The sequence below is a fragment of the Furipterus horrens genome, unplaced genomic scaffold (genome assembly GCF_987537825.1).
Source record: "Furipterus horrens unplaced genomic scaffold, mFurHor1.1.pri manual_scaffold_15, whole genome shotgun sequence".
Classification (NCBI taxonomy): domain Eukaryota; kingdom Metazoa; phylum Chordata; class Mammalia; order Chiroptera; family Furipteridae; genus Furipterus; species Furipterus horrens.
The window spans coordinates 22,467,938-22,539,023 of NW_028327185.1; the positions used below are offsets into that span (position 1 = coordinate 22,467,938).

The 71,086-nt window shown below is 46.9% G+C and overlaps 2 protein-coding genes and 1 non-coding gene across 3 annotated transcripts in view; 1 reads left to right on the forward strand and 2 right to left on the reverse strand.

The window, feature by feature from the left end:
• Nucleotides 1-276: 276 nt before the first annotated feature.
• GPR137B (G protein-coupled receptor 137B) lies at nt 277-43,560 on the forward strand. The gene is made up of 7 exons (XM_090263393.1): nt 277-772; nt 20,750-20,799; nt 28,763-28,985; nt 31,164-31,313; nt 34,088-34,216; nt 40,711-40,835; nt 42,566-43,560. The coding sequence occupies exons 1-7, from the start codon at nt 404-406 to the stop codon at nt 42,684-42,686; spliced, it is 1,167 nt and encodes a 388-aa protein (XP_090119519.1). The 5' UTR covers nt 277-403; the 3' UTR covers nt 42,687-43,560.
• Nucleotides 34,348-34,457, reverse strand: LOC149992522 (U6 spliceosomal RNA). The gene has a single exon (XR_016508402.1). It is a non-coding gene; the product is annotated as a U6 spliceosomal RNA (small nuclear RNA).
• A 6,938-nt stretch (nt 43,561-50,498) lies between the features above and the next one.
• The window catches only part of ERO1B (endoplasmic reticulum oxidoreductase 1 beta), a 42,655-nt gene continuing 22,067 nt past the window's right edge, over nt 50,499-71,086 (reverse strand). The window contains exons 7-16 of the mRNA XM_090263394.1: nt 67,734-67,854; nt 67,567-67,613; nt 65,186-65,197; nt 63,188-63,214; nt 60,201-60,293; nt 59,820-60,066; nt 58,795-58,864; nt 56,650-56,736; nt 55,674-55,807; nt 50,499-52,044 (exon numbers count right to left, since the gene is read on the reverse strand). Coding sequence (XP_090119520.1) covers nt 51,984-52,044; nt 55,674-55,807; nt 56,650-56,736; nt 58,795-58,864; nt 59,820-60,066; nt 60,201-60,293; nt 63,188-63,214; nt 65,186-65,197; nt 67,567-67,613; nt 67,734-67,854 — 899 coding nt within the window. The 3' untranslated portion in view covers nt 50,499-51,983. The remainder of the gene's footprint in view (nt 52,045-55,673; nt 55,808-56,649; nt 56,737-58,794; nt 58,865-59,819; nt 60,067-60,200; nt 60,294-63,187; nt 63,215-65,185; nt 65,198-67,566; nt 67,614-67,733; nt 67,855-71,086) is intronic.

Genomic DNA, 71,086 nt, shown 5'->3' on the forward strand with positions numbered 1-71,086 from the left:
ATTGCGAGGGGCGGGGGGGCGTGGCACCTGGGGGCGCGCAGAGCGGAGACGCGCACTGGGAGGGCGGGGCCGGTGAGTGCAAGGGGCCGAGCGTGGGGGCGGGGCACGCAGTGTGGGGCGCTCGGGTGGGCACACAGGGCTGGCAGCGGAGCGTGCAGTGCAGGGCGCGCGCGGAGCGGGGCGTGCAGTGTGTGCGGGGGCGCGCGCGGGGCGGGGGTTTGGCGCCACCAATCCCAGACAAAGGCCGCCCCGTAAATCATGTGGTACCGGGAGGAAGTCGGCTTGTTTTCTTTTCTTTCCTCCTGCAGCCGACCGGGCCGGAGCGATGCGCGGAGACCCCCGCGAGGGCGGCCAGCCCCGATGAGGCCCGAGCCCCTGGCCACGCCGCAGCGCCCCCGGCCCGATGGCGGCTCCGCGCTGGGACCCCCTTCGAAACGACTCGCTGCCACCCACGCTGACCCCGGCCGTGCCCCCATACGTGAAGCTCGGCCTCACCAGCGTCTACACCGCCTTCTACTCGCTGCTCTTCGTGTTCATCTACTTACAGCTCTGGCTGGTGCTGCGCTACGGCCACAAGCGGCTCAGCTACCAGAGCGTATTCCTCTTCCTCTGCCTCTTCTGGGCCTCCCTACGGACAGTCCTCTTCTCCTTCTACTTCAGGGACTTCGTGGCGGCCAACTCACTCAGCCCCTTCGTCTTCTGGCTGCTCTACTGTTTCCCCGTGTGCCTCCAGTTCTTCACCCTCACGCTCATGAACTTGTATTTCACGCAGGTGAGTTGGGCGGACGGGAGGCACCTAGTGAAGGCTCACCTGGCTGGTGACCTCGCGCAGCGCTTGATACGAGCGTGATGGCAGCGCGGGGGGCCGGGGGGGGGGGGCGGTCGCTGAACCACGGGCTGAGGGTGTGTGTGTGGCAGGGGGCCGCTGGTTCTGGGTCGTCTGAGCCTGTCCTACCTACCCGGAGGCCTTTCTTTCTGGTAACATCGTCCATCCTCAAAAGAGGCGAAGGAGGACAGTGAGGGCTGGAGGCCACCTGTGAGTCTCTCCCCTTAGTGAAGCACCATCCGATGGGTGTGGGGCTCCCTCCACGCCTGGCGCGCAGCATCTTCGTGCACACAGCAGAATGGGTGCTAGCAGGTGTGCCCCTGGGAGACATGAACTCTAGAATTTTCCCTCCACCCTCTCACCCCAGCCTGGAAAGGTTATCTGCACGTTTGGACCAGATTGACTTTTCTGAGTGGTGGCAGGGGGGACCATCCTTGTCTGAGTGAGACGTTTAGAACTTCGGCCCAGGAGCCCTCGGGGCTATGACATACTAACTCACTCCCCAGGAGTGCTGAAAAGCAGCCCTGCGTGACACCCGGCCAGCGTCAGGTCCCAAGCACAAGCCTATACGTTCGCTCGGGCACTTTTACGGGAGTCATTTTATGGGGAGTATTGTTAATAAGCTAATGGGAGAACATACGTTAATGAAAGAGTAATCGTAAAGTACTTTGCAAATACTGTGTTAAGTATTGTGTAAAGTTTAATAACTCCCACCACCACCATCCTTGCCATCTCTGATTCTCACTAGCTTCCCAAGCACTAAAATGCCCTTTTCCCTAGGATGGTGCCCAAGGGAAGGCGGCAGGCATGTCACCTGCTGAGGGTGACTTAAACACTGTCTCCTGGGCAGACCCTTGGTCCAAGCAGGCATTCCATTCCTTTTAACAGCGTATTTCTCTAAAAAAAAGTCATTGATTAAAAAAAGAAAACACAAGGTAGAAAAAAGATTGATTGCCCTGGTGTAGTAGGAGCCCTGACTAAAAATTTGGAGGAAATACGGCTAAAAAATATCCTGTGTACCATTTAGAAGCTATTATACTCATAGCAAAATGGGTCTACACTAGAGCCTTATTGGCCCATGTATCAGCGTACTTTCCAGTCGACAAATGATGTGTGTTATCTCTCCCAATACTTCTTTTAAGCCCGAAAACCAGTTCAGGCGGCCAGCTCCTCTGCAGACACTCCAGCTTTTTAATTGGCTCAAAAGAGGTGGTTTCAGAAAGACACAAAGTCAGGTGGGTTGATGTTACTTCAAGAAGTGTGACATTGGTCACATTGCACTCAGATCCTTATTCCTCTCCCTTTGTGAGACTGCCATGCTCTGGTAATCACATGCAAATTCTGTTGGAATAGGGGCAGAGGCTGCCCTTTCTTTTCACCATCTGCTGGTTAGCGAGTAAATGCTGAGTGAGGAAGAGTGACCAGGCAGATAGCCGCCCAAGCCCAGAGGCTCCCGGCCGCAGGGCTGCCTTCTTTATGTCTCTGGGTCTTTTGTTCAGTCTCTGGTGGCTGGCAGGAGCGGGTGGTACCTAAGAGCTGGCATCTGGGACCTGGCCGGGCCAAGCCACTCTGGCTTCCTAACAAAACTGATGCTCTGGGGAGTCGCAGAGGGGCCACCCTTTGGCTCCTAGCTCTGACACTGCTCTGTGCCTCCCCTCCCCCGACGTCTGCTCTTAGACTGACACAGGTTTACAACACCGGAGCACCAGGGAAGCTTAGGAATTATGGCTGTGGGGGCCCATCTCAAAGCAAGTAGATCAGATTTTGGAGGGAGGGGCTCGCAGCCAACAATTAAGCAGCAGGTACCATGTGGTGGGCACGGTTCTAAGGGGTGTGTCTTAATTATTTTTCACAACAACCCCGTGAAGAAAGTACTGACAGGGTCCCCATTTTATAGAGGTGGGTCAGATAGGTTACGTGACTTGCTCAAGGTCACAGAGTGAGTGGACGGTGGAGCCATGGTCACCCACGTCTGTGACATCTGAGCCTGAGGCTTATCCCTTATGGCACGGTATTCGAAACCTCTTACTACAGAAAACATACCCTCATCTAATGTGATACCTGGTTCTTCAGGAGCTGACCCCCGGGGTTGGGATAAGGAGTGCACACAACATGGTTCAGTAATAACTCCAGGGATTTCCGGCGGTACAGCCAGGCTTTGGGAGACCTGAGTCGGACCTGTGTCCTTAGGAATGGGGTGGGTTTGCACAAGCTGCTGAGGCCAGAGGAGAGGGCATGGAATGAACTGGAAGAGGGTCCTGAAGAAAGGTTCTTTCTGTGGTTGTGACACCCTTTAGGTCTCTCAGCACCTGGCCTACCTGCTCACTGTCCTGATAGTCCAGTAGGACAATATCAGCACTCACTCCTGAGGTCTGGAGAGCGGAGGTGGTGTGCCCTCCACAGCTGTGTGGCACTGCCACGAGGTGGCTATGCAGCCACAGTCCGGTCTGTCCAGGCCTGAGTGCGGGGTGTGTCCTGTGCTCCTAGGCTCTCCCCGTCATCATCTTTGGAATCTGGCTCTTCTGGGGCTGGCCCAGGGAGGGGCAGGTTTGTCTCACGTGACTCTGCCTGTCCACCTCCGGGTCTTGCTCTACCTGTGGGGGACTGCCATGTGGTCGTGTCTGCATCGTGGGGTCAACTTCATCTTGGCTTCCTCCCTCTACCTCTGCCTCGGTCCCTTCCCTTGTTACATCCCAGTCTCTTTTCCAGGTGGGGCCACACAGATGACAGGTGGCTCCCACCCATTTGCCCCTCCCGCCCCAGGCCTCTGCCTGCCCCTTTTCATTCTCTGCCTGCCCAGGGGCCCTGCTACCTGCAGACCTCCAGTTCCTGGGGCCCTCAGACCTGCATGTACAGGTTGGCCTCTGCCAGGACTCTCTTCACACCAGCTCCACTCTCCACACCAGCATTGCTCTGATGTCTGTGCCTGCTTGGCAGCACATTCCCCTCTGAGCAAGGATCTAGCCAGGCAGCAGGGACCAGGCCCCTTTTTTTCCCGACCCCTGAGTAGGAGCCATGGTGCTGTCTCCTCAGTGACCTGGGGTGAGGGCTGGCATCCTACCTGAGCACTGCCCTCCTGCCCACAGGCTGATGACTTCTCTCCGCTGTCCCCTTCCTCAGATGGGCTGCAAAGGCGGGGAGGTGGCAGTAGCTGGACAGGTTTGTTAGCAGACCCCGTGTGTGTGTGTGTGTGTGTGTGTGTGTGTGTGTGTGTGTACGCACATACACATCTGGCCTGAAGGCTCGCAGCTCTCCTGGGAACACAGAGCATTGAGGACCTGGTATTGCCAGCTCCGGACCCTTGCCCCAGTTCTGGGGAACCCTTGGCTCCCTGCTGCCCTAGCCGTGGTAGGGCCAGGGCTTGGACTGACCTGTCCCCCAAGCCTGTCCCTTCTGCATGGTGTTACTTCTGCATAGTCTCTTTGATGGGGTTTCAAGTAGGGCAGGACCTTGAGGCCTGAGTACAAGGTGTCGTGCAACTTCTGCCCCCAGGCGAGGCAGCCCTGGGTGAGCAGGTCTGCAGAGTGGGGTGGGGGGCTGTGGGGCGGCGGGCCGTGGTGTGACGAGTTGTGTGTGGTGGGGGGCTCAGTGACATCGGGGCAGGTGTCCCCTGTTGTTCTCAGAATTGTGGGTCTGGGCGTCAGACTGGGTTTCTGAATGCGGTTGAATGGAGTGGGCCCGGCTCCGCCTTTGTTCAGCCTTGTCCTGAGCGCTGTGACAGATTCCTGCCATTACGTGGGGTAGTGCGGGGAAGGGAAGGGGAAGTGAGCCTCTTGCCGGGGGCAGTGGTGTGACTGATGGATGCCGAAGCAGGAGTCAGGACCGAGACACGCCTCAGAGGGCGACTGGGGAGCCACAGGGGTTGTTGTGGGGGCCAGGGGTGCATGGCAGTCGTTGGGCCTGGGTGACGGCGTGCCAGCGAAGGCTGTGACTCGGGAGGCAGCCTTGGAGTGGAAGGAGCCGGCCCCTGTGGGCTGAGCTGGGCCCGAATGCACGGCCAGTGCTGACCTTCCTCACTGGGAAAATGGCAGCCGCGCTGCCTGTGCTGGGCTGGGGCGGCCGAGGGGACGCTTCCTTCTGTGCCCCGGCCCCTCCCCCTGGGAGGCCGCTCTGCCCACGTCTCACAGCCAGCGCTCTGCCTGTGCCAGTCCGCGTGTCACCGGTGCGACGTGTCCACCAGGCTGCAGCCGCCGTGTGTGACCTGGCCTTCCCCTAGGGAGAGCGTGGGGCTCCCAGCTGCTCCCAGCGCGGCCCCTCGGGCCTCAAGCTGAACAGACCGGGGGCCAGCGCATGGGCCTCTGGGCCTGGAAGTTTATAGAGACTTGGCTCAACCCGCCAGGCAGGCAGGCAGGCAGGCAGAGCTCGGCCAGGGCTGGTGCCTCGCTGCCCACGCACCCCAACTTGGCAGGTGCCATGGTCCTCATCCCTGCTGACTGGGAGCCGGGCAGCGCCAAACCCTGAAGCTGCAGGCCCCCCTCCACACCCCGGGAAAGGGGTGAGGGGGTGTCGCTGCGCCTCAGTTTCATCAGTGACACTTACCTAGCATCTGTGTGTACCCCAGTCTGGGAGCTTTGGAGGGGAAGCCTCTAGGCCTCTTGGTGATTGTGAAGAAAGAAGCTTAGAAGGACATGTGCCTTGCCAGTCCCCAAGTGCCTGACTTCAAAGCTGGGACCCACGGTCACACAGGGCCAGCGAGCCAGGTTGGCCTCACCTCTGCACGCCTTCAGGGCCTGGGCACTGGCTCCTCTTGGTCACTCAGTGGGCTCACGGCCACCAGAGCTGTGTACACGGGGTAAAAGTAGGTGTACAGTTGTTTGTATGGAAAAGTAATACAGTAATCAACAAATAATAATACAAAGATAAACTGTTTACATACTCACAACTGTAGACCCACTTTTGCCCCACCCTGTGTATGTGCCTGTGTGCACAGCTCAGTATGTGTATGTACCTGTGTGTGTTCCTGTGTGTGTATGCCCATGTGAGCCCTGTGTGTGTGCCTGTGTGTATATCTCTGGGCGTGTATGTACCTGTGTGTGTGCCTGTGTGAATTCATGTGTGGCTGTGTATGTGCCAGAGTGCATGCCTGTGTGAATTCTGGTGTGAATTTCTGCATATATGCCGTGTGGGCACATGTGTGGCCACTGTATACATGCATGTGTGAGTGCATATGCATATGGGACCAGGACAAGTGTCCTTATTAGCGTTCAGTCTGCCGTCCACCACTAGCACCCAGGAAGCAGCTCCCTAATTTGACTTCTGATTCACAGCCCACTTTTCCCAGACCTCCGGAAGCACTGGCCTCTCTGCCCCACTGTTGCTGCTGCTGTGCCTGAGGGTCCCCTACCAACCTCAGGTGACTGAATTCCGTGAATGCTCTCAGTGCTCCTAGGGACAATGTGACTCTGACGTTGTAACCAAAATCCAGCCCCGCTGACCCCAAAGCCTTGACTTCCCAGGAGGAGGGGCTGAGCTGGTGCAGCTGCATCATCCTCATGTCGGGCACCACCTGTTGGAAGCCTGCTCTGGGCCCCCCACACCCTGGTACCTGCTGGGGTTTGCTCCCGGCCTCCCCCACAAGCAGGGGGACAGAACCCTGTGCTAACGCTGGTTTCATTCCTCCGGGTAGGGGGGTCGCTGTGGCTGTGTCCATTGGTGAAGGCCCCTGCCCTCCAAGGGTACACCCAAGACTGCCAGTCCCAGGAGGGGCTCATCTGGAGGTGACCAGAGAACATGACAAAATGGAAGGCTGCTCCTCCAAAACATCACTAGATTCCTAGGTTTTTAAAACAACATGTCGTGTGATCCCCAGAGTGGCTCTGTCCGTCAGCTCCTTGTCACCTTGTCGAGTGAGAGGGGACAATCCATTCCTGATGTGCGGGGCTGCCTCCGCCCCGACAGGCCAGCTTCCTCCAGACAGAAGGCGCCTCAGAGACAGGTCGGATAGTCTGGCACACGCAGGCAGCGTGGAGGTCCATGAAGGCTGCAAATCCTTCACTTTGTCCTTATCCTGTGGCTGACGTTGAGAGGACAGAGGGTGCTGGTTTCACTGCGTCCATTTCCTCAGACATGGGTGTGTGGGGCCTTAAGAAAGGACGTCTGGTCGGAGTCAAGTCAGGATTTCAGGTCTGGGGAGCCGCATGCAGTCCCTGTTGCACATTTTTGTAATAGCTCTTTAAAAAGATAGAAACTATTTTAAAGTTCACAGCCCGTACAAGAACAGGCTGCGGGCTGGACCTGGTCCTCGGGACGAGGTAGGACAAGCCCAGCGTCTGTCTCGAGCTGCCCCCACCTTTGCTCTGAGGTTTTTTGCTGGGACAAGTTGGAAGCAGGCTTTGGCGTCTGGTCTTGTGGTTAGAGAATGTCATTCACTCCGTGAGCCCGTCTGATCTGTCCCCACCCGCCAGTGTCCATGGTCAGAGACAGTAAGGTTCTGCTCTGAAGGGCCACTCACGATTGAAAAGGAAAGGGAGGCAGAAGCGAGGTGCCATGGGCCATGTGCCCCCACAGCACACAAAGGGAGCCTCTCTCCTCCCTTGGGAACCTGTGACTTGGGACACACAGATCAGGGTGGGCTGGATGTCTTGTGATGGCAGTAGCACCCCTCTCCCCCTTTCAATGGCAGACACACTTGCTAAGCTCTGCAGCGAGCAGAACATCCAGGAAACATCTACGTATGATAAAACCAGTGCCCGGGCAGTGCCCACCTCACGCTCCACTCTCCCTCCTTCCCACATCTGAGAGGGCCGGGTCGTGTTGCCCTTCAGGTGATGTGACGGTTACTTTGTCATGTGTGACCTGAGGCACACAGGGCACAGGCAGCATGTGAGCCCGGGTCAGGACTGCTCTTCTGTCCTGGTGAGACGCACACACCTGTCCCCACAGAGGTCCCAGTCCTGGCTTTCACCCAGTGACACAGGTTTCCCCCAGAACAGGGACATTTCATTTCATCTATTCAACAAGCATGTTTTTAAAATTGGGGTGAAATTCATATACCACAAGATTGGCCTTTTAACATGTACAGTTTAGTGGCCTCTAGTATATTCACATTATTATGCAACTATTGCCTCTGTTTCGTTCCAGAACGTTTTCATCACCCATAAAAGGCACCCCCTGCCCCGAGCCCTCACTCCCTACCCCCTCTCGCCCCACCCCTGGCAGCCACCAGCCTACTTATCTCTGTGGATCTACCACTTCTGGATATTTCACGTCAAAGGAGTCACACAATGCGTGGCCTTTTGTGCTGGTCTTCTCTCACTCAGCAACATGGCTCGGGGCCCCCCTGGGTCGCACTGTGCGTCATTCCTTTTGAAGGCTGGATGGTATTTCCGTGTAGTGGAGACCAGTTTGCTAACCCGTCCAGCCCTCAATGGACATTCCGGTTGTGTCATCGTGTGGTTTTAAGCGCCTGTCCTTCTCTAGATGCTTAAGGTCAAGCATGGTTCCTGCCTTCATGGAATTTAGCTGTGAGCAGGCACTACAGACCATATAAATGCGTGTGTTGTGCCATTGGCCGGTGTTATCTAGTGACAGTCCTTACCACGGTGACGGGAATTGTGGGACGTTTCTAGCTGAAGGTTGGGGGCTTAATTCACCCTTTCACTCCTGTGTGAATCTCCCTCTAGGGTGCATGTTTTAAAAAGAACAGTGGTTTTTGCTGCTATATCAGTGTCAGTCAAATTCGTTTGCCCTAGTTTGTCCACGGCAGCGTCCGGGATCCAGAGCAACATCAGGATGGATAGGTGGTGCCTGGGAGGAGGCCGGTTGACCCCTTTGCCATCTGCTGGGGCCGGACCGAGTAAGTGTGGTCCTTCCCTCCCCCCACGACAGCCAGCCCTTCACAGGTTCAATGGCAAATGCTGGTCCCACCCAAAGCCCCTCTGCTTGGGATGGAGCTTTCTCAGTTCCTTTTGTTGTTTCTGGTGGGCTGTGGTTTGTCCCTCACCATCCATTCTGTGTCCCCAAAGGCCCTGCCCAAGTGTCCACATTGAGTCGCAGGCAGCTCCAGGGCAGACCAGAGCACAGTTTCTGTCACCACTGTGGGTAGTGCGATGGCAGGCAGGACACAAGGAGCGCCCTGTGACATGGCCTCCATCCGCTCGGGTGGCCGTAACAGCAGGCTGGACGTGTGGGGTTGGGGTGCCAGCAGTCTGTGCTGTGCTGAGGGCCCTCTTCCTCTTTGCAGACAGCTGCCTGCTCCTTCTGTCCTCAGTGGTGAGGAGAGACGGGGACAGAGAGAGACAGAGCTGCTTCCAGCACGGGCGGGAGTTCCAGGCAACCTCAGGATTCTCACTTCAGAGGCAGAAGGTTATTTTGGGGGGAAATACAGAGGCACATTCGGTGTCACTTCTTTTGTAGTTTTTGCATAAGTTAGCACAACAAGGATCAGGGTGGTGATGAAATGATGCCCTATGGGAGGGGGGCTTCCTTCACGGAGCCTTCAAGCCTGGCTGGCTCGTGACCCCCAGCAAAGCTTATTTAAACAACTGTGGGCAGGGCCCCGGCTGGTAAACTGAACTGCGTTTGTGGCAGGAGAAGCTCAGAACCAAGATGAGGACAGTGGTCTCTCCTGTGCCACAGCCCCACCCGTTCTTGAGGCCCAGAAGCTAATCCACGCGGTCAAAGTCCACGTGGCCAGTGAGTGGGCAGGCGCCCGCCCCTCGGACTCAGCGGGACGGCAGGGGCAGCGCTGTGCCTGTGACCCGGCTGCAACTGGGTCGCTGGGGCCACATAGGAGCGTGGCTGCAGCTGTACCTGCTGGGCCTCACTACCAGAGGATGCAGGCTGCCCGCTCGGAAGGCCCTTCCTGGCATCAGATATTCAAAGTAGAGGCACCTAAGTGAACAAGGTACTAACCTTTGACCTTACAGATGGACACTGAGGCACAGGGGTAGAGAGAGTTCATCAGGGGTACCGGGTCATGGCCGCCTGGCCAGCTGCCCCCCCAAATCCACATGCTAAGGTGACAACATGGAAAAGCAGGGAAAGTGAGATCAGTGGTCTATGTCGTTAGGTGGACTTTGGGAGCCTTCGGAGGGAGGGGTACCCTCCTGAGCCCCCTGCTCCTCACAGGCTTACCAGGGCAGAGCCCTGGGCGGCCGGGCTGGTGAGCACGCTGATGGATGGGGGCTCTTGGAGTCATGGAGGGTGGAGGGGAGAGGGGCACTGGAAACAGGAGGGGCCTGTAGGAAGGGAGGAGGCGGTGGCTTCACCTGCGGGGCCTCTGACCCTTCACTGTTTACTGAATGAACACAGAGCGGGGCCGACAGGTGAGGTGAGTTCCTGCCTCATGGGGCTCCCAGTCTTACCAGGGGTGACACACATGTACAAACACATGCGCACACTTACACACACTCATGTGCACACATGCAACCACATGTGCACACACGCCGGAGGAGGGCTTCCCGGGGCCGGGTCAGCTGGGTGACAGGACAGTGCTCTCTCTGGAGGGCTGGAGAAGCTGAGGATACCCCGGGGACGCTGGCCTTCATGGAAGCCCAGAAGAAGGACAGTGTCCCTATTTGTCTGAGGCCACAGATGAGGAAACACCCCTAAGTTCTGGTGGCTCCATATTCTGAGGGTCAGTGTGAGGCCAGGAAGTGAGCAGGACTTGCTCCATGAACCCCATGCTTGCCAGGTTCAAACCTAGGAGGTGACATGGTGAGGACCTGGCCCGGGAACCCAGGTGCCTCCCTGGGGGCTTGGTACCCCTGGACACAGCCCGCGTGGCTTCAGGCTGCTGCGCTGCGTCCTGTGGCCGGGACTGCACAGGTTCCGGTCGCCTTAAGAGCATGGACAGTGTGCAGACAGAGCCGTGCTCTCTCAGGGAGCGGACCCGAGGAGCTGCACGCAGGGAGGAGCCCGCGCATGGGTTTCAGATGGTGACTGTCACTGGGACGCCAGGCCCTCGGGCTTGCGTAACTTCTGCATTCTGTCAGGAAGTGGGCAGCACAGGGCGGCCACGGGAGGGAATAGCAAATGTGTCAGCGGTGCCTGACTTGGAGCACGGAGGTTCCTTTTATGGTCAAGAAAGCGTCTGTGCCCGCAGTTTAGAATCATGGTTTGAGAACATACACAAGGCGACTGGCAGCAGCAGGGGCAGCAAACACAGCATCTCCATATCCCAATCCACCTCACCCCCACAAAACCCACCCATGTTATAGATGAGGGAGTGGAGGCCCAGAGAGGTTCGGTAATTGTTCCACAGTCACACAGCTCGTCATTGGTGGAGCTGACATTCAAAGCCAGGTGTGTGAGCTCCAGAGTCCACATTCTTATGTCCCTGTGCCATGGGCGGACGCAGCTGTGACCTGTGTATGGTGGGACTTCATGCCTCGGTACAGATGTGTGACCTGGAGGCTGTGTTCAGCATCCACACGTGGTGAACACATGTCACGATGAGTGAGCAGACAAGTTGCAAGTGGGTCTGGAAACCATGTGAGATGGGACTAGATGCGGTGTGTGAGTGCACACATACACAGTAAGAGTGTAAGCCTGCCTGGTGTGATAGCAAGTTCAGGTCGCGGGGCCTCGGCAGAGCAGTGAGCATCAGAGCCTCGGAGAGGTGCGCAGGGGCTTCGGCGGTGCCCAGCGTGGCAGTGTTACAGTGTGACCGAGCTGTGTGGTGGGTGCACAAGTATTTGCCATGTTATTTCTTTGTGTAGACGTGACATATTTTGTACTAAAGTTTAATCCTACCATAAATTTGTAACCTGTCAAATGAATTTGCATACACACTAATTTAAAAATTGTGTGTGTGCCTGAGATAGATAGGTAGGTAGATAGATCGGGGTTTCTTTTTTTCTTATGTTGCCCAATATTCTCCTTTATATTTTATTAATTTCAGTGAAATGCACTCCACATCACCTGATCTCTTTTCCCTCATCTTATCATCTCCTTCCCTCTGGCAGCCATTGGCTTGTTCTCTGTATCTGTTCTGCTCTGTTCTGTTTATTCATTTGTTTTGTGTTTTTAGATTCCACATCTAAGTGAAATCATAGTATGTCTTTTTTTTTTTTTTGTCTTTCTTACTTCACTCAGCATAATACTTTCTAGATCCATCCATGCTGTCACAAATGGTAAGATGTTATTCTTTTTTATGGCTTAGTAATACTCCGTTGTATATATGCACCGTATCTTCTTCAGGCTCTTGTCTATTATGGGCACCTGGGTTGCTTCCATATCTTGGCTCTTGTAAATAACATACTGGTTTCTTTAGACTCTAGCCTGTGCCTGGCAGTTTCAGCCCGGCTCTGTTATTCCCAGGGTTTCCCAGGCGTCTCAGTCCCCAGGCTGAATCATGGCACATAGGATCAGGGGTCCGGAGTTGGGGTCTGGAGACTGTTAAGGAGGGAGGATTGTGCAGTGGCTAAGGGAGCAGCACTTTAGGGAGTGGTGGCCCAGGAGTCGGGACACAGAGACATGGGTCCCATTTTGTTGGATAATTTGTAAAGCAAAATGTCTACATAGAGGTTTCAAGTCCATGGCCCCACAGTGCTTCCTTTAGTCGTCACACACCGCCTCTGGGGACAGAATAGGTTACTCTTGTCACTTTGCTAAATGCTCAAGGGTCACTGTCATGCCCACAAAGGGTACCCTGGGGCCCTTCTGCCAGAAGCAGCCAACGTGACATTAGGAAAATGGCTGAGACAGTGAATGCTAACTTGAGTGGTCGGAGAAAAGCAGGCAGGAGGTTAAGGGTGGGAACAGAGCTGGTGACATCCAGGGACTGTGATTTATTGGGGGATTGGGGCAGAGGTCAGCAGCTGCTTCTAGATCCCTCTGCTCAAGTACGTCACATACTGGTCCCTGGGCCTCCTGCGTCATCTGAAAGGTGGTGTGCAGGGCCTGGGGTCACAGGGCGCTGGGAGTGCCCACGGGCGGGGGTGAGGGCTCCGGGCCCTTGGAGGAGGGAGCAGAGGGCGAGTCGGGGGGCTCTGCGCCTCGCCTCAGGCCTGCCTGGAGCTCAGACCTGAACTGAACCTTGGGAAGGTCGTCAGACCTGGCTCTCGTTGGCAATTTTCTAGGTAGGATCTCAAGTGGGGGAAAGGCTGCTGAGACGTAAAAGGATTTGTGATCCAGGGAAATGCTTCACTTCCATGACATGACGGCGGTTTCCCATGGAAACTGTGGCTTCTCCTTGCTGTCATCTTCAGTCCCACTCCCTGCCCAGCACCCTCATCCCCTCACCACCACAGAGGACCCTGGAAAGACCCAGCTGTCTTCACAGACAGTGTAGGTGCTGAGGGGAAGGGAGGGGTGGGCAGGGGAGACAGGAGCCTGGACCCTCCCTCACCCTCTGTGGGCTCCTCATCAAGTTTCCCTAAGAAGACGCTGGGCCTCTTCCTCCACATCAGGGCTCCAGCCCTATGTCACCGTCCAGGGTCAGTGGCCATCTCCTGCTGCTCCCTCCTTCCTGCCTCAGTTTCCAGCCTCTATGCCTCCCACACAGCCCCCCACACCCCTGCTTCCACCTCTCCCTGTGCTCTGCCATTCCGAGGCCCGGGCTCCTACACACATTGTGCTGCTCAGTCTTAAAAACAAGGTCCAGCGCTGGCTGGGGGGTCACTTGGTTAGCGCGTCACCCCGTCCACCAAAAAGGTTGTGGGTTTGATCCTGATCGAGATGCGTATGAGAGGGAACTGATCAGTGTTTCTCACATTGCTGTTTCTCTCTCTGTCTTCCTCTCTAAAATCAATAAAGACATATCCTTGGGTGAGGATTAAAGAAAAAAAACTAGGTCCAGTGCCCTTGAAAAGAACCTTTCATTTTGCAAACACGTTTTCAAAGCGTAGCTGATGCTCTGGAATCAAGGCACCCGCACGCACTTCCTCCTGCCCTCGTCCCCTCCGTGGCTAGCAGCCAGGTCATACTGTTGACCCCAGGGCAGCATGACACCCGTCCTGCCCCCCACCCAGGACCCTTTCTGCTGGGGTCTCTGGGACGTGACCCCCAGGCCCTGCTCTGCTGCTGGCCTGCTCCTTGCCTTCCTCCTCGTTCACAGTGTGGAGACGTGATTCCCATTCTGTCTAGTGCCCCGCCTCGCTGGGCTGTGTTCCCTGTCACCGCATCACCCGCTGCAGAACCCTGTAGTGTTACAGTGACTTCCCAGTCCCCAGCACCAGGCACACCCTTATCCACATTCGGCCTTTGATTTGCCTGCAAACACTTGTGATCTGTTTCTGTTCTTACCTCCCCTTCACTCTGGTCCTCACCCCAGCCCCTGTCTTAAAGCCCCGCCTGGTTCCGAGCCCTGTCAGCTGCACTGACGCCTGAGGCTCCCCAGCCCAGGAGGCCCGCGTCCTCACCGACTTCACCGGGCTGCAGGCTGTCCCCCCGCCCGTGTCCCCACCTTCCTGCTACGGGCACTGCACACCCGGGTGCTGGGCTTCGTGCCGCCGCCTGCGCTCCCTTCCTCCCCTCAGCTCAGCACACAACCTAACACCCCCCCAGCACCCCCCAACACTGCTCACACCTCCTCACAGCTCCACTCTCCTCAGACCACTGGCATGTCTGTGCCTGGCTGTGAGTTTCCCGAGCACGGGGACCAGCTTTTCCTTATTTTCACAATTCTGGAATCCAGATTTAGTGCTCACTCCCAGTTGAACCGTCACGGGCACCACCGGTCTGAGTGTGGAACACTTGCCTTTTTATCTGGCTGCACGGGTTCCCTAGGCACTCCCTCCGCTCCGAGTTCATGGGCCTGGCTGTGCACCTCAGGCTGAGCCCATGCCGCGGGGAGCACAGCGAACCCGAGGCAGGAATCTCTCCTTCCAGCTGAGCCCCTGCTGAGGTCAGTGGGAGCCTGCATAGCCTGTAGGCCGTGGGCACACCCACGAGAGACCACAGGCCTCGGCCCAGGAGGCTTAGCGCCAGTTCTGGGCCCTAATCAATCTTCCGTGAAGTCTCGTGGAGCGCAGACGGGGGAGGGGTGGGTGGGTGGGCAAGTTGGTTCACTTATGCACTTCAATTAATGAGGACAAACATTTATAGTGACATACTGATATATATACCTTAGTTTAATAAACCAGGAATTTAAATACAACTTCGAGAAACTTAAGTTTAAAGATTAGCTTGAAGGGTAAAGGAAGTGTTTCCAACCACAGCTTGAATAAGCCCAGTTGGATTTGAAACATATCATTGCCGGAAATGACCGAGAGAGGGTAGAATTTTGTAAATCATGGTCAAGGCTTTTGTTTTCAGCTGTCACCTTTGCTTTTAGCTTAGAGAGGGTCGGATGATTCTTGATGATCCGACTCTTCCTCTCCCGGGAATGACTGTCTGGCTCCAGGCAGGCAGGGATGCCGCGGTGACTTGAGTCTGGGTTTTGTGGGGTTTCCCACCCTTTATTGCACAAGTCACTCTGTAGGGTGGGGATGTGGGTCCTTTCTGCGGTCCCCAACCCCATGGACCCCTCATGTTTGATTGGGGCTCATGCTCACGGGGTAAATAGCATCATTTGAAAGCTGCTGTTGCTTCTCATTTGCTGTGGTTATTTTATTATTATTGTCATTGTCACTACTATTAAGGCTGCAGTGGGCATTCCGTCTGTGCTTAGTGTCACAGGACGGTGTTGCCCAGTCTCTGTCCCCCAGAACACTCACTACTAGGAAGACCTAACGTGGCCAAATCAGTTTGGAAACTGCTGCAGCCCCATGTTTCGCTTGAAGGTTTACAACGTATGAGTCTTTCAAAGGCTCTGGGAGTCACTGCCAGGAAGAAAAACTGTTTCGTTCAGCAGCTCTCAATAAACTTGATCATGACACTTATTTCCAGCAGTGTTTAAAATTCCCAGTTCTTTGGGCACACTGTGAGAAGCCCTGCCTCTGAATAATCTCTCACACGTGGAATTGTTGAGGCAAAGTATCTGATTGCTTATAGGGCTGGAGTACTGACCAAGTATTGGACAGCCCTGGCTGGGATGCTGTCCTTCCCCGTGATCCGGGAGGGAGTTCTGCGGTCCAGGCTACCCGTGGAGGTCATCTCGCTGACCTTGACTTTGTTCGGTCCGCCCAGCACCAAACCTGTAGATGGAGCTGCAGGTGCCGGGGCTGTGGGAAGTCAAGCAGTGTGTCATTCGGTTTATAAGGAGGATGGTGGTGGTGGGGGCTGCACTGCCAGTTGGGAGTGTCACCTACTTTCGCAGCTCTTGGCAGGCTGGGTATGTCATTCTGCGGTCCCAGGTCCCAAAGACCCAGCACTGGCCAAGTAGTGGGAGTGAGTGGGAGCCGAGTAGCCTTGAATTGACTCGGATCCAGCCATGTTGTCATGCTGACCTTGGGTGCCCAGGAGCTGCCTGTGCCAGCTAGGGCAGTGTGTGGCTGAGAAGGGCTGACGTCACCACGAGGCTGAGCCCGCGACCTGCAGGTCAGCTATGTGCACTCCCACGTGCTGGAGCTGGAGCCTTCAGGTCCACGTCACTTCCTTTGTCCACGTCTTAACCCTCCACTGCAACTGTGAGCTCATGGAGGGCAGGACGGGTCATGCTTTAATTCGGTTCCTCACAGCACTTTGCACAGAGCTGAGTGCAGACAGGGGATGCCGTCGGTGGTGGCAGGGCTGCAGGGGACAGGCTGTGGTGTGTGAGTAAACAGTGACTCAAGGGGAAGTGAGTTCCCTTAAGTGTGGCAGAATATTAAACATTATTTGCATATTTCCTTGACATACTCAAACACTTTTTAAAATACTGTAGCTTTTCTTTTTTTGTTTTTTAAATTATATTTTATTCATAATGCCATAACAGTTGTCCTGATTTTTCCCCCTTTGCCCCTCTCCACCCAGCACCCTCTACTCCCTCAGGCAATCCCCCCACTATTGTTTATGCCCATGGGTCGTGGGTATAAGTTCTTTGGCTTCTCCATTTCCTATGCTGTACTTTACATCCCCATGGCTATTCAGTAACAATCCCCTCACCTCTTCACCCATTTCCCCCACAACCCCCTCCTATCTGGCAACCATGAAAACACTCTCTGTATCCACGATTGTCTCTGTTCTTCTTGTTGGCTTAATTTATTTTTTAGATTCAATTGTTGATCAGTATGTATTTTTTGCCTTTTTATTGTTCATAGTTTTGATTTTCTTTTTCTTAAATAAATCCCTTTAATGATTCATATAATAACATGATGAACTTCTTTAGTTTTTTCTTGTCTGGCGAGCTCTTTATCTGCCCTTTTATTCTAAATGATACCTTTGCTGAGTACAGCAATCTTGGCTGTAGGTCCTCGCTTTTCATGACTTTGGTTATTTCTTGCCAGTCCCTTCTATCCTGCAAAGTTTCTTTTGAGAAATCAGCTGACAGTCTTATGGGAACTTCCCCGTAGGTAACTAATTTCTCTTCTCTTCCTGCTTTTTAAGGTTCTCTCTTTATCTTTAACCTTTGTTTTTTAATTATAATGTGTCTTGGAGTGGGCCTCTTTGCATCCATCTTGTTTGGGACTCTGTGCTTCCTGGACTTGCATGTCTATTTCCTTCCCAAATTAGGGAAATTTTCTTCCGTTATTTTTTCAAACAGATTTCTAATTTCTTGCTCTTCGTCTTCTCCTTCTGGCACCCCTATGATGTGAATGTTGGAGTGCTTGAGGGTGTCCCTGAGGCTGCTTATGCTATCCTCGTATTTTTGGATTCTTTTTTTTTCTTCTTGTTCTGATTGGTTGTTTTTTTGCTTCCTTATGTTCCAAATCATTGATTTGATTCTCGGCTTTATCCGCTTTACTTTTGTTTCCCTATAAATTGTTCTTTATTTCAATTAGTGTATCCTTCATTTCTGACTGGATCTTTTTTGTGCTGTTGAGATCCTCACTAAGTTCATTGAGCATTTTTATAACTAGTGTTTTGAACCTTGCATCTGATAGAGTGCTTATCTCCATTTCATTTAGCTCTTTATGGAGTTTTGATCTATTCTTTCATTTGGGCCATGTTTCTTTTTCTCCTAATCTTGGTGGCCTCCCTGTGTTTGTTGCTATGTATTAGGTAGGACTACTTTGACTCTTGGTAGTGTGGCCTATAGTAGTAAATGTCCTGTAGGGTCCAGTGGCACCCAAGATGGGTACTTGAGGTGCACCCTTCGTGTGGGCTGAGAACACCCTCCTCTTGTAGTTGAGCCTTGATTGCTGTTCACAGATCAATGGGAGGGATTTACCCAGGCCAGTCAGCTGCAAGGACTGGCTGTGACCATTGACAGGCTTCCGCCCTCTGTGGAGGATCAGCTGGGTGGGGTGGTGGTGCTCTGACGTAATCTGTAGCCGTCCCCTTGGTGCACTGGCCCTAGGGTTTCCCAGGTGATACAGGCTAAGGTGAGCCCCCACTTGTGTTTTGCCCAGGGCACCCTGCCTGAGCCATAAAGCAATCTGAGATGGCTGCTACTTGTGCTGGGCTTGGAGATTGCCAAGCAGAGCCAAGCTGTGAATCTAAGCTGGCTGCTGCTAGTGCCAGGCCTGGAGCTCACTGAGGCCAGCTGTTGCTTGTTTAGGAGGATTTAGGAAGTTGTGAAGCATGAGCCACTGACCAGCCATTCACATGGAAAAGCAGCTTGGGTGGGCCCGTTAGTTGGGTGGGGCGGAGTCTCTGGGATCTCCGGGGTGGGTCAAACAGTTTTAGCCAGGTTGATGGAGTCTCAGGTATGGCACCAGCTTGCCGGCTTTGTGGAAGGAGGGTTTGAAAAGGGACAGTGGTCTCTGCTGGCCTTGATGCCAGACACTTCAGTTCCTCCCCGTATACCACTGGTGCCTTTCAAGCTGCTACCCTATCCTGGAGCTCAGAGGGAGTGAGTCTGAGCAGGTGAGTCCATGTGTGGGATCTTTAAGAGGAATTGCTTAGGGTTCCAGCAGTTTCTTCCACTGACTCAATCCCTGCTGGTTTTTGCAGCCGGAAGTTGTAGGGACTTATCTTCCTGGCACTGGAACCCTGGGCTGGGGGCACTGGTGTGAGGCTGGGACTCCTTCTGAGTTGTTACCCACCACACGTGGGTGTGGGACAGCCCGTTCTGCATCTGTGCCCCTCCTACTCATTTTGGTGGAGGTGGTTTCTTTATTTCCATAGTTGTCAGACTTCCATTCAACTCAATTTCTGACAGTTCTGGCTGATGGTTGTTCTATATTTTAGTTGCAGTGTTGATGTGGTTGTGCAAAGAGGTGAGCCATCTTGACCGGAAGAATACTGGAGTTTCTTCTCACTGTGATGTCTGTGAGGACTTTTTTTGGTTGTTGAAAGGGATATTCCCGAGCACTGGTCAACAGGAGACCATATTCCTGAGAGCTTTGCTGTGCGGTGCACACGTTGGTGTCATGTGTGTAACAGCGCCTTGGAGTCATGCGTCGGTCTGCTCCTGGTTCCTGAGAGACGTGGAGGGTGACGTGAGTGGCCTGAGCCCCATGGGTGGCTGCCAGACAGAGCTGGCTCACGACTGCTATAGCATGTCACCCATTTGTGTTCCTAGATATTTGCATTTATTTATGGTGTCACCTCTGCCTCCTACCTGCTTCCAAAAAGGACTTAGTACAGAGAAGCCTCATGTCCAAGTTTGAAATGCTCCCCTGTGAAGCTCTGAAAATGGTTTTTTCAGAGCGGGAGGTGGATTTGCTTCTTGTGGAGTCTGTAGGAAGCTGTGGTCCTCCCACCCCAGGCAGTGATTCTGTGGGTTAAGGTCCTCCCTGGGGGCACCTGATTGGAAGTGACGGGGCGTGAGTGTGTGGGTGGGACTGCCCAGGCCCCTTGAGCTCTTCCTCTCTGTCTTCATCCCCTTTCTGCCTCTTTCCGTGATGTCTTATTCAGTGTGTTCTGCGAATTGGCCCATATAGTCTGGCCAAGGGTCCCTGCCCCTGGTGACAGCTGCCCCAGCAGACCTAGCCAGACACATGGGATCCACTGGGTGATCCCTAGAGCAAACTGATTTCTCACTGCTTCCTCCTCACACAAGGAGGCAACCATAGCTGACCTCCACGTGCCTCCGGGGTCCCAGAGCGCCTTTCTCCTCCTCTGGTCCCACCAGAGCCAGGCTCCTGCTCCCCACCCCGTTTTCGTTGCCCCTCACACCCTATAATTCAAGTAGTTCCTCCTCAGGCAACATCTTTCTCCCTTTCCATATTTGCAAGCTGAGAAGTTTTAAGAGAGCTCAGCAGAGGGGAGGGCTCGTGGCTGGGGCTTTGTGAGGGGATAGTGACCAGGAAGTCAGAGGCCAGCTGAGGGGATGCTTAGGAACTCCATGCAGAAGGCTTTGCTAGAAGATACTCATCAGATCTTCTCTGAAAAAGTGTCCCATTCTCTGCCCTTCCAAACCTTTCTCTCCTTCTCCCAGTGACCGCACCCCTCTACCCCAAGGACCCAGGAAGGCAAATGTGTAAGCATATGCCCTGCCCCTCCCACCGCCAGCCCCCAACCCTATGAGCACCTGGGCAGACAGCCCTGTTGGCTGGGGCCGGAGCGACACCTGCCATCGGTCCCCTCTCTGCCTTCTCAAGGCTCTGCCAGGCCTGTGGGCACATTCGAGGTTGTGCCAGCTGCTGGAGATCTGGAGGACTTCCGACGCCACTTGTACAGACAGCCATTGGGCTTGACACGTCTGTAGTCCAGATGCAGTTCCTGGGTGCTGCAAGCTTGGAGGCCTGGGGAGGTGGACAGTCACAGGCACACTCTGTTAATCTGGTGCTAGGGAAGCTCCTCATAACGCATGAGGGCGCAAGGTTTATCTCTAGGAGAAGTCCAGGTTCAAATACAAATCTTAAAGTCGGAGAAGACCAATAATAGCTTTACTTTTTAAAAAACATTTTAATCATTTAACTACCTTTATTTAAAAATTGTATGCACAGCCTCAAAAGCAGTTAGCTTAGTGAACTTCCTGGGAAGAGGGGGCAGGGAGTCCTGGGTGTGATGTGACTTCCTTGGGGTCAGCCTATTGCATTCCCAACCCGCTATCTTTTTCTGTCATTGCAGGTGATTTTCAAAGCCAAGTCAAAATATTCTCCAGAATTACTCAAATACCGGTAAGTACTGGGGTGTTTTCCTGAGAAAGCAGGTGAAAGGCTCACATGTGAGCCGCCCCCGCAGGTGACAGGCAGCAGAACTTTCTGGTTCTCACAGCATGTCCACCTGGGTTAGGAGCAAGAGCCCCGTGCCTTTTGGAAACCAGGAGGAAGGGGAGGGGAGTATACCTGAAGCCCATGGCCCTCAGCCTGTAGGAGGTGCTGGGAGTGCAGGCCTCAGCTGAAGGCAGACGGTCCCTGATGCCACAAGGGGCCTGGCATCCCCTCCTGTACCCTTCCTGTCCCCTCCCCAGCCTCCTGCGGTGCATCTGTCGGGGAGCCTGCCCCATGGTGGCCTGGCCCCATGTGTAGTCACCACCTGCCTGTGGGCTTTGTCCTCTGGAGCTGCTATGACCCCGGGCACATCTGGCAAATACAGTTTAGTTTTGACCATTAAGTGCTCAGCTGGGCACCCTGAGGCAGGGAGGTAGGCTGGGACCTGGGTGGGGGCGGGGGCGGCAATAAACACTGAGAGTCAATGTACCCTAAACAGTAGACAAACTCGCAGAATCAGGGCAAGTGCCATGGGTGACATGTTGGGTATGTGGGTGTCTTTGCTGTGGCCTCAGGGGACTGTGGGAATCCCGGGAATGTGGTGGATGATGTGAGGCCTGTGTGGGCATGCACACGAGAGGCTGGCAGTCTAGAAGGGGAGGCCTCAGTCTTGGGTGAGTGCGAGGGCTGTGTGTGGAGAGGGCCGCAGCTCTTCCAAGTGCGCAGACAGCTCCATGACCTCCAGCAGAGAGCCAGAGCTGAGAGGGAGGGAAGCCAGGTGTCTGGGGACACAAAGTGGATGCAGCATAAGGGAGGGCATCCTGATGTCCCTGCCCAGGAGACCTGCACACCGAGGGCAAGTGTTTCAGAAAAGGTGACTTTGGCCACTTAGCTCCTTGAATCAAAATGAAACTTTCATTATTTTTTTACTTTAAAAATATGCAAAAATGTATACATGTTATATTTTATTTAAATATGAGGTCTATCCAGAAGGTATTCAGCCATGTAATATGAAAAATAGAGACATTAATTGAAGAAGATGTAAGAAACATTGTACACAGGACAATGACACCTCAGTCCCCTTCAAAGTAGGCACCTTAGGACCTCACACAGTTCTCCCAATAGTCATCGGTTGCCTTGTTGTATTTTCTTGAATCTCATTGATGGTCTGAAACCTCTTCCCTTTCAAAGGTGATTTTAGCTTTGGGAAAAGCCAGAAGTCACAGGGCACCAAATCTGGGCTGTAGCGAGGCAGAGTCATCTGGGTGATTCGATGTTTCACCAGAAAACTCTCCATGAGATGTGAGAGTTTTGGCGCATTGTGATGAAGCTGCCTGCCAATCACCAGTTGCCTATAGCTGCGGCCTTCTGAATCATCCAAATAGTTTTCATGGTGGAATGTGTAAGCTTAATGCAGAATTTGGTGCAGATGCATTGCTCTACTTGCTCAGTTATTTTGAATGTGACAGCCACACAGTACACATGCTCGCTCTGCAGCATCAACCATCCCTACTAACCAATACAGTGAAGTTGCCATTGTTCACCCATCCGCATTCCAGTCCTCTCTCCTTGGCTGCCACGTTACATAGATGTCACGCAAACTGTTCTCATATTAACAATGGCTGGACTTTTTCTGGACAGACCTCATATATACCTTAAATTTGGAAAGACTTTAGTTAAGATTCGGGAAGTGTATATTTTAATTCCCATTTTATATGCGAAGAAACTGAAGTTCAGAAAGTTACACAACAGTATCAGCCAAGGTCCGAGGAAGGAGGCCCGTGGTGCTGTGTTGTTTCTCTATGATCTTGACATCTCCCTTCACTGCTTTTTGGGTGGTTTGGGTCATGTTTCTACCAACTGCTTGGCTGGTGACACTCGTGCCAGGGTGGGATTTAAAGAGTCCAAGTAGACAGTCCTCCCCATCCACCCCTAAAATGCAGGCAGCTGGGGTGGGGGTGGGGGTCTGAGAGCAGAGAGTGAGTGAAGGGTGGGGTGGGGGAGAACATTCTGATTGGATCACGGAGCCGACCTGTCTTGGATGCTTGGTTGAGGTTGGGGTAACAGGTGTGGGAGCTTCTAGAAGAAAACTGAAAGCGCTGGTCAGAAAACAGGATTTTAAACATTTTCAGCCTCTGCACTTGGGGGATGGGGTATTTCAGGGAGAAGCATGGTGCGGGGGCTGTACTTGCTCCTGGAACCGTAGTGCAGATGGAGAGACGGGCTGTGCAGGGGTGTGTGATGGCTGTTATTGGGAGGGGTTTGCGGAGTTGAAGGGGGAAATAAAATTAGAGTCAGATGTTGGAGGTGTGCTGTTTGGGCCGGGAAGGGTGTCTTGAAGCCAGGAGGCTAAGATTTCAATGGGAGAAGCCTGTTAACTCAGATCGGATCCTTCGGTCTCCAGATGTAAAGAAGTCCTGGGAGTTCTGCAGATCCATAGTCTCCTCTGTCACCCCATTTCTCCCAGGCCAGGTGCCACTGCAGCATTTCAGGCCACCATCTATTCCGAGACCCTTGGACATGTCGACTTCTAAATGGATCACAAGCCATGAGTCTCGCACTAGCTGAAACGCCCCAGCCCGAGCTGCGCCTACGTGGTCCTGTGTTTCTGAAGATCATTCAGTCAGCCCCGCCCCGCCCACTCTCACACGGGCACAGCTGATAGCGCTGAGGGTGGGGGAGCTGCTGCCCATTGGATTCAGTTTTCACTCAGTCCACGTTTTTGAATCTTTGGCTGAGGAAATGTGAACACGGGGTGTGGGAGTGCACGAGAGTACTTTGATTTTAAACATTTTCAACGGTTTTTCCTCCATCTTTGATTTTTAAAAAATAAAAAATATAACGAGCCAGGTTTTGCTTTTCCCCTTCTGTAAAAAATCAAAGGTGTGAGAAATTGGTTAATATTGTCCCCTTTCGTTAGGAGGTGGTGAGGTACTGTCATGGTGACCCAAGTGGGGAGCGTGGGGGGGCCGCCTGAGCACTCGCCTCAGCTCTGTGCCTGCTGACCCGCCAGGAGCTGATTCTTCTGGTCTCACAGGCACGGTTGTCCTCCCAGAGGCCCGGACTCCCTGGTTTTCTTTTCCTTCAGTCCTATCTGTCGTCGTGGGCTGTTTATTCTGACCCTGTGCTTTGAGTTGGAAAGGAGTCGTTTTTAGGTAATGTACAACATATTGGTCCTGTGGAAACATCCCCTGCAGTACGGTCTGTTCTTTTTCCCCGTTTAAATCCTCCAAATCTCCCCCTTTCTTCCAGAGCTGCAGGCCAAGGCAGGGACGTTCAGATTTATACGGCACTTTTTTCATTGTGAAAGTTATATAAGCTCATAAGAAACAATTGTGAAATAGAAAAAGAGAAGTAGTGGGTTTACACCTGTAGAGAGAAGTAAAACGTCTACTGACCCCGCCCCCCAAGTGTAAGCCCCTCCCATCCTAAGGGAATGAAGTGATGTGTTCTGCTGCAGGTTCTCACAGTATACGTTTTCCAGGACAGAGCTGGGGTTTTATCTCATGTTCAGGTTTGCTTTCTCACTTTTTATCCTAATGTTAGGTCATGAGTCCTTTCTCCATGTTGTTGCTGTAAGACCACTGCAGGCTTTTCTTCAGCAGATGGTCCTGTAGACACCGAGGGCCAGAGTTCATCCAAGTCCAGGCACAGGAAGGTTTTAGGTGGAAACACTGGCTTGTGTAGACAGGGAGGTGGGGACACTGGGACGGGTCTGGGGACAGTGAGGAGATGGGTTTAATTAGCACGTCATGTGCCCATTAGTTGGTCTGGCTCCGGACGGTGGGCACTGGAGGGTGGGGCGTGGGTGGGTGTCAGTTAGGGCCACTGTCGTGGTAGTTCTGGTCAGAAGGCGCAAGGCGTGACTGGGGTGGCGAGTGGGATCGGGGCAGAGACGGGGCAGCAGGAATGAGGAGTGTGTGTGAGGTGTCTGTAAGCATATGTGTGTGTGTATAAGAGGGTTAAAATGTGTGTGTGTGTGTGAATGTGTGTGAGTGTGCATGTGTGTGAGTGCCTGTGTATGTGTGAGTGTGTGTTTTTGTGTGAGTGCCTGTGCACATGTTAAGTGTATATTTGTATGTGAGAGTGTGTGTGCATGTGTATCTGAGTGCATGTATTAGTATGTGTGAGTGTGAGAGAGTGTGTGTGTGTCTGTGTGTGACAGTGATCAAAGATGCTCCTTGCAGTCTGAAGAGTGACGGCGGAAACCAACCATTTATGCTGGGCTTGCGGTTGTTGGGAGAACAGGAGGAGCCAGGCTGGTGGGAACGTGAGTCGGACAAAGACCGGAGGCAGAGGCCGGAGACGGCTTTCATAACTTGGTCGTACAGAAGCTGTCACTGAAGGAAGAGGGTGTGGAGGAGAGAGCCGAGGACGTCATTGTCACTTCGGGGAAAGAAGAGGAAGAGGAAGCAGGGGCGCCCCAGGGACAAGTCAGATGAGGAGGGGCCTCAGGAAGGTTGGGGAGATGGTGCCTCAAGGTGACACCTTTGAGTTAGCACGTTGGCCATGCGGCCTGAGAGAATGGGTTGGCAGTGGACCCAGAACCCCTGTGAGAAAGTAATTTTCTAGAATTTGCTGTTGACAAAAGGAGGGGCTCTATGGGGTGAGGACAGAGGGGACAGCAAGAGGCACAAGGCCCTGAGACCCTCCAGCAGCTGAGGAGGACAGGAGAGTTATCTGCCTGTCACAGGTGAGGACACACAGCTCAGAGGGGCCGAGAGCCTCGCTCTCCTGTGCCCCGCACCTGCCTTCTCTGTCCTGCTTCCCACAGGTGAGGACACGCAGCTCAGAGGGGCCGAGAGCCTCGCTCTCCTGTGCCCCGCACCTGCCTTCTCTGTCCCGCAGGCAGATGAGGGCGAAGGGGAGTCTGGGAAGCGGAGTCACCACATGCAACAGTCTGAGCTGGGAAGAGTGCAGGGGCCCCAGCGGAGCCTTGGGGGAGCCACCATGGGGCGCAGCCCCCCTCAGAACCTCCTGTGTCCTGCACTTCCATAGCAGAGGACGAAGACTAAGAATTTCTCTCCACAGTCTAATTTCTGGCCACGGTCACGGGGAGCCATCCAGAAATGCAAGGTGTCTGGAGGGTGCTTGTTCAGGGGCTGTGCCACTGGTGGGCAGGAGTGTGCCCACTACGCCCCGTGTCTGTCATAGGCACATGGCAGATAATCATAGAACCATGAAAACGAGGCCTTTCAAGGAAGGAACCAGGAGGTGGAGTTTTTGTGGCTTCCAAAGACCTGCCTTTGTCTGTCTCTGCATGCCCACCTGAGACAGTGTGGTTTGTAACAGAGGACAGCGGGATAATTCCGTGAGCCACGCGCTGGGCCAGATGCCCCGGGCACTCCCTCCCCGGCGCTCCTGGCAACCCGGGCGGAGCCCCTCCTTGTGTCTGTAGGAGGTGGCCGAAGCTTGGCCTGGTGAGGGACCTGGCCCAGGTTCCCACACGAATTTCGTATTTCCCTGACTGACTTACCCTGTTCCCGAAGGCCCACCAGGGCCTCCTGGGAGATTTCAGGCAGAGATGAGACACTCCTGGGTTGGACAGAAAGTGCTGCGCATGGCGAGGACGCTGTTCTCAGCAACAGGAAACCGTGAAACGGTGTCCAGGGCCTGAGGACGGGGGCGGGTTCACTGAACACAGGGGACACGGGGTAGGGGGCACCCTTCTTGAGCTCAGTCTGCTTGGGGATGTAGTGGCACCCAGAGCTGACCAGCTGTACTGGTGAGCAGTCCGTGATGGGGACCACGTGGACAGTACAGAGGGGCTGGGGAGGTGCGGCCACTCCACCCAGAGGGACCAGCGGGGACCGTGACAGGCAGTGGGAGTGAGGTGGATTAGAAGGGCCCCGGCCAGTGATCACATCCTGTAAAGAACCTGACTTTAGTAACTATTTTTTATTTATCTTTCCAAAAATATTTGTTGCTGTTTAAAAAGCTATCGATACGTAACTACACGTGACACTGCATCTGTAAGATGGCAGAGCCCTGCCCGTTACCACCCCTGCGGCCCCACTATAGGCGAGGGTCCTGGGACAGTGGGGTGGCTCGGAGCTCCTGGCCCCTCCTGCACCGCCCTGACCTCCTTTAGTGGCACCGCCTGCCCAGGTCCTGCTGGTCACGCTCCGTTCTCGGCTCGGGGCCGTTGCTTCCTGACTGAAGTCCTGTCGTCCTGTCCAGCTCCACTGTCCTCTGCTCACCCACCTGTGGCCCCCAGCCTTTCCAGCTTCTCTGCCACCCTGTCTGCCCCGCAGGCTGTCCAGGCCCGGCAGGGCTGTGGAGGGAAGAGCCTCCGTCCCCTGTCTCCGCCCTGAAAGATGCAGTTGCTCAGGTTCAGGTTGTCGCCCCGGAAGGGCGGGACTCGTGGCGGCTGCAGGACAGGAGGGGGCCGCCCTGGTGAGGTACCCCGCATTGTGCTTCTGACTCAGGTGCACGTCTTCACCTGGACTCATGCACGTTTACGGAGCTCCTCCCAGTGCCATGTGGACGGAGCGGGAAGGAAAGAGCCAGAGCCTCCGTCTTCCTGGGCTTTCCGCCGAGGCAGGAGGCATGTGGGTCTGACCATGTCCATGTGCTTTAGACTCAACTGTGACCAGTCTGTGAAGTCCAGGTGCAGGCACCAGCAAGGCAGATGTGGAGACCCGGTGGAGTGCCTGTGTGAGCACATGTGTGCGTGCATATGTGCACGTGTGTGCTTGGAGGGGGTGCAGGAGTCAGGAAAGGCTTTTTGGAAGAAGTGATACTTGAGCTACAATTTGAAGGATGAGGAATAAGGCCAGCAAAATTCCTTTGATAGAATATGGGTTCTGAAAAATTAGGTGAGAGACTGCCAGTGGATTGCAAATTATTAATTGCATTGAAGTTAGCTGGGGCACATGGGGGTTTATTATTTGGCCCTGACACCTGCGAGCAGGAAATAAAACTGTAGCTGCACCTCTGTCTGTCTCTCTCTCTCTGTCTCTCTCTCTCTCGGACACTTTCTCTGAGTCTGCCCCTCCCGGCTCCTGTCTGTGGTATGGTGTCTGAGCTGGGACTCGAACCCAGTCTTTTATGTCCTGGTCTGTGATGGCTTTGGAAACACTGTCATTGTTTGGCTTCAAAACTGCTTCTGGTTGATGGTTTTCTGCTTTTGGGCTTGCAAACATTCGACTGAAGCCAGTCTGGTTTTGAGCCCTGCAAGCCTGTCCTTTGCGTGTCTCTTGGACAGTGTCTGCCCGAAGGAAACATGATACAAACGAGATTCAGCAAATCTGAGAAGTCTTACAGACCTTGCACAGGTCACTTAGGAAGAGTGTGTGGCTCTGAGAAGCTACATGCCCACAGTGGCCAGTGACAGGACAGCTGGCAGCATCCGCTGTGGGCAGGGGGCTGTGAGGGGGCCCGGGTACAAGTGAGTGCCGCCCGACTCCTACTTCATCAGTGACTTCTGGGGGTGAGACCTTTATAAACATGACCTCAGGCCTCAAAGACAGCCTGCAGGGCAGCTGCTATTTCGTGTGTGTTAGGTTGATGGCACCGAAAACAGGCTGACTTGGCCCAAGTTCCCAGGGCACGGGGGCGGGGGTGGGCCCGCTCACCAGAACCTGCTCCCTGCAACCCGCTCTGCCGCCAGGCCCTGCTCCGTGCTCGGGGCCAGTGCTCGCACATATGAGTGGGCGTTCACGTCTCGTTCAATCCTCAGCCCACCCAGCAATGGGAAGCGAGGCTCTGAGAGCTCAAGTGCCTTCCTGAGGACGCCATTTGTGGTCACTCTGTAATCCGAGTCCTGGACGGGCCACCTCCAAAGCCCACCTGTGAAGTGTTTGTTAATGTTGGTGCGTCCAGCTTCTAGCAGTTCACCAAAAAATGTCACTTTCCTGCTAGATTGACCCAGAATAGGCAGTCAGTGTGCATGTCATGGTGCGTTCAACTTCTCTCTTGCCCCCTCCAGGTTCCCCCTTTACCTGGCCTCGATCTTCATCAGCCTCGTTTTCCTGCTGGTGAACCTCACCTGCGCCGTGCTGGTGAAGACCGGAAGCTGGGAGAGGAAGGCCATCGTGTCTGTGCGCGTGGCCATCAACGACACGCTCTTCGTGCTGTGTGCTGTCTCTCTCTCCATCTGTCTCTACAAAATCTCGAAGATGTCCTTGGCCAACATTTACTTGGAGTCCACGGTAAGCTGGAAATGTGGCCAAGAGCCCTCCATTCAGCTTGTTCTAAAAATAGTTTTCTGGTTTGCAAACAGACTCGGCAAACACCTTTCCCAGCTGACCTGCAATGATTAGCCACACCGTGGCGGCCGGAACACAGAGGCACAGGGAGGGGGGTTGGTCACTGGACTTTGTATGCAAGAAGCATTCCGTCCCGGTGGGTCCATGTCTCGGAGTGTGCAGGGCTAGTCCTGGGGTACAGATACAGTCGTTTAACCGCCACTTTAAAGGGCAGATGGGGAGGTGGTGCTAAAAATGTTTCTGGAAACACACATCAGAGTTCACTGTGTTCCAGGAGCTTTTCTAAGTACGTAACATGTTTAACCTCGCGTCTGTGGGAATCCATCTTATCTCCACTTTATGGATAAGGAAACTGAGGCTCAGAGGCCACGAGGCCACCCCAGGTGTGCAGCTATAGAGCCCAGCGTTGGCCCCGCCATCGGGCCACAGGTCTGTGCTCCATCCCCAGGACGCACTGCTATGGGGATTCGGGTGCAGGCTCCCCCTGATTGGTTGGGCCCATGTGGGTCTCCATAGCAGTGGGAACTGCCCCTGGAGGTTAGGACACCGTTCCTGTCAGTGGCTATTTGGGGGTGGAGACAGACAAGCCCCTGGGTGTTCCCACACCCTGGGTGTTCTCCTTCCCTTTCCCAGAGATGCAGAGGGGCTGATGGGCAGCCTGGGCTGCGGTGCCCAGCACCCCGACCAGCCTGAACCCCGCTGTCCCTCCAGCGAGTAGCCTAGCAAAGTGTGGAGGGCAGGGAGCAGATATCAGGCACTTGGGGGCTGCAGGATCCCTGCCCCTCGCCACTCGGCCTCTGGCTTGGTTCTCACATGTTGGGGAGGGTTGAGTGGTCTCTGGTGCCCCTGCTCCTGGGATTCCATGGCTGCATGTCCTGGGTCGCACCCCGGTCTGCCTCCTGTGTGTGTGGCCCGTCTGGCTGTGGGGCAGCACTGTGTCTTCAGTGACTGGTCGGTTCAAACCTATGCCTCTAACTTCAAAATACAAAGCCGTAATCAGAGCCTCCTGTGAATTGGCTGAACTCTTGCAAAATCCTGAAAGTTAGTGTGGCAGACTAGTTTTTCATCTATAAATTTTGATGAATTTTAAGCTTGATTTTATTTTTACTTGCCCCCTTATTTATATTGTGTCTCGCATAGGGGCTACCCAGAGCTTTTAAAATCAGACTTGTGGTTTTAAGAGGAGGGTTAAGTTTTAAATTGTTAGATACCATTGGGGTAACTCCCATGGCAAACAAGTTAATAAACTGTTACTGGCAGAATTAAATAACTTGGATTGAGTTAGTGACTTCCAAATGCAAAACTCAGATATGATTTTCAGTTTTTTAAAAGATATTTATTTACTTTTTAGAGAAAGGGGAAGGGAGGGAGAAAGAGAGGAAGAGAAACATCCATGTGTGAGAGATGGCTCGGTTGCCTCTCGCATGCCCCCAACGGGGGACCTGGCCTGCAACCCAGGCATGTGCCCTGACTGGGAATCAAACCAGCAACCTTTTGATTCACAGGCTGGCACTCAATCCACTGAGCCATACCAGCCAGGGCAGAACTTTAGTTTTTTTAACTGCCTGTCTCTAGCTGGGGGTCCTTTAACTGACCTTAGAAATTGCTTCATAATCTGGGTCCTGAGTCAGTGGTTTCCACCTACTCAAAACCCAGAGCCCGTCGGGACTCCACCCTCCCAGCCTGGAAGATGCTGGGTTCTGAGGACGCGCTCACTGCCCATAGCCACTGGGGTCCGCACGGCTCTCTGCAGGCCACCGTCCCTGTGAGCATGTTGGGCTGCGCCCAGGCCAGAGGCAGGTGCTGGGCTCTTGGGGTCCTCTGGGGACCGTGTGTGGCACCGGGGTATTTAACAGGGAAGCCTCTAACTTCCTTGTTCTTATAAGCTGAGGCCTCAGGCAAATGGCTCACAGTTTCAGCCATTAAAGGAAACCCCAGATCCAAGCCCAGGCATTAAAGCGTCTCTGTGGATACTTGGAAGTTTTAGGAAGGGCTGCAGGATGTGGGGTCTGAGGCTGAGGATGAGGGTTCTGATGGGGGCAGGGTGGGCACTGGGTGTCTGGGGGAGGCTGGTGTCTGCCCCTGGAGCGGGTGTGCCCCTCACGGCTCCCCCTCTTCCAGGGCTCCTCTGTGTGCCAGGTGACCACCGTCGGCGTGACTGTCATCCTGCTGTACACCTCCCGAGCCTGCTACAACCTGTTCACTGTGTCCTTCTCTCAGACCAAGAGCGTCCACTCCTTCGATTACGACTGGTACAACGTGTCCGACCAGGTCAGTGGGCGCGATGAGGGCGCACTGGTGGGCGACGCTTTGCTTGGCAGCACCCTGGGCGGCAGAGTCTGCAACTCTTTGCTTTTGCTGATAAGGAGCTGGGCCACCCTGAGAGTCACTTACCTGTGTGGTATCTGCATCCTCATCTGTCAAATTGGAGCGTAGCACCTGCTATTCCAGAGCGTGCCTTCTGCCATGAAACCGGGACACGTGTGTACGTGCACGTACCCACAGCCTTTCTCCTCTGCGCCTTCTGTGGGCTCTTGTCATGCAGCTTTCAATCTTTTAAGTGCTTCCGTATAAATGTAAATGGCCTTATTGAAGGGTGAAATTTTGCACAGGTAAAACAAATTATATTTAGGTTTCAGAAAATACACATAACTACAAAGTTATGAATTTTTTTTCAGTGGAGCAGTAACACTAATAGCATTTGAGGAAATCTAGGTGAAAGTGATTGAGGACATTCAGGTGTTAGGAAAAACTCATTTTACTGGTGGTCTCAATAGGATACTCTCTCCCTCTTGAATATATTCTGAAAATTCGTAAATTCTAAAGCAAATGAACAAAGGCGGTGAAGTATTAACTGGCAACCATGTTCACAAAAGCTCAAAATAAAGAGGAATGAGAATGAGTTTGCATTCGCTCATTTGATCAGGATCGATTCCCGTCCCTGGCCCTGGGCAGAGTGCTGGGGGTACAGAAGTGAGCAGACTCCCTCCCTGCAGGGAGTTGATGTCCCCAGGAAGAGACACACACATAGACGCCATTACAATAAAGAAATAGGACTCCTTGAAGACAGTCTACTGGACTGGATTGCAAAAGCTCCTTCACTTTTCCTGGAAAAATATTGAATGCCCAGCTGCGTGCACACCCACTTCTGAAATCCCCAGCGGTGCTCAGACCCTCGGCTGGATTAGGACGGTGGGGGAAAGAAGGAAATGACCATGATGTGTTAAACCCGTGAGGACAAGATGTCTGCAGAAGAGGCACAGCGAGGTGTCATAATTAGAAAGGATTAAAACAATACAAACCCCATCCCAGACCGACACTGCACACGTGGGACGGAGGAAGCTGAGCAAGGCACTGCAGAAGGTGTGCCCCATTTTGAGAGTATCAGATATATAAAAATGTAAACTTCAAACATGATAGAGACTCACTCATACACGAAGGTTTCTATTGTAAAACAGCACATTTACTTTTTTAATGATTGGCCGTAAGTGCAGTGACATTGTTGAGCGGCTGTCGCCACCGTCGTCGCCAGAACTTCTTCATCTTCCCAGCTGAAACTCTCAACCCGTTCAACAGCAGCTTTGGTTTTAACAAAACAATCATTTCAAGTAAGAGCTTATAATTAATTTAAACGATGGTTACAATTTTTAAAATGGCTGTTGACTCATGGACACCTAGACCTGAGTGTGGCAGCCAGTAGAATCTCAGAACAAGACAGAGACCACAGTTGCTCCTGCCACTTGTGGGCAATGGCATGTTGAGACATGTCACAGATGGAAGGCGAGATGCAGAGTTTCTGAAGAGTACATGATTCATTTTGGTTTCTGTACTTAAATACAACGTAACAGCAAAGGAACAGGATTCGGTTTAGGCGACTGGGCCTTTATGGTGTGACTGCGGCGCTCTGTTTTTGAAACGATGGCCTTCCCGGTCGAGCTGCCCAAACATCCCCTGCGCTTCCCTCACTCACCTTCCAGCTGCCCACAGGGGCAGAAGAGGCTACCCCAGGGCCACGCAGTCCTCTCTCTGGTCCAGAAGCCATCCTGGACACGAGAACTGTTTTCTGGACAGGCTCACCTGCACTGACCTTGAAAGAGTAAAGAATAGGATATGGTTACTGTGAAGAAAAGTTTAAAAACTGATAGATTTATCTTAGGGTGAGTCTAAGGTAACAGTTACATACTTTTTTCAAGACTTGGCAGAAGGGAACACAGTCTCGCTATTCAATTGGTGAAGAAAAGAAAATCAGTTTCAATTTGGGACTCAATGTGGGCATAAGGAAGAATTTGGAGGGTGACATAGTAAAACACCAGGGGGCAGCAGTTTCGGAGGTGGAGGACCTGTGGTCAGGACCAGTAGCATTGAGTTGGCCAAAACGTGCATTTGGTTTTTTCCCTCTGATGGCTCTAGTGGTGCTTAGTTGCCTTTAACTTCACTTGAAACAATTTTGTTAGATTGTATTGTGACAGCTGTCATATCAGCATGCATTAAAAAACAAAAAAACATCAAAATTGGTGAATTTTTGTGTAGCCATTTTAATATTAAAAATGGAAGAAAATACACATTTTGGAATATTATTCATTATTTTGAGAAAGGTAAAAACACAGAAAACTCAAAAAAATATTTGTGCAGTGTATGGAGAAGGTGCTGTGACTGATTGAATGTGTCAGAAGTGGCTCGCGAAGGTTTGTGCTGGAGATATCTCGCTGGACAATGCTCCATGGTCAGGTACACCTGTTGAAGTTGATAGCGATCAAATGGAGACATTAATTGAGAACAGTCAATGTTAAATACCATGCAGGAGATAGCCGGCATACTCAAAATATCCAAATCAATAAAGTTATTGGTGAACATGAAACAAGTGTCTTATTTTACAGAGAAAACTAAACAGGGTTTTTGGCCAACCCAATACTACCTGACATCAGCCCACACGTTTTAGGGGAAGGGATCACTCAGTTTCAGAGCTGGTCTCTTCACATTAGGACTGGAGTCCAGCTGATTCCCTCTGCCCGCGGCCGTGACCCTGCCACGTCCTCTCCCCACAGGCGGATCTGAAGAACCAGCTGGGAGACGCCGGCTACGTTGTGTTCGGAGTCGTCCTTTTCGTGTGGGAGCTCTTGCCCACCAGCCTAGTCGTTTACTTCTTCCGAGTTAGGAATCCTACAAGGGACCTCGTAAGTAAACCATTTAAAAAAATAATTTATTGTGATTCTATTACAGTTGTCCCATTTTCCCCATTGCTCTCCCCTGCCCTGTCCACCCCCTCCCCTCCCCACTCCTATAGTCAGGCGCCACTGCGTTGTCCAAAAATATGTGATGCTTCATGAATTTGCCTGTCATGCGTGTGCAGGGGCCACACTGATCTTCTCTGTGTCGTTCCAATTTTAGTATATGTGCTGCCGAAGTGCGTAGTACAGCGAACCATTTTACATTTGCAGAAAATATCGCCTAGTTCTGATCACAAACATATGTTAGAATTTTGTCTTAGATTTTTCAGTAGAGAGCCTTTTCCATCCTGTTTAGTATAAAAGTTCCCTTATTTAATTGAAACTGTTATCCCTCTTGATTCTCTTTTGAGGGAAATGTGTTTTATAGTTTAGTTTCATTTTTACAAGAGAAATGAAAGTCAGTTGTATCTCAGGGCCTAGAGAGAGGGATTAACTCCTTTTCCTGACGCAACAACAGCCTCACTAGTATTTGAGCCTGACTTGCTATGAACCAGATCTACAAGCTTCTGTTTTAGCAAAGGAAAATAGAAAATGGTAAATTCAGTTCTTCAGCCCTATCGTAATGCTGAGTGGGGTGATAGGAAATTAAAAACATTGTGAAAAAAAAAGAATGCTAAAGCCACTCCCAATCTGGTCACATTCCTACTCAACTGACTACATGAAGGTCTTCATGAGGGTGGAACAGAAAATGCGAAACCCGGCAGTGAGGATGCTTCTGGGAGCTTTGCCCCATAAATGATTCCAACCACACTAACTAGTGGTAGAATTTTGAATCACTGGTGTATGAAACCCCGGGGAAAGTATAAAGAATACTTAGTTTTTGTCCAGTGTGGACAAAATGTGAGTGGTAAGGAAAGCAATCTTTTGTATTTCGTTTATGTTTTTTTTTATTCATCTCTGGATAGTCACTAATAAGCCAAGAATAGGAAAAAGTGAGCCTGGAGTGGGCAGGTGGAGAACCTTGGGAGACAATGGGCCCTTCTTTGGATGTTTCGTAAAATTCACCTGTGAAGCCATCCGGTCCAGGGCAACATTTTCTAGATCTCAGGATCCGTTGCTGCCCTTTCATTATTGTTATCTGACCTTAATGTGCTTTGGGAACAACCTGGAGGCTTCTGTCCAGTGAGACCCTAAACACTTCCTCATTGGGTCAGTAGATTGCTTTTGGTAGTCTGGACGTTTTAATGATACTAATGCTTCCTCTCCATTAGCATGGTATATGCTTCCATTTATTTATATCTTCAGTTTCTTTCTTCAGTGTGTTTCAGTTTTCTGAGTACAAGTTTTTTACCTCCTTGGTTGAATATATTCCTGAGTACTTGATCCTTTTGATGCAGTTATAAGGGCACTGGTTTCTTAATTTCTCTTTCTGATAGTTCATTATTGGCATATAAAAATGCGGCCTATTTCTGAATGTGAATTTTGTATCCTGCTGCTTTACTGAATTTACTTATCAGTTCTAGAGCTTTTGGTGGAGCCGTTAGGGTTCTTGCTGTATAGCATCATGTCGTCTTCAAATAATGACAGTTTTACCTCCTCCTTTCCAGTTTTGATGCCTTTTGTTTCTTTTTCTTGTCTGATTGCTGTGGCTAGGACTTCTAGTGCTATGCTGAAAAAGAGAGGTGAAAGCGGACATCCTCGTCTTGTTCCCGATCTTAAAGAAAACACTTTTAGCTTTTTCCTATTGAATATGATGTTGGCTGTGGGTTTGTCATATATGTCCTTTATTATGTTGACGTATGATCCCTTTATTTCCACTTTGCTGAGAGTTTTTATCAGAAATGGATTGATGTAGGATTTTGACAAATGCTGTTTTGCATCTATCGATACAATCAAATGATTTATATGCTTCATTTTGTTTATGTGGTGATCATGTTAATTGGCTTGCAAATATTGTACCAACCTTGCATCCCAGGAATAAATCCTACTTGATCATTGTATGATCTTTATAATGTATTGCTGGATTCAATTTGCTAATATTTTGTTAAGGATTTTTATATCTACATTCATCTGGGATATTGGTCTATAATTTTCTTTCTTTGTAGTGATTTTGGACTCAGGGTAATGGTGGCCTCTTAAAATGAGCTTGGGAGCCTTCCCTCCTCTTCAGTTTTTTGGAATGGTTTGAGAGGATAGGTATTAACTCTTCTTTGAATGTTTGGAAACATTCATCTGTGAAACCATCTGGCCCAGGACTTTTGTTGTTGGGAGTTTTGACTACTACTTCAGTTTTGTTAGCAGTTATCAGTCTGTCCAGATTTTCTGTTTCTTTCTGATTCAGCCTTGGAAGATGTTATGTTTCTAGGAGTTTATCCGTTTCCTCCAGGTTGTTAATTTTGTTGGCATGTAACGGTGGTATTCTCTGAAAGTCCTTTGTGTCTCTGCGGAGTTGGTTGTCACTTCTCATTCCATTGCTTGTCTGTCCCATTTAGCCCTTTTCCTGCAGTGGTGTTTGTCCCTCGTGGCGACTGTGCTTGTTTCTGTGCGTCAGGTAGCTCTGCCTCGCCTCCTGTTTTGGGAGGAGTGGGCTCGCGCAGAAGGTGTCCTGGGAGGGGCCCTGTGGCACCGTCTCCCTGGTCACCTGACCCTGGTGCTCTCGGGGTGTTTCCTGTGTGGATGTGCGTGTGTCCTCCGGTAGCACTCAGGGATGGCGTTGATTCTGAGGCAGGGGACTGTGAGAGCTGCCTGTACAGCAGCGGGGGGTCGTTGCGCAGGGGCTCACCCATGGAGTGGGAGTTGCTTTGGGGGGCTCCGGTGCCAGCCGAAGCTGTCAGGTGTTGGTTATGGAGCTACCCGAGTCTGGTCTGGTGTGGTCTGAAGCCTGTTGGGAGGGGTTCCAGTGTGGGCAGAGGCCAGCTAGCCCTTGTGCTGGCCTTGGGGCTACCTGGTGGGGGTTACAGTGTGCACCAGGGCTGGCTGCCATTCGTGTGGGGCTTGTGGACCTTGGGAGGATCCGCAGTGCGAACTAAGACCACTGCTCTTTGGGGCGTCTGCACCCACTGGGATAAGCTGTGGTCGGGGGAGTGGATGGGTGAGGAGAGAGCTCAGGGAGACATGGGGACGGGGGGACGGGTGCTTCCAGGTTAATGGAGAGCGACAGATTTTGCACCTGCTTGTCCTGGCCCAGCTGGGTGGGAGGAGAGCTTGCAAAGGAGCAATAGTGGCTGCCAGCACTCTGTCCCCTGAGAGTCCCTGACCCCTGCCCCTCCATCCTTCACCCTCCACCCATATGTCCCAGTTGTCTCTTGAGCAGCTGCCCCGTGCTGGAGTCTGGAGCCAGGAGTCTGTGTGAGCTCGTTAGGAGCAATGACTGTCTTCCACAGTCCTTTGTCTCTCTTGGACATAATCCTTCTGGTCTTCAAAGCCAGATGTTATGAGCCCCTCTTCCCAGCACAGGTGCCTCAGGTGGGGTGCCCCGTGTGAAGCTTGGACCCTTTTGCTCTGCTGTGGGGGGAGGGGTACCTCTGTAGCTGAGCTATTTCTCCTGTTTATTAACCACCATGTATGGGTGTGGGACCATGTCTCTGCCCCTCCTGCCTGTCTTGATGTGGTTTCTTCTTTATATCCTTAGTTGTAGGACTTCCGTTCCCCAGTCTTCAGGTGGCCCTCAGTGACAGTGGTTCTGTAGTTTAGTTCAGGGGTCCCCGACCCCTGGGCTGCAGATGGTACCGGTCCATGGCCTATTGGGAACCGGGCTGCACCGCGGAGGTGAGCTGCAGGCGATCAAGCCGAGCTCCTTTCCCTCCCTGCCCCTCTCCCTGTTCATGGAAAAATTGTCTTCCCTGAAACTGGTCCCTCGTCCCAAAAAGGTTGGGGACCACTGGTTTAGTTGTAGTTTTGATGAGAGGAGGTGAAGCCAGCACTGACTGACTCTGCCGTCCTGACTCCGCCTCCTTTTTACAGTTATTCTTAGACAAGGAAACTGAGGCTCAGGGTGGATGCGGAGTAGGAGACAGAGCCAGGAGTCTAACCACATCAGTCTGGCTCTTAAGCCCATGATTTTAATTAACTGTGTTACCCTGTGGCTTTTCTTGGCGTAATAAGGTTTGGAGAAGAAACTAAATTCCTAAAACAGTACGATTAACATTGAACGTTTTCGATAGCTTCTGGGACTTCAAGAGAAACGATGTATACAAAACCAGTGTAACCACTGGCTGTTTGGTATAAACAAGAGACGTTCCTGTGGCCTCTCAGCAACGCTAAAATGAAATGTTACTGCAGGACCTGCTGTGTGCGACTCGGTAACAGGGCTGTGACTGTGCAGCGACCATTACTGCTTGGGGGGAAAATAGTCCAATAGCCTGTTGGGGGGAAATTTATAACTTAACTCACGCTCATCAATTTTAACAGCATACCTGTGGTATGCTTCTGGGGAAGAGGCACCGCAGGCGGGGCATTTCTTTGAAGTGTTATCTGCGGTTTGCATCCCTAAAGGCGCGGGTACAGACCAGCCTGTGCCCTTGACGGTGCGCTCAGGGCGGGGCTGTGCTGCCCCTGTCGGGACACCGAGCTCCTTGGCCTGCGATTCTCAGGCCACCTTCTCGACCCAGCTCAGAATCTCGGCAGTAAAGTTTGAGAAGAGTCTTTCTCTCCATATTTTTATTATGAACAGCTTCGAGATATAATTCCCACACCATATAATTCACTTATTACATGTATACAATCCAGTGGGTTTTTGTGTATTTAGATATGTGCAACCATGACAGGTTTTTAGAACATTTTTATCCCCTCCCAGAGAAGGCCTATACCTTTTATCTATCACTCCCATCCCCTCCCCAACCCAGCCCACCCTCAATCTACTTTCTGTCTGTACATTTCCCATCCCCAACGTTCATGCAAGTGGGGTCATGTCATGTGTGGTTTTCTGTGGCTGGTTTCTTTCACTGAGCATAATGTTTGCAGGGCTCATCCATGTTGTCGCGTGTATCAGGATTTCAGTCCTTTTTATGGCATACAGACATACCTTATGTTGTTTATCCTTCATCCATTGGTGGACACTTGGGTTGTTTCCATGTTTTGGCTCTTGTGAGTAATGGTGCTGTGAACATTCATGTACAAGTTTCTGTGTGAATACGTCTTCATTTCTCTTGGGGATACAGCTCGGAGTCCAGCTGCTGGTAACTGTGTTTAACTTTGTGACAAACTGCCAGACTCCTCCCCACGGAGGGTGCACCGTGTCACTCCCAGCAGTGTGTGAAGGTTCCGGGTCCTCCGCATCCTCTCCGGCACTTGGTGCCTGACTCTCTGCTGCTAGGTGTCCTGACGCCGTGCGGGGCTGTCTCGCGTGCCTTCCCTGACGAGCAGTGAGATCAAGCACCTTCCCACGTGCTCGCTGGCTTTCTTGGAGAAATGTCTCTTCAGATCCTTTGCCCGTTTTTAAATTGGGTTATTTTTATTGAGTTGTTAACAGCTCTTCACATATTTCAGATGTGAGTCCTTCTCAGGTATATGATTTGCAAGTATTTTCTCCTATTCTGTGGGCTTTTAAACTTCTTGATGGTGTCCTTTGAAGCACAAAAGTTTTAAATTTTGATGAAGTCCAGCTTATCTGTATTTTTTCTTTTGTTGCTTGTGATTTTTGTCTCATATCTAAGAATTCTTTGCCAAATTTAGGTCATGCAGATTTACCTCTATTTTCTTATAAGAGTTTTATGGTTTTTACTCTAACCGTTAGGTCTCTGGTCCATTTTGAGTTACTTTTTATATGAGGTCAGGGTCGAACTTCATTCTTTTGCACAGGCGTTCCCAAACTGCCACAAATAGTAAATTATCGGCATCACACCTGTGTCCAGTCCACTTTGCTTCCTGTGTTTGGTGGATTTGTCTTAGAAAAGCAGGAATTCACATAGAGATGCCCTCACATAGCAACTTTGTTTCATTCTCTGTTGGTTAACTTCTAAACAGACCACTACTGACATACAAGGGTGCCCGACAAATGCTGGTTTTTGCCACATTTGGTTTGCCGTATCATCTAGTTCTGCTGTGCCTACGTGAAAGCAGTCATTTGAAATTCACACACAGGATGAAATAATTATAGGGGCAGGGTATGGAAACTGATAAGAAACTTTTTCAGAATTATTTCATCATTATTTCATTATTTTAAGTTGTTGTCAATGTCCATCTTATTATACAGGTTTATATCCAATTTGGGACCACCTAGTTTGTCTAATGTGGGCGTTGTCTGGTTTTTCATTAAGGGATGAATACTATGAGAATTCATTGCTGTAAGCAGAGCTCTGAAAGAAGTTTCTGTCCGTACTGATAAAAGAAATAGTGCCTCTTCAAAAGAAAAGCAAGTGACCCAAACACTGCGGCCGAGCCCAGAGAGCCTCTTTCCAGAGTAGAATATCTTTTGTCTCTGGCGAGAGATCTTATTTTGCTTTGTCTAGTGTGAGGCCTGGTGTCTGAACGTGAACTAAACTAGTAGCTGTCTTTTCTAGTCCACTCCTGGGATGCTCCCGAGCCATGGATTCAGCCCCAGATCCTACTTCTTTGACAACCCCCGGAGATACGACAGTGACGACGACCTTGCCTGGAACACCGCCCCCCCGGGACTTCAGGGAAGGTAAGCCCCTCGTTGGTGTTAATAGGCATGGTTAGAGCTGCCCCAGTGGAGTCCCAACAGAAAAAAAATGCCTGCATGGGAACCCTGGAGCCAGGGGTGGGTGAGAAACCTGTATGGGAGACTGCCTGCAGCCAGAGCACAGCCCTGCCCACCATCATGTGCTTCTCACCCAGGCAGGCTGCTTGTTACCTGGCCCAGGAGTTTCTTACCCGAGTCAGCTGCTCCTTACCTGGGCCAGATGCTTCTTTCCTGGGCCAGGCCACTGGCACAGTCTGCAGACAGGAAGGTGGAAGCAACTGGGGTTCCCTTCCCTTTTCCTCAGCCCTCTGACGCTTTAGCCACACACCACTGCCCAGTAATCGTCATGTTCCTCTTTCAACCCAGCAGGGTGAGGGGAGGAAGACGGGCTATCCTAGTGCCTGGCCTCCCCAGACCCTGCACTGTTCTTGGAAAGGGAAGCTTTAGACCACGTGTTTCTTCGAAGTAGGCACTCCTTGGTGGATTTAGACGTATCATTAGCATTTTCTCCTATACCCTTTCCCCATGGGAGGAAATGGAAAAAGAGATGTCAAAGTCCTTAGAAAACCTTAGAAGGGCTCTGAAGAAAGCCCTTGTTTTGGGGACCGGGGAACTGAGGAAGAGCTGGGAGAATACACTGCTTTCTAAGTGGACCGGGCAGCAGAGGTCCTGGTCAGATGGGAGTCAAGATGGTGCTTGGGGAAAAAGCAGAGCAGACCCATCCAAGATGTGGGGAACACAGGTCATCTGGAAGCCAACCCATAAAACAGGGGTGTCGCCATGTCCAAAGTTATCCTGACCCTTTTCCCTTAAACTGTCCCCTTACCCAGCGACCCTGTTGCAGTTCCTGCTTGCCAGGTATGTTCCTGTGTGTGTGCCTTCACCCTCAGCTGCCAGGAGCAACAGAGCTGAGCGAGTCCTCACTACATGGAGGAAGGAAAGACCCGGCTCTACACAGACGGGGAAACAGTGATGACTGTACATTACTGAGTGCTAACTATATATTAAAATAGTGTTCTGAGCATTTTGTGGTATTAACTCAAAAAAGCCCGACAAGGGAGTCAGAGATAAAACCGAGGCTCAGAAGTTACCTGTCCGAAGACACATGGGTAGTGATTTATAGGTCCTCTACGTTAGGATTCAGGCACTATTTGTTGTGGAACATTTTGTTACACATCACAATTGCTTTATGGGCCTAGTACTCCTGTACTTGTGGGCTCTGAAGAGTTCAGTGGACTTCTGGCCACTGCACATAGCACTCACTGTCTTGTGGAAAAATGGGCTTTAAGAAGCTGCCTTAAAAAACCTTGGCCTGGCTTCTGTGGCTCAGTGGATTGAGCGTCAGCCTGCGAGCCAAGTGTCGCTGGTTCGATTCCCAGTCAGGGCACATAACAGGTTGCACGTCAGGTCCCCAGTTGGGGGTGCAAGTGAGAGGCAACCACACAGTGATGTTTCTCTCCCCCTCTTTCTCCTATCCCCTCTCTCTAAAAATAAATAAATAAATAAACAAATAATAATTTTTAAAAAACCCCAAGAAAGAAATCCCAAGTATTTAAAAAAAAATTTAATATCTTAAAAAAAAAAAAAAAAAACCACCTTGGAATGGTCGGTAGTTTGTACCAGTTTATAGAGTCCCAGTGCTGTCTCCGTAAAGCAGACTTGGCATCAGTGATAAGCACCATGTCTCACTGAAATACCTCTTTCTCTTTAAGTTTTGTTCCAGACCACTATGACTGGGGACAACAAACCAACAGCTTCCTGGCAGCGGCAGGGACTCTCCCACCAGACTCGAGTTTGGATCCTGACAAACCCAGCCCTGGGCAGCTCCAGTGAATGGTGTGATGGAAGATTCTTTGGGTGGAAAGCTTCAGAAAGACTAACTAATGACAGCTGACTCTTTAGGGCACTTTTCCTTAATAAGTAGGACTTGCTTTTTATTTGTTACAGGATCCTAATGGCTCCATAGGACTCAGCAATAATTTAGATTGACAAAACCTTAGTTCACTACTAAAAAGGGAGCCTGGCTGCCTATTTCAGTGGGTATAATTTAAACTTTAAACTTTAAAAATTCTGTACTTTTATAAAAATGTATTTTATATAACTTAAATAGTAATGCTAAGATATACTAAGGGTTTTTGAGAATGTTATTGCAATATGTTATAGTTTGCACAGACCTTTATGCATAACTCACTTTAGAAGTAATCAGTATATGGTCTGAGGGTTTTTTAAGGCTTTTGGACTAAAACATTCCTTGTATCCTTACCTCATGGGTCACTCAGATCCTGCGCTCCACGCTGGCAGCCTCCACACGCAGCTCCGGGGGTGGAAGTGAGACCGTAGCAGAATGTCAACAAGCTACGTACGAACTCACTGGCTCCTTAGAGCGCGTGACGGCCCAGAGAGTCGGGGCCTCTGAGATTCCCCCTTTTGCTGGGTTTGGTACTCTTCAGGAGGGCACTAATGCGCACACTCCAATGCTCACGTTAAAGGTGTTGATAGCGCTGACTTACCCTCCTGAAGCTCCTCTGCTCTCCTTCAGAGGTTTTGCATAGTTTTCCATCTCAGGAAAGGGGGGCCCCATTACCTCAGGACTGCAGCAGGGACGCGCCCTTCCCAATGCACTGAACGCCCCCAATGCTGAAGGGACACCAAGGGGCCCCCAAAGGGGATCAGTAATAAAGACCTGGGCCCATGAGCCACAAGACTGCGTGGCATCCTGACAGTGTTCCTTTCTTTTTCAACCACACTTAAAATTTTTCAGCAGCTCTGAGTAGGAGAAGCCCAGTGCTGTCTGGCACGACACCAGTCCCTCAGCCACGTAAGGGGCACATTCCAGACAACGGCTTCTACGTTGTCTTTCGTGGGAGTGAAACACACCAAGAAACACTGGTTCTCCAACCCCAAGTGCCATTCCAAAACCTCATAGATATATATATTCTGCAGCTGGAAAACTGCTGTAACGGGACTGTGGCTCTTCAGGGAGGCTAACGCTCTGATTTTCTATGAAACAGAAATGAGGTGCTGGAGGAAGTACTGTTAGCAGAGGGGCAGATTTGGCTGCCTGGCAGTCGTGCCACCCGGGGAGGGGACAGGAACTCAGTGTCATCAGCACGTCCTGCCTCCATGACACAGCCCAGTTTGGGCCTTCAGGAGTCATCTCTCTCTGGGCACTGATTTCACAGAGATCAAGTCTACTTCTCATCTTGAAGAAGTTTCAAATGGGGATCTCAAGTTTTAAACAGGTCACCCCTCCCTGCGTAACCCCTTTTCACTTTCTTGCCTTTAGTATGTGGGAGGACTTGGGTCGTTTAAAATAGTTACTTCAGGGGAAATTTTACACTGAAGCAGAATTTGCACTGATTGTTCAGTTAGCCCTAAGATATAAGTTGTTCATCTAAATAGCCCTAAGAACACCCTTACTTGTCACTTGTCACCAGTCTCTGTTACTGATACTTAGGGATGTTACAGGCAGAGTCAGCATATACTCCAAACCCCTTAAAATCAGGCTTTCAGAAGGGACTGCAGTTGATTGTGTTAGCTCATTCAAGGGCAGAGATACTTTTAAAGAATACAGTGATTAAAAATATCACTAAAATTATGTAATTATATTCATCCTAATACTTTATTATTCTGTTACTGGCAGGAAAATTGAAATACCCAGCATTTACTGGTAAAAGCCATAGTCTGTTTCTGTGAGAAGCTGCTAGTATTTATTTGAACTATTGCCCATTTTTCTCTGCTCCCCCTTTTTAAAAAGCAATGCTAAAGCACATCTAGAATATTAAAAACTATGTAACAAACTGTCTTCCTCTTGTAGTGCATGGTCATATATACCCTGTGAAACGTGGCGGATTTGGATGGAGAGGACCGAAACTTCCCTTAGCCTCCTCATTTACTGGTGCCGCTCAGTACACTGACAAAGCGAAGCTTTACGTGGAGTAGGACAGGAGGAGGCAAGGAATGGTGGCGGGTCCTGGTCCTGAAGCACCCAGATGTCCTCTGACTTTACGGACACGGGGAAATGAAAGCTGAGGATGTGTGGGGAGGAGCGGTAGTCCTGCACATTTTGTAACATTTTTCTCGGTCTGATTCTACCCTACGGCTGCCGTCCAGGGTTCTGGGCAGCTACTAGAATTCTGTGCACTAGCCGCCTGCCGAGTGGACTCCTGAGAATCCCAGCTGGTTTGTGCACATATCTTTCATTGGCTCTTTCTCATTTTTACAACCAACTCATTTAATTGAGCCGGTGATTAACATGTCCAGAGTGTGTTATGCTCCGAACCCTGGACTGTAAGACACTTTATCTTGCAATGTCAGTTCCCACATGGGCATGTCAGGCACGTTGTTAACTGTGCGGTCACCACGTTTAGCTGCAAAGATAAGGCCCAGTCTCTGGTACACGCCCAGATTCTCTTGTACCAAAATCCCCAAGAACTGCTCTCTGTGGCCTTGGGCACTTAACTCCCATTGAGAGGACAGGACTAAGCATTAGTAAACTCAAGAGTGAGAAGTGCTTTGCTTTGAGCAGAGAGTTCCCATTTATAGTTACATAATAAATATTAAAAGATTGCTTTCATTTTTTAATAATAATGGTGAACTTACATTAGAAGTAAATAGGTCTAAATATTTAAAACTTTGTCAAGATCTCCGACTGAAGAAACTTGGTTAGAAAACTACCTCGCTCCCCTTTATAGATGACAGCGTGTATTGCAGCATGGTAAAATGTAGACTAGCAGGGTCAGATTGAAGACACAGCTCATATGCATTTCCATCTGCGATGCCATCCACATGAGTGAGCATTTTATTAATTAAAAACATTTGTAACTGCATAATGCTAGTCCAGACTTCTCACGGGCCACAAGGAGGCACTGTTGGAAAGCCTCAGGCAAATAGCTGCATTCTCATCAAAGACTATCAATGAGCTGATTGAAGTTAGGAAACATTTATTTAGAAAGGGACGATGAGGACAAGGGGCAGAAACAGTGTCTATCAGGTGCCTTATATACGATGGACACTGGGCTTGCTATTTGTCAGCCCTCCTGTTGACCCCTGGCAGGGATGTAGGGACAGCCCTTGCACCGAAGGGTCCCAATGCCTTGAAGTCTGCTACTGATGTCCCTGTGCCCCCAGCTGGGTCTCTGTTGGTTTCCCATACCTGTGGCCAGCTCCTCTGGGCCTGGGCACTGACAGGGTTCATCCAGTGTGGGGTTCTGAGACTTGCTGCCTAGGTCGTCAAGTTGGGGTTCAGAGTCCTCAGATCCAAATCCAGTGACTCAATAACTCCTAAGGGTGTTCACCTGGTTCTTCCAAAGCTGGACTCCTTGACCTGTGGCTGGGACCTGTCCTTTGTTTTCCTGGAAATAATTATACCTTGCCAATGTTAATTCTGTAGCCTCCAGACCTGGCCTGCCCTTTGGACCTTGGCTGCCCTACCACCCAGAATGTCAGACTCTGTCTCCAGGACAGATCTGCCTCTGAACTTGAGTGTGGTCAGAACTAGAGCTCAGATGCCTGCTCTTTTCAGATAAATCTGTGGCCTTTCTCAACTCTGAGCCTCAATTTCCCATGAACCTGGTTACCTTACAATAGCTCCTCCACCTCTTTACAGTTCCAAGTCATGGTGGTCCTGGAGGGCACTAACCGAGGTATAAAAAGGGCATACTTGGGATAGACAAACTGACCAGGGCCATTCAGTTGGTGTCCCTGAGCCAACTGGTGAATTCCCGGGCCCAGGGTCTGGGTATCCAAGGGAGCACAACACTCATCCACTTGGGGCTCTGTGCTGTGAAAGAAGTCCATGTAAAGTTCAGTTACATCAGAACATAGCAAGGTGAACGCTCATTTTGCTCTAAGGGGGGGTCACGTGGACAATTTCAATCAATCTGTGACAATTGGTTGGTATCGTCCAGCAGACACTAATGTTCATTCACACAGACAGCACCTCTCCACTAGACCGGCTGCTGTGTCGGCTGTTCCTCCTCAGCTGATGGACTCTTCTCTGGGTGCATCTCTAAGCCAGGTGGAACCTCGTTAGGCTACAGAATCCCCACGTTACACACTGGCAGGGATACCTGTCTGTTTTGTTCATGTCCCCACCCCCGAGGACAGAGCGCCTGTCAGACCCTGCTCTTCTGGGGGCATCGCCTACAAGGTAACACCTTGCATCTGGTCTTTTATCCACGCATGCTGACCTAACAGGTATCACACTCATTTAAGGGTCCCTTTGTGTTTCCGTGGGACTCTGACAAATGCCCAACTTTTGGACAAAGAATTCATACTGGAATAAAAAGGAAATGAGGATTCTATATACAGTTCACTAGTCAGTCTTAGAAGCTAAGCCTTGAAACAGAAGCAATGAGATGAAATTCTGTCTGCGTAGGCACGACATGTCTTGCCTCTCTTTGCCCTCACTTGTTGGGAAATAACACAACAGGCAGCAAAAGGTAGATTTTCATCAGGTAAAGTATCAAATTAAAAGAATAGTAACACATCAAATGGTTAAAAGTGCAGCCCTGGGAGCAGACAGAGCTGGGCAGAGTCTTAGCACGATCCCTAATGTTAAAGGATTTCTTAAAGCTCACATGCCATAAACAAGGACAGCTAAAGAAAATTGGGGTGGGGGGGAAATGGGGGAAGTGAGATGGGACCAACGAACCAGATACTAAAGCACAAACCCTGAGTAGTTAGAACTGTGAGGTACTGGTACATCTGTAAATAGGCCTGTGAAATAGAAAGAGAACCCAAATACACACGGGGCTTTAGGTGTGATAAATGTAACTTCTCACGTGGGTAAGGAAAAGGCACACTATTCAATAAATAATACTGAAATAACTGGGTAATCATCTGGGATACACTCCAGAGGAATAGAAATTTAGATTAAAAAAGCTAAACAGTAAAAGCTCTAGAAGAAAATACAGGTAAATTATTGCTATGGAATGAAAAAAGGCATTCTAAGTATTATAAGTCCAGGAACCACTAAAAAAGCAAAGTCAGAAGACAGGCAACACACTGAAAATATATTTTTCAGCTCATTACAGTGAGAGGACTAATATCCCTAACCAATAAAGCACTCCTACGAGTTCACAAAAAGACCAACAAGTCAGTATAAAAATGAGCAAAAATATGAATACACAGGAAATACGAATGGCTCAAACATATTAAAGGGAGCAACCCTTGTAATAAAAATACAAACTAAGCACACTAGTATGTAATTTTGCATCTATCACAATGGCAAATATCAGAGTTTTTAATAACATCTATATTTTAAGTTTGCGGGTGAGCAGGCATTGTCTGAATTACCACTGGGTGTGGGAACCGGAGGGCGATGTTCTCAAATCTTTCAAACTTACAAATGCATATGATCTTTTATCCCCAAATCGTACCAGTGCATAATTACACACATGTGAAATGACCTATATACAAGATCTGGGACCTATCCATATGCCTGATAATAGGGTTAATAGGGGATTGGTTAAATGATTGTATGTATGTTCATATAATGGAATACCAACCAGTTTATTACTGAAAGACAGAGTGTGTGAGCGAGAGCATGCTATCTAGTGACATGGGAAGTCTGCCAAGAAACTTAAGTGAAGAAAGCAAACAGTATGTATATGATGACACTCTGTGTAAAATGAGGGAAAAAAAAAAAAGACTTCACATTCCTATTTGTCTGTACATGCCTAAAACTGTGTGAATGGAAACATAAGAAACCAAGACCAGAGGTTATTTCTGGAGAGGCGGGAGCAGGTGCAGTGTTGGGTACAGAGAAGACATTCCACCACAGAGCTTTACTATTTTTTCATTTTTGAACCATGTGAATGTATTACCTGCTCAAAAATTTAAATATAACTTAAAAAGCTTCATGACTCAATACTGTGCAAAAGATGCCGGAAGACCCCAAGTTTTAGTGGAATTGGTAATGGACCAACTTATAAAATCACACAGATAAAGCACATTTGGAGGCGGCTCTGGAGTCAGACTTCCTGGTTTCAGATCCTAGTCCCACCACCTAGGATTTGTGACAGTACACGGTGACTTAGCCTCTCTTACGCTCAGTGCTCTTATTTATAAACAGAGAAGTGACTGCACCTCCTCACTACGCTGCTGTGAAGACGAAAGCATCCACGCACGGCCCCCAGCCCAGTGGCTGCTGGCACCTGCCATCATGATGAGAAGGAACAACCTCAGACTACTAAGATTTTCTCCTTTCTCCACAAATTATAATCAAATTCTCATCTCAAAAACATTTAGAAGGGAGGAAAAAATAAGATGGAAGAAACATTTACTTTAATTCACATTTTCTACTATATGGTGGGTACGACAGCACATTGTTTTCAATTATGTTCAAAATCAAAGGTGCACCTGTAGATATTACTTAAAATAAAGTACACATAAATTTGTATGTGTGTCTGGGTTTTGTTTTACCAAGTAATTTTCACGATACCACACACCCAGTCTACTTTGGTGACCAGCTATGGTTTCTGCAGGTGCTTTGGTTTGCACACTGCTGAGGTTTACTGTGAGCTGTTCCCGAGTTTCTAGCTGAAGGCAATGCTGATGAAGATCAAAACAGCTGTCCTCTCTTACATAACAGTGGCACCAAGGTGAAGTTGGAAAATATGGCAGTGTTTCATATACATACAGAGACTGAAAGTATTAATTCACAATGTTAAAACGACAAAACATTTGACTTATCAAATTTCAGAACCAAAAACTATTACTGTTCTGTCTGATCCTCACAGTCTACGAATCAACACAGAGAAATGTTCAAATTTACCAAGTTTAATATATAGTATTTCTAACTTACATAAATGCCACTTAAGAAAAAAATAAATTCATGCCATTGAAGGAAGGGATCTTTTCCTTTTCTTCATTTTCATTACTTCATCCACTAGTACAATCATTTCGTCATTAAATTATCAAGTGCTGGACTTTCAAATTAGGTGATGGGATAAAGACAAACTACCAAGAGCTATTACCAGCCAAGCATTTTTACAAAGCAATCAATACTCCTAGTGTCACTTCACAACAAAAGGTATGTGAACTGGAAAAATGCTTATCTCACATGAACCATAAAACATCACCAGGCTCAGAAAACAAAGATTCTTCGAGCTCACACCATCACTTAGGGAAACACAGACACAAACATGTAGGCTGCGCCCCATGGTCCAACATATATTAAAATAAAGTTAATCGAATACATTTCAGCTTATTTTCTTGGTAGTGAAAAAAATGTGTGTAAATTCTGAAAAGAACAATACCCTAACTAGAGTTAGATTTCCTAGAACGCATTCTAACACACAATTTTTTCCTTAGCTTGAAGCAAGTCAAAAAAGGGGAGAAAAAAGCAATAAATGGAAATGACCAAGGATTTTTTCCAGTAAAGAGTTTAAATAATAGGCTTTATCTTTAACTGAGGGAACAGTGAAGTAACACTACCAAACAGATTTTTAAACTTACAGTGAAAATAGACAAAATATAAAACTTTCACATTTTCTTAAACTCTGAATGAACACTAAGAATAATTCTTATTAATTCACCAGCAATATTATTCACTTTTTAACACATTTACCTGCTGAAGGTCCCCCTTTCCCACCATATGATACTTGCATACTTAAAATGAAAAACTGGAGAAGACTCCAATCAAGCCAGCCTGTTTTATTCAACTTAACAACAAACATCACCATCAACAACAAACATCCAACTCTATGAAGATGAGAAACTGGGTAAGAAAATAATTAGCTAGTGAGGCCTTTACTCCTTCCAACCATATCCCTCCCTCCAAGGGTGACTAACTATTTTGAAAGAGGTGTGAGCCAACTAAATACAATTGAAAATACACCACTAAATCAATGACCACGTCTCAGACTTCGGCAGAAGAGAATGGGTTTAAGAGCACTTACTTCGTAAGACTAAAGAGTCTAAGGGAAACTGGTACCCATATCACTTCCACACAGATGCAATCTTCCAAATTAACTACATTACCTCTACTAACATCTTTTTAAAGGATCAGTATTTAAAATATTGAGGACATTTAAATCCAGGTTTAGAAGATGACTGTTTAGGACAAAGGAATCATCTGTTGGTTCGAATCACCCGAAGAGCTACCGAGACAATGCAGGGTGAGGGGCACTTAAGCGTCTGGAACTAACCTACCTGCTGAAATCTCCTACCAAAGAAAATCAGATTGAGAGGATTGCATAGATTGTGTTCTAAAATAAAATTCTTTAAAAATGCTTACTTTAATTAAAAATAGTAAATTTTGTGTTTTAAATTGGCATTATAAACCCATAAAATCCCATTCAAATTTTATTAAGACAGAAACTGTTAAATATTTATGTCTTATTTTGGAGCAAATGGAAATTCCTAAAATTGGAGTAGAAACAAAGAAACACAAAATCAACAGAAACTGATGTCTAGGTCCTGAGCCGCCCCTCTGCGCAGGAAAGCTGTCTGGTGGCACAGGGAACAGTACTTATTTACTTTTACTGAAGCAGGCCCTTCAGACCCAAACAAAACTACAACAGCCACTCAAAACTAAGATAAAAACCAATGAAACTGAAGTCCTGAGGCTTCTTAAGTAACTTCTGAAACTGCACAGTGAAAGGGCCAATCGTCACATGAACAACCTGCACATCCTAAAAGGTGACCCCGAGCCAGGCAAGGCTACACACGTCAGTCTCTGATAAACTGTCACACTGAGACCAGCCCTCAACAATGCTTGCTCCCTAGCTGCCCTTTGCCCTGACAGACTGTTGACAGTGTTACTAGGATGGAGACATAGTCATTTCAGTTTGACTACCAGAAATAAAGCATAACACGCAGAACAGGAACAAAACAAATCCTAAACAAATAGAACAGCAGAATGTTCACCAGATGGAAACATATGAAATTTAACACAGAATTAGCATAACTTACATGTTTTAAAAGTATATACTTCTTTTATAAATACCTCTAATTGACAGTCTATTAAGAATCATAAATATTCAAGTGAACATTTGAATTTTCTCTTTAAGAGTTCAGAATTCTTGAAGTCTTTGAAGATTAGTCTCCTTTTGCTGAATGTCCAAGAGTAAAGGTCCTCACACAGTCACTTTATGTCTCTAATGAGACATGTAAAAGCCTTTATTACCTACTGTGTTGTAATAAGACTTTAAAATTCTGTAATTCTCTTATACTTGTAGAAAGCCTATTGGAGAAAAAAAAAGCACATTAGTATAGTACAGCTAATATTACATATTTCAAGTGATATTTATATGAGCTATAATTTGAAAGCAAAATCCAAAATAAAAAGAGTGTATTCAATACTGAACACTGAAGCTTTCATTTTAAAATAAGTAGGCTGTAATTACTTATTAAAAATTAATAAAACATAGAGCTATGGTTCTTCAGTCTTGATTTAGAAGGGGCAAAGGAAGCCAGTTACTTCTTATTATCAACAGATTAATGATAGGAACAGTGCCATGTGTAACTTATTACAGTAAAGAACCTCAAAGCATGTACATTCAGTCTGTAAGTTCATTTGCACTTTCTTTCCAAATGCCCGCTCCTTCCTTGTTGCTCCCCAAACACGCTAATTTGCTTTTTACTGTTGGCTCCAAAACCTTTAAAGGTAAAGATTCTGTTTATATTGTCTACTGCTGAGTACCATATTTATGGTGTTCAATAAGGAATGAATGAATAAGATGCCTCTGGACTCAGGTCCAGCAGTAAAACTCTGGAATGGGAACCACAAAATAATTCTATTAGCTCAATTATCCTTATGTACAATTCAGGGTGGATACAATAAATATCTAATGTTTTCTTTCTATAACAGGATAATATAGTATGCAGTATTCAGTTCCTTTCTTTAGTCTAAATACTTAATAAATGATAACTTTTCTTATACCAAGAGCTTAGGATATGCCAGGCAATGTTCTTAGCACGTCACACACATAACCTCATTAACTGTAATAAAAATTCTACACGGTAGAAAAAATTAACATTTTACATTTTAGGCAAGCTGAGGCTCAACCAGATCAAGTTATTTTCCCAGGGGCAGCCAGCTGGTAGGTGCATTCCAACCAGTTCATCAGATCCAATACCAGGCTCTCTATGGTCTCAAAACCGTTCATTGACCTTATATTCTGACAAGTTGTGGGATTAACAGAATATGAATTCTTATTGTAATCACCAAAATAGTAAAGGATTGAAACAGATTTTAATTATTAGGAAAAAAACAATACCATTATTAAAAATAGATGTATAATATCATACGCCGTATCTCAACAAAGTAGCTGTTAAAAAAAAAAACACAGAAACCTGCCAAAACATACATGAAGATGGCAGTAAAGAGCCCAAGGCCTAACTAACTAAAGAAGAGAGTTTAGTAAATAGCAGATGTACTCAGAATGTAAAGACCGCACTCCAAGTCTGATTTAGGGATAGAGAGTATCAGATGACTATGGGGTGTTTCCTCTCCCGGGAGCACAAGCTGCCCAGCACTGACTGCAGCACAGTCTCTGTGGAGATGCAGTCCAGACCTCCCGATGTATCACCCAGGAGACGTTTCCACCTTCTCTATTAGTATTCTAAGATAAACATAGGAAGGCACACAGCATGCCTGCATTTACCTACTATTATTTTACCCTTTTAAAGAGGCACTAAAATATACTGTAATATCCAACAGGTATATTTATGCCATATCTGTCCATTCCCTGGAAAACAAACCATTTGATATAAATAATGAAACTTTTAAAAAAATGGCCATTAGTATAAAAAAGTCACTTGCAGAGTGGGCAAGATAAACCACATTTTCCAGGATTCAATGTCCAGAACCAAAGGCAATGCTCATTGTATGTGTCTGCTCACTAGCATCACATGACAAAGCCACACAGTGCTGGGTGCCCTAACTGAGGTATTAAACAGGTATTAACTGTATTAAACAGGTTATCAGACAGAGAAAAACCACCAGTCTACTTAATAAAGACTAACGCATGAACTCCCCAAAGTTAACATTAATTTTATGCGGCAGTACAGCCAAAATCACTTATTTCAACGGTATGATAATTAAGTGGAACATATAATGAAGTTAACAGATCCCATTAATAAATAAAAACTGTAACATTCATTAAGGGAGAAGAAATGTATAGAATCTATATCAGGAAAACAATACAACTCAACTGAATATAAAAGAAGAATGCTAACCACTATTTGTTTTCCCCTGGGGAGGAACAGGGGATTAAATTAGGCTGTACCTTTCCATATGACCAACCCACCCTTGGGTCATCACCCCTAAGAGAAGACAGGCTTCTCCTATCCTGGTCAGGGGGGAAAAAAAGGCACACTAACCATCCGATGGCAGTGTTTGCAAATCAGCTTCACCAACACCCACACTGCCACGGGATTCAGACAGCATCTTGTGGTTTAAGAGGTGCTGTCATATGTAACCACCTTGTACCTTCATGGGAACCCTGTGAGGACGGAGTGGGTCCGCCTCATTTTGCAGAACAGCAGACGAAGAAAGAGGCAAGAGATTTGCCTGAGCTCACACTCCGCGCTCCAGGCCGCCCGCCGCCCTGGCTCTGCGTCCGGCGCCCTCTAGGGAACAGCGGCGGTAACACCAGGCTCTCGGGGAGAACTAGAGCGGGAGGCTGGCAGTTCATGTTCTTTGTGAGGCTCAGAGAAATTCTGAGGAAGCTCATTTAACATCTGCGTCTCTGTCAATTTGATTGTATTTGGATTTAAAATGTTTAAATTGTTTAAAATCTTTTTCATTTAAATTGCATTTTAAATAATTTAAATTTAATTCTGTTTCTCCTGTTTTATCTTTATAGGCCTCCTAAGTGGGTGGACTGCATTTTTCATGAAATGACCATCTTATTTGAAACCTCTGCTTACACAGTCATCTTCAAATATAGGGAGGCAACAAGTGAAATCTTTGCTCTTAAGATGAGGAAGGGGCAACAAATTTATGTTTAATTTAACTGCCTCGTTCTTTTTAAAGATTTTATTTATTTATTTTTAGAGAGAGGTGACGGGAAACATCGATGCGTGAGAGACATATCAATGTGGGGCTGCCTCCCGCACACCCCCAACCGGGGACCCGGCCCACAATGCAGGCTTGTGCCCTGACTGGGGATCAAACAAACGATTTTTCAGTTTGTGGGACAATGTCTAATCCCCTGAGCCACACCAGTCAGTGCTTAACTGCTTCTTTTTAACTTATAAATGCATGTTAAGAAAACATAAGAAATAATCTCTGCATCACTTGTTTCGCTTTTTTAAAAAATTCTTCCTTGAGTTGACTTTTTTGCATTTTTTTTTCCCAGGGCAGCTTAGTATTATTTTTCTCTAATTCTGTTCCTTCTATCTCTATTACTCAGTTGGTATTCTATGTATCTCTGTAGGCAAATTCAAATTGTTTTTGGACCCATCTGTGGTATAAACAGAAAGTAAACTATATATCTGCATACAGAAAAAGTGGGGTAAGAATAAGCGAAAGAGAAATGCCTCCCTCAGTTTAAGAAATAAGAGCAGCTGAAAGGTTTCGTCTCTCTTTCTTTCATCACCTCTCAACCAAGCTCTGGGGATCGCTACTGTTCCTGATGGGCAGCTAAGGAGGATAATGATAGGGGAGAATATTGTTTCCACAACTGAAAGGCAAACTGAGCAACAGTGGCAAACACAGAAACACTGTGAGCTGCAGAGAAATGGCTTTTGAGTACAGATATGATAATATATGATAAAAATTTTCTCTTTGTCTGGAAAACAAACTACCTCAGCAGAGATGACCTTTGCAATTGGCTGAAAATAGTAGAGAAACCAGTCCCTCCTTACCTTCCAAATGCATTTAAAAGAGCAACTATTTCCTGTCGAGTGAGTTGGAATCCTTTCGATGGGCTGTTCTCTGGAAGCTTTTGGATTTCTTTTTCAGAGAATAGTATCTTCAGGGCAGTTCCTAAACCCTGAGTCTAAAGAAAATAATAATAAACTTACAATCAAAATCATACCATAACTACTATAAAGGTTGAATACTCAGTTACTGTGACAAGAGTCAGGAAATGCATATGAACTGAACATCACCATTTTTTTAAACTATGCAAAATATAGTTTCTACTTCCTCACAGATCATGCACATGACAAATTTAACTCAGCTGAATAGTTTAATGCATACCATAGTATTCCAAATCACTAAAACCTTTTTTTAACCTAGAAAATATGACAATAGGATTACAATATTCAATATTTAATCTTGAAAGCATTCTTTATAGCCCCTAGTGACTCAAAACTTAAAAATTATTACTGATACCAACACTTAATAATTTCTTAATTATTAGCACTAGAGAAAAAGAGGAAAAAAATCTGATTTCTGTGTAGCCTCCATTAAAAAAAAACTGTCTCCTGATTTTGACTTGCATTTGAAAAAAAAATAACATACAAAACATCAATCCTTTTTTATATAGAATATATAGGGAACTTCATACTGATATAAAAAGTTGGCAGAACTTTCTTATTTTGTGACTAGGTAGACTTTTGATCACTGAAACAAATTCAGTGACCGAAATCTCACAATTAAGTCTTTTTATGTAATTACACTTTACCTTTTTTATAAGTACAAAGAATACAAATAGACTCTATTTATAACCACCAACTTCAGAAATGAATCTGAGACTGTATCAATAGAAACAGATGCACTAAAATCAAAATCACTAACATAGTGCAATAGGAAAAATGTCCTTACACATACATATATGAACCATGGTGAGAAAATTTAAGGTTAGTAAGAGCTTCAAATAGAAAACAACACACAAACCTGTAATTTGCCCCACAATCTGCACTTGTCACATCCAACACAGTCCATTATACGGGAGATGTTCTTGAAATGTAACCGGAATTCCTCCTAACATGCAGAAAATATTTGTATTCTCATTACACAGTTAAAATGAAACTCCCTTTGTCTGAATTATAGAAAATAAAAAGTTTTGAAGTTTATTAGTGAATAAGTTGTTTTTCAGCAGTGAAGAAGAAAACTATTTGAAACTGGATAGCATAAAACATTCATGAAAATGTATAAAATTCATTCCGCATATTAAAATTCAACAAACTTCACCAAGGGACAACTGTGTGCAAAGCACCAATACGGAAGTAATAGGTGGATTTTTCTTTTCAGGAACTGCACAGCTGCCTCCCCTTAACATGTGCGTACAACCAGTGGTAAATATAGCTACACTATGTTTCATTTCGTTTTCACGTCCTGCTTTGTGTGAGTCCAAATCACTCAGCTCACCCCCATGTGGGCGGCTTCTCGGGGAAGGGCCCTGGGGTTTAGCCACACAGGGAGACACCTGCCTGTGACCACCTGTGCACGCTCCTATTGCTCAGGGCAGTTTCATGTCACCTGAGGGTAACGTTAGTTAAGAGAAAGTTTCCATTTCTTCCTCACATGGCAAACTTGGAAATAAAAATCATTTTACTGTACCAAGGTGAACAGTTCTATTGCGTGAAGCCGGAGACATGTAGCCTGAAAACTCTGGCCACCACAAGCCCTGAGGAACCAATACCTTGGCCAAGAAAAAGACAGTATAAATAGAAGACAAACACTTATTTGCTCTCCAATCTCATCCAATTCATGGTTTTTGGAACAGATGGAAAAATAGGCCTTAGTTTTACTTTACATGCCTTTGAAAAACAGCAAACAAAGTTTCCAGCATTTTGTAGCTGAAAGCTAGCTGTACCTCATCTATAAAAAGATACATAATTATAATTATGGTTGTCATACCTTTTACACAAGGGCGTTTGGAAGGTCAGAAGTAGAATATTTGTATGAATACTTAGGAAATAGGAAACATTACAAAAGTAAATTAACCACTTTAGATTTTAAAAATGAATTATCATATTAAATGCCAAAATAGCAATATATCTCTAAAACAACCATAAAACAGCCTACCAAAACTAAAATATTGTATAGCTAAATTATTTCATTTTAGAAATACCAAGAAACTCTTACCAATGGGGCCCACTCAATACTAATTTATTAGTTCACGTAGCATATGCACATCTAAACTATCTTGGAGCCAAATGTGCTTCAGAATTTTTCAGATTTTAGAAACACAGTACATTCACTATTTATTATGAGACACTTCTCCACAGTGTGTGGCAACACCCTGTAATCAAATACATTAAATCTTCTGTAGGAATATTTACACGAACATCTAAGAATATTTACACAAAGCAGAAATTTTTTAAAAGACTAAATATTCTTACATCAATTCAAATTAGGTTTTGCTAACTAATTTGCACCAAACACAAGAAACATGTTTTGGTTTTTGGAGCTTTCTGTATTTTGGAATTGAATAAAAAGATTGTGGAGCTGTATTAGAAAACCATTTGCAGTACAATGTATTCCTTAATGTACTTATTGTAAGCAAAGGAAAACAAAAACCTCCTCACGTAAGTTTAGAATGTCCCTAAAATATATTCTCCTTATATCTCAGGTTACAAGCAATCTTTGCCTTTTATGTTAGTCCATAAGGACAAAAACATAAAGAGTTTCATAAACTGTAACATTCCATAAAATAAACTTTAGAAAAATATCCTATTTATTGCCTTCAAAGTGGATTAAAGCTCAGGATTTTTTGAAAGATGCATCAAAACAACAATACACAATGTGATTCTAAAGGAAGAGAACTCTCAGAGTGCTCCCCGTTAAAGACACGTACCAACACTACCAGACTCACTGGCCACGCAATGGCTGAGGACTCGCCAGGCAGCTGGTCAAACGAGAAATGAGAAAGGAACTGAGGGGGGTGTGGAGAAGGGGCTTATTGTCTCATTTGTAGGAAACCCAATCAGACCAACGTCAACAAGGAGAACGGGAAAAGAAAACTTCAGGTGAACAGGAGGAGAAAACAACCAGTAAATGACTCCACTCCCTGTCCCCCAGTCGAGAACTGTTTACCTTTAATGATTTGGCCCCTTTTTTGTCACCGGCGAACATGGATTTCTCGTCAAAGTGCATGGGAAAGGACCTGAAGAAATGACAAGACTGTTAAGTTACAGACAAAAATCCAAATAGAATGTTTTATCCCTACAAATATTTAAAATTCATAATTTACTCATATGTAAGATTTAGTAACACAGGAAAGCAACAAACAGTTCACATAAACTATTCAATAATAGACTAAAGCAAGATAAAGACAGCTTTGTAATGTATAGGCATGTAATGTTTTTTAAAAATATATGAAAAATAATTTTAAAGTAACTAAAAACATTTTATGTACATCACTCTCCATATTGTAAAGCATTTAAAAAATGTAATGTACAATTTACTTTAAGTACTTCTTAATCCAGCATTCCTCCATGCTCATTTTAACAACCAATAAACTCAAGTTTTAGACCCAGCATTTTTTAAAAGAGGGGAAAGGGGAGAGAGAGAAACATCACTGTGTGGTTGCCTCTCACTCACACCCCCAACTGGGGACCTGACGTGCAACCTAGTCATGTGTCCTGACTGGGAATCAAACCAGCGATGCTTAGTTCACAGGCCAACGCTCAATCCACTGAGCTACAGCAGCCAGGCTAGACCCAGCATTTTTTTAAAAGGTCATACTGTAGAAAGTCAGGCTAACAATGTACTTTAGGTATCTGTAGATACGGTAACATATGATATCATCTGAACTTAAATAGCAACTGAAAGACTATAAAATTGGTATAAAGAACATTAAAGTAGCATTAAACTTAAAGTTATATTTTAAAATACAGCTCATTCTCAAGTGTGGAACTGCAATGATATGTAATAGATGATTTTCACTTAACATTTTTAGAAAAAAATCTTAAATGTTGCCATTCTGTCGACTGTTGCCTTCCTTCCCCGTTTAGCGCTCGCTTTTCTAGTGACTGCTAGAGGCCAGCTTCCGTTGTATTTCAGGGCTGCCTCACTGAAACCCCGAGGGGAGTGTCTCAGAGCGCCCACTGGAGTCTTACTTTGTGTCCTGGAAGATACTCAGGAGGAGGGACTTTGTGTCTGCATCGTCTTCTATGTTTCCCGTGTAAAGATCAACGATTGAGCGCTCAAAATATGGGGCCACCTTTGACAACGCTCGCAGCTCAATTAGGTATAAGAAGTACAGATTCTTTAACCTTCTGGGCCCTTCTCCCTTGGTTTCCACAGGGTCAAAACGGCGTTTAAATTCTTTGATATTAGGTCCCCAGCTAGGTTTACCCCAGGTTTCTAAAAAGAGAAAGAGAAATGTATGATATACTTTTAATATGTAAGATTTTTTTCTCTATAGAGAATATGTATTCCCCCCCTCAACAATTTTCCCACTAATAGAGGGCAAAATTTCTATGTAAAAATCTAATTACCTTCCAAAAGATAATTTGCGCATAGGTGTAAATTGATACTAGCGTGAAGTCCTGATATAAGCTTATAGAAGACTCTTTTCTCCAGACATAAACCTACACAGAAAAATATTGAAAAAGATATCACATCTGAAATACTGAAGATTCAGTACACCGGCTTATTTTTAAAGTTAAGATTCAAGGACATTAAGAATAAATCAAAGAATAATATGAATAATTAGACCAAGATTCTCTCACTAGGAGAGAACATACACTTCTGACTTCCAAATCGAGTGAACTGAATGATAACTGCATTTGGAGTAAGACAGAAAATGTGGGCTACTGCATGTTCAAACGCTATGGATACACTTTGCAGGTGCCCACGTTACCCAGAAGGCAACAGCACAGACTTAGGTTAAACTGAAGCAAGTGTAATTATCAGGTCCTGCTTTGGCTTAAACAAGAGCCGTTTCTCCTTCTGTCTTCCCTGTAGTGGTTTTTTCTTTGAACCTGCTTGGTGATGGAGCAAGAAGAGACTAAATTTGGTTTCTCTTCTTCCGCCAGGTCCTTTGGTAGGTCTTATTAATCATCTGTTCTGGAATTCTCTAATTCTAGTTAACTATATGTCCACTTGTAAGGAGCCAAAACTTGAAGAACAGTTTACTACATGAATAGAATCATATCAGCTGGCATTCAGGAATATGGTAGAAAATTATTCTACACAGACTTCGTCAGTCAGATAGGCTTTTGCTCAAAATAGAGGTCAAGATAATTTCACCATCCTGTCCTACCCTTGCTTCCTTTTAAACGATTTTCTCTTATTATAAGAGTAACATGTATTATGAATGTACTTAATGCCACTAAATCGTCGTCGTCGTCGGCAGCCGTCCGTCTCGAGAGACGATGGTGTAGCTTCTCAAGAGTCCATCTGCACCGCCGAGAATGGCTGCGCAGTCCGACTCGGGAGTGACATGGTATCTGTCTCCTCCCGTGTTGAATCGACATCTTGTGATGACGCTGAAGCTACAGAGCCTGGGCAGGGTAATATGGAGGGTCTGCTGTTGCCCATGCAGCAGACCCCCCCTCTCTTCGCAGCTGAAGGGTCCAAGGGAAAGACGGAGTCAATACAGCTTGGCTTCAGGTGCGCCGCACTAAATAATGCCACTAAATAATGCCACTAAATAATCAATTTAAAAATGGTTAAGATGGTAAATTTTATATTTAACATATTTTTAGAAAACGTTCTTTATAGAAAAACTTAAAAATAAATAATAATGCAAAAAAGTATGATTTAAAAACTCACTGGATATAGAGTAACTGGCTTTTTCCTCACTGAACACCCATCAGGGTTTTATTGTTTCTTTGTTACTGTTTTGGTCCTTTTTGCTCCCCCCCCCCCCCCACTCCTCTTGGGGAAAAAATCACCTTCAACAGTGGAAACTACGAAGTAACCTCATTAATGTGCAGAGGGGTTTTAAAATGTCAGAGTGTGTGTGTGGCTTATGTTGCATCTTTTGAAGAGCTTTTGGATCTTAAATTTACTCTGTGTTCTACCACAGACGGCTCTGAAGGAAGTAGCCTCTGACAGGGAAAAAATGATTCTTTTGAGATCTCATCCCATAATTCAGAATTTTTTGCTAAAATATTCCCATTGTCATGAGTGGAGACTGAAATGTAGAAATTAAATTCTATTTTGTAGCTTCCTCCTAGAGTATATGGCCAGTTTGGAATGTTTACAGTAACAAGGGATATTATCTGACTTAATTTGATAAAACATTAGGTATTAAATTCTCTAGTAAAATTTTTTTAAAGTATATTTTGATTATGCTATTACAGTTGTCCCCATTTTTCCCTTTGCCCCCTCCACCAAGTACCGCCCTTCTCTCCAGCAATCCCCCTGCTTAGTTCAAGTCCATGGGTCGTGCATATAAGTTCTTTGGCGTCTCCCTTTCCTATATTATTCTTAACATCCCCCCTGTCTATTTTGTACAAACCAATTATGCTTCTTAATCCCTGCACCTCTTCCCCCATTCTCCCCCTTCCCCCTCCCTGGTGATAACCCTCAATATGGCCTCCATATCTATGATTCTGTTCCTGTTCTAGTTGTTTGCTTAGTTTGTTTTTGTTTTTTAGATTCAGTTGTTGATAGTTGTGTTTGTTGTCATTTTAGTATTCATAGTTTTGATCTTTTCTTAAATAAGTCCCTTTAACATTCCATGTAATACTGGCTTGCTGATGATGAATTCCTTTAGTTTTATCTTGTCTGGGAAGCACTTTATCTGCCTTTCCATTCTAAATGAGTTTTGCTGGATAGAGGAATCTTGGGCGTAGGTCCCTTGCTTTTCATCACTTTGAATATGTCTTTCCAGTCCCTTCTTGCCTGCAAAGTGTCTTTTGAGAAATCAGCTGATAGTCTTATGGCAACGCTTTTGTAGGTAACTCTCTGCTTTTCTCTTGCTGCTTTTGAGATCTTCTCTTTATCTTGAACCTTTGGCATTTTAATTATGATGTGTCTTGGTGTGGTCCTATTTTGGCCTAACTTGCTTAGGACTCTGTGCTACCTGGACTTGTATGCTTATTTCCTTCACCAAATTAGGGAAGTTTTCTTTCATTATTTTTTCAAATGAGTTTTCAATTCCTTGCTCTTCCTCTCCTCCTTTCAGCAAATTTAGACTCACTCAATTTCATATATAAAAATGACAACTTGAAAGACTAGGTCTGCATGGTGGTAACTAGATGTAGCCGGGATGCGCTTCCCCTGCAGAAGGAAGGAGCCTGAGGAGCCTGACGACAGTGTCTGTTCTGCGTATTTCCATAATGCTGACTTTTGGCCTCAAAATTTTCAAATAATTGCATGCCAAAATATAATAACCTAAAACATGTTATTTTCTTTCAAACAATGTCAAATGACTTGTCTAGGCAATGACTTCTCAAACTTATAAAAATATACTAAATAAATCAAGACATTTCTTACAAGAATCTAATAAATTTAAAACAAAGACACAGTTTACCTTCTAGCCATGTGTAGAATGATTCTCCTTTAAAAAAACACACAGAACTGGGTTAAAATATTTAAAATAGTAATTTACATATTAGAGTAAATTAAGCCTATACATATTTGTATGACAGATTAAGGAATATCTCTAGAAATGTCTACTGTTTCATGTGAAAATAAAGCCCAAAAGTAATTTAAGTATTGGAAGATTGTTCTTATAAATGATATCTGACTAGTAAAATTTTTGAGAAAACATTTTAGTCAAACTGTTTATATAAATCTTATTCAGTAGAAGGGGGGGAGTTTAATAATCTTAAATTTGCTTTTGATGATAACATAGCATTCTTTTAAAATTTCAGAAAAAAAGTGTATTACAATTAATACAAAAAAAATCTATTCTTCCATTTTTTCCTGATCCAGTAAAGCTAGGTATATTTCCTCAATTATCTAAGACTACTAAATGTCAAGGGATAATTTTTAAATCCCTTAGTTTTCAAGATGATTCTTCAGTAAAGCTAATGACTAGAACAGGAGGACCCTGACTTATCTGAGTACTAACGCCAACAGAACTACTTCTAGACCAACGCTTGTTCTGAGAAACAAAATAATAGTCAATAAAGATAAAGAGTTAATGCAATGCACTTCCTAGGTTACCTATCCTTATTTTATTTGCTTTTAATTGAGAAAAGCAAAGCATGATAAGAAAACTCAGGACAGAGATGAGCTGAGTAGGAATCTAGGGGATAAATTAGATGGTAGGGAATTATTATGCCTCCTGAGTCTACACACTTTGCAAAACTCCAATATCCTCCTACAGATTCAACATCCTTTTATTAAGGATAGTTCATCACTATTTCCCTTTTTAATTAAAAAGTCCCCAACAGCTAACAGGAAAGTCTAGCCCCCAGGATTCTCAATAATCTGGCCTCCACTCATCTTTCTAATTTACCCCTTTATAAAGTACTTCTTACTGCTCACAGGTGTCTCCTCAAACTTGCTTGATTCTTCCTTTCTCAACTCCTAGGTCCACGCTGTTTCTCCAAATGGCACATATTATCCAATTCTACAGGCCCACGCTTTCCCAGATCACTCCAGCGAAACACTTTCTCCACCTCTACAGAGCTTTATTATGGAGTATTTGTATTATATGTGTGTAGTACTTCTTTTAAAAATGTACTTATTTATTTTTAGAGAGAAAGAGGAAGGAAGGGGGGAAAAGGGAGGGAGGGAAAGAGGGAGGGGGAGAGGTGGAGAGAGAGAGAGAGTAATAGAGACAGAGAGAGAGAAAAGAGAGAGGCACTGATGTGCTGTTCCACTTATTTACGCATTCATTGTTTGATACTTATATGTACCCTGACTGGGGATCCAACCTGCAACCTTAGTACTTCTTTATCATTATGTGTAGAGCTTATCCTTTCTGCTGTATATTGTCAGCTCCTAGAGGGAAGGCATCACTTTTTTTCACATCTTTCTATCCTGCACAACACCACTATGAACAGAATGCCTTTGAACGCAGATTTAAAGTAATTATTCACTTGAAATAAGTATTTAGACAATTTGGGGGCATCGAATAACCAACAGTCATTCAGTAACCCAGAGTAACACACAGCCGATAAATTACTATTATTCATCAGAACAAGTATTATAATAACTGAGGTTATAAATTTCAAAGTCAATAAGAAAATAAATAAGTCACAAGACACATTATCTTGTCAAAGTTTCCTAATTTCTGTTTCTTCAAAATGTACTTAAGTAGATTATAATAACTAGAAAATGGAGAACTTGGCATGTGATCATGGTTGCTGTTCTAAACATCTGGGGAAATGATCTTTATACTTTTTTAACATATAATAACTTTATATTACTAAAATGACTCAATTTTTGTCACTATTTATTGGTAGCTACTTTCTAAAAAATAAGATAAACACTTTCTTTTGAATTAAAGGAAAAGCCAAATTTTGATTATGGAAAACATTTCCTCTACTTGAAACAAAAACACAAGAGTTTAACTCACCATCATCTTCTCCTGAAAGAGAAAACAATAGACAAGATTTTAGAAAATGCCTTACACAGTTCAGATTCCAATTCTATTAATTTAAATATGGGATTAGAATTTCCCATGTGCTCAACTACTAATTACACCATGAACCTCAGTGTGCAGTCACCCTGCAAAGGAGACCTCTTACTAAGAATATAGGCCAAAATGTACAACAAGATTTTCACTTTTCATACAAGAAATATCAGCAACTAACATGATCATAAAGACCACTAGTTTCAATCATTAACTAACAAACATACAAGCTCACTCCTTTAATCATCGTGGCTACAGGACCCTCCCTGAACCGTCCTTTCCTTGCTGGAATGCTTTTGTCCTTTAAATGGCTGCTCCCAGGCACAGACACACCTTGACAAAAGTTCTTCCCCAACCGTCACCAGTGAAACCCTCACTGCATCTCCTTTCTGTAAAAAGGTTCTGCTGTTCAAAAGCTGCTGGAAAGCCGGCTGCAGAAGCCTTGTGTGGTGGCCCAGGAATAGTGCGGACGCAACAGCCTGCAGTTTCCATGGAGACAGCGCACCACCAGCACCAGGGGCTTCTTTCCTCCCCGAGCCCATCTCCCCCTTTCATGTTCCCGTTACTTCTTTCCTTTTCCTTCCCCTCTGTCTTTTTCTAAGTAGCGCTCTCCTTCCCTCCTCGATTCTCCAGCAATCTCACGACTCTGATTTATCATAATACAGAAGTGAAGCGTTTCTCAGGATTTGATGGTTTTATTAAGTGAACAATTATATTTTCTACTTTAAAAATAAGTGATCATATTATTCGGCCATTAATAAAGAATGAAATCTTGCTATTTGTGACAACATAGATGAACCCTGAGGGCATTATACTAACTGACTACCTGGAACTAATATAGTTATATGTCAACTATACCTCAATAAAAGAAATTTTTTAAATTCTAATCCTCAAAAAAAAGAGTAAGTGATCATAGGAAAACTGTCCAAAAGTGTTCCAAACTGTCCTATGGAACAGTGTGGAGGCAGGGTGGGGGTGGGGGAGGGTTCCCTTTTTACTTTATGCAACCTCTGTATTGTCCTAATTTTTGTAAAACCTTGTGTGATAAAAACATTTAAGTTGAAAACAGAGCATAAGTTACGAAGTGGGACAAGAAGCCATGTGCGCCTCCTTCCTGACCCGGCGTCCCCTGCAGGCAGGGTGAGGATGAGGCCGGGATGAATGCCAGCCACACTGTGATCGAGTGGGCATCTAGGAGCAGTGTGCTCACGCAGCCTTTCTAAGTCCCTTTGGTTCTCAGAAACGCACGAAGGTACAAACCTAGGCCAGGAAATTCGCATTCTTACAATCCTGGTCTGAAGAAAGCACTGCAATGGCAAGTCAGTTACAGGGTCGCTCCCAGGGGCTGGCTCCTATTGAGAAGGGACGGAGGACGTACCCAAAGTTTTATACTGAGTGACCTCCAACTGTCTACAGCAATGCTGTCCCACGGAAACACAATGCCAGCCACACACACACGTAGTTTTACATTTGTTCTAGTAAAAATTTCTAATTAATATACTTTCTAACATCCACATTGCAGGAAGTAGGCAGTATACATGCACTATAATACAACAAGAGTTTAAGCAGTCCTACCAAAAACAATTAAGTTCTGTTTAATGGCAAAAATACCTTACATTGCTTCTGTTTTTAAGTTTAAATAAACTAAAATTAAATAAAATGTAAAATTTAATTTCACGTGCTCAGTAGCCCAGTGCGGCGAGTGGCTGCCTTCTTGGACACTGCAGGCTGTAGGCAACCTAACTTGGGGAACTGCTCTGCCTCCGATGACTCCAAGTATAGTACATGGGCCAGCACCCTGGACATCGCCTGGGGGCTTGTGACAATCTGGGGCGTTGCCCAACACCTACAGAATCAGAACCTGTATCTCGGAAGGCTCCTTGGTGATGAGCATGCATGCTAAGTTTGAGAGGCACTCATCAGCCACTGGTTCTCAAACTTGGCTGCATACTGGAATCATCTGGAGAGTTAAAGAATATCAATGCCTGGGTGTTGCCCAGAAATTTGGACTTAACTGGTATGGGATGGGGCCTGGGCTTCCAGGTTTTTAAAAGCTCCCCGGGAAGCTGCTGATATACGATTACTCGCATAATGGAGCAGATTTTACATAAAGCTCCTAGTTTAATGCCTGGCACATTTCAGGTGCTCAATAAAAACATGTAGTAATTATGAGACTTCACTATGAGCATTTAATATACCTTTGATCATTCAAATTAATGCAACATAAAGAACAGCTGAAAACTTTCTCAAATTAAGTTTAGTTACAAAGACATTTTGTAAATCTCTAAAAGTATTGAAATGTATTTAAAAAAAGAAAAACCCACCTCGGCTGGGTGCCAGGGGATTTAAAGGACGATAAACAGATCGAGGCCTGAAAAAAAAAAGAAAAACCCACAAAACTCAAACTTGAAACAATTTGAGTTTGTTACGTAATTTTTCTGAACAGACAGAAACACGCTCCCCCCTCCCCCTCCTCGCCCCCGCCAGGTACTTGAAACAGTTTTCTTCATAGATGCTGTTCCACACTCGCCACGCAGACGGTCCTTTGTAGCCAGTATAACGCTCTGGGTTCAGCAACAGGTCTACATACTGGGCAGCCGGAGACCTCTCATCTAAATAAGAAACAATTCATAAACCATCTCTGTTTTACTATTTGTCTCAACTTCAGCACTACGAAGCAAACAGGACTACCAGAAGGTTAAAGAAATGTTCCACTTTCCAAGGGATCTGCTACTTAATCAGCAGAGGGGGAGCGCACTTTTGACTGTATTTGACCTTGAAACAGGAAAAGCCCCCTCTGTCTCCTCTGGACAGTGAGAGCTCTGAAGGCAGGCAGGGCCCCCACCCTGCTGGAGGTGGTCATTGCGTCTTCACTTTGACCACCAGGACTGAAAAGACCGAGCAGAATCATCACCTGTTTTAATATTTTATTTGATTTCTTCCTGATGTATAATATATACCTATCTAAACACAAGCCTGAGAACATTTATTTGTTAACATATATCGTATTTAAAATAGAGATCCTGTTACTCTCTCTTTTGACTTATGAAGTAAGTGGTTCACTTTGTGATTCAAATTTGATCATTCCTAGACTTACACAATGGTCTGATTTTTTAAGATGTCACTTATGTTTACCAATGTTAACATACTGAAGTGCTTTCCACCCCCTCTCAAACCAATACAGTAGGCATAATTTCAAGAACTTAAGACATTTGAAATTAAACAACCATTTTCTGTGTTAAAACCTAAATGAGCATTTACTAGATCTGCATTATTTGGACAACATTTCAACAGAGATTGCTGAGGGACACAAAAGATAAAGAAAAATGGTCCTTATTATTTAGGCTCACATTCTAGGTGGAAAGGGAAACACGTACTTCATACCTATAGAAAAATTATAATGACCATGCTCACAAATGTATGATCATAACACATATAAGCTGAAGTGCTACAGAGGTAGGCACTGGTGTGCTCCTTTATTTACGTGCTTCCTACTTTTTTGGAGTCAAAGCATTAAGTCAATAGTATGTAGGCACCTGCCTTAAAATAGTGGTCAAATATGGTCTTTAAAATATGGTCCCTCTTCTTTACATTACCTGACAGTGTATTTCCTGTCAGCATTCGCGGGCCATTCAATGACCATAAGCTGAGATTACCCATAACCACGAGAGGAAACTGCATCCTGACCCATGCCTTCCAAGAACTACCTGGCACATGATACAGGAAGAGCACAAAGATACTTACAACTACTCACACTCAGTGAGCTGTGTCAGACTTGGAGACAACGGAAACCTGATTTTGGAGAATATTGGCTCTATTTCTAGCCCGAACATCGTATAGATATTCCACTTTACAAGGCACCGAAAACAGTTAATTTACAGACGGATACACAGAAACTGCTCAGGGTCATACATTGACTCTAGACTTAAAAAGAATAATCTAAATTTTAAATCCTAATTTAAAAACAAAGATTCAAATTATAAAGTTAATAATATAAGTATGGCTTTTATATATAGTAAAGTTCCAACAAAAATTTTACAATTCTCTAGCTTTTGTTATATATTTTTAATTTCTCTGAGCTCTTCTTGAGTAAATTCACTTGCAAAATTAATCCAATCATGTACATAAACTTTACAAATATTATTAAACATATATATATTTACTGACACAAGTGTGTAGTTATACACGTATAAGAATGTGTGTGTGAACATGCATATTGGACTAGTATCAACCTCTTTGCCCAACAAAAACTACGAAACAACCAGAAAGAGCAGGTTTTGTTAACCTGAGGAAGAGGTCAGCAAACTACGGTCCGTGGAGCAAGTCTGGTCTGCGGTGCATTTTTGTGAAGAGAGTTTTATGGGAACATAAACCCGCCACCAGCTCAGGTGCGGCTTTCACGCTACTACGGCCAAGCTGCTCAGCTGTGCAGGGACCATGGGGTCCACAAGCCTAACACCCTTACCATTTGTCCATTCACAGAAGCAGCGTGTCGACCCCTGACCTATACTGACAAGACTTCTCCACATCCAGACTGAGGACTGTGCGTGGGAGAAAGCCCCCTATAAACACACCAGTGCTGGTGACATGATTTTAACTCATTTGTTCCTAAACTGCAACTTCTTTCCATTAGTGCAGCTGTATCAATCATTCAACTAGTTTTCTTTGGATCCCTACTCTGTCCCCTTCCCAAAGGGTTCTCTCTTCTTTGTCCCTCGGCAAAGCTGTTCTATTTGCCATGCTAACAACCATTACTCAAGTATTCAAGGAACTTCCGCTGAATGAATATACGTAATTCTGGGAATTCATCAACTTGAACTATGTTTTGCTTCCTTCTCAAGTATACCTGCTATCCCCAACTGAATTTTCTTGTCATCGTCCCAATTTAATATCAGTGTTATGAGGCTACACTGCATTTTCCAGGAGGCTACCTACTCCTTCCCACCTCCTAAACCAAGTCTCTTAAAATAATGGTAACAAGGGCAGTGCAGGGTGCAGACTTTTTGCTTGTGGACACAGATCAGAAATAGTGAGATACAGACTCAGGATTGAGCCTACAACCCTCCACCACTCTGTCCCTGTTGAAACACAACTTACTCAGGACAGCCTCCAATTTATGAAGTGCCCACATAATTATGATGTATAGCCTGATTTTTAAAACTACTGTTTTAAACAATATTGTTAATTAATGAACATGTAGTAAGGGAAAATAGAAAAGTAAAAAATCTATCACACTATGTAGATTATTTATGAGCCAACTACTTAATTCAGCGAATATTTATCGCACATGGACCATGTCCTGCCACTGCCCTGAGCACTGGGGACACAGTAGTGAGCCGAAAAGGCCAGGCTCCTGCCCTCTGGTGGTACACAGTTTGGCTGAGGCAGAAAGACACGAACAGATAAACTAGGTAACCTGCCAGGCACTCCCAGGTAGTTCTCTGGGTGAGCAGGCCTCACTGCAAGGAGACAGAGAGCGATAGTGGTTACTATTTTGTACAGCGAGTGACAGCAGGCTTTGATGAGGTGACATCTGAGCAGAAACCTGAAGCAAAGGAAGGCGCAAGCCATGCATAAAGACAATAACAACAAAAAAAATAGAGAGGGGTAGGGACAGCAGCTTACCAGAAACTGCTAAATTATTTAACAACCTACTATTTGATCTGTGGGGATTAGCTTCCTTTCAAATAATGACAGAAGAACAGGACAGCAGAGAGCAGCGCTGTATGGATAAGTTCCAATAACCTGGGGTGAACTCTTCAGATTTCTGTTTTAATCCCATGATTTCAGATAACTGAAATAACTAAGCAATGACTCTAAACTACGCTGACAGTATTTTTTTTT

What these genes read in the sequence shown, in the direction of transcription:
- GPR137B (XM_090263393.1), top strand. Translation starts at nt 404, where the DNA reads ATGGCGGCTCCGCGCTGGGACCCCCTTCGAAACGACTCGCTGCCACCC. An exon ending in CCAGAATTACTCAAATACCG is followed by an intron (nt 20,800 to 28,762) that starts GTAAGTACTGGG and finishes TGCCCCCTCCAG; the next exon opens with GTTCCCCCTTTACCTGGCCT. An exon ending in CCCCCGGGACTTCAGGGAAG is followed by an intron (nt 40,836 to 42,565) that starts GTAAGCCCCTCG and finishes TTTCTCTTTAAG; the next exon opens with TTTTGTTCCAGACCACTATG.